Here is a 72,089-nt window from a genome sequence, read left to right as displayed (position 1 = left end):
TACGTTTCAAAGCAAACACATTTATTCATTTTCAATGAATTCATTAGTTTTACAAAAATGAAGCAGTCAGTTCTAACAGTTTACATCCTGGTTCCGTTTTTTTGTTTTCGATAGAAATGTATAAAAGTATAAAAGCAGCCAGATCAGACGCTTTCTTTCATCAGCTGAGAGAATAACCAAACCCAAACTAAAGCATTTCATCCTAGAAAAAACATCAGCAGCATCAGAGTGAACACATGAGGCTCTGCAGTATCCGCACATTTCTGTGGATCTTATCAGACCAGATGGAGCAGCTCTGTTTCACAAACCATGTGGGTCGTCTGAATCCGCTGCTGCTTCTTCCCTCAGCCCTCTCTTCATGTCAGCGTCCACAGATCTAAGCTTAAAGAATAAAATCAGTCCTGTTCTGGTTCAGAAACCTTTAGAAAGATTTCCACCGGATGGCAGACAGGATGGTGTGGATGAAGTAGAGGAGAGTGGCCACGTACGAGAAGACCTGAAGAGACAGAAAGAACATGAGGGGTCACCACAATCCTCCGGGTACATCCTCAACATCATCCATGGGAATCAGTTACACTCCTCTACTTTTATGTTTCCTCTGTGGTGTGTTCAGGTGCTTGTGAGAGGGTCAAACTTTTAAGCTTTGGGTAACTTTTTCATTCTTTAATCAGCAGATCCACCACAAACCTGGTTGTTTTTCTCCTTTGAAATAGTAACAAAAAAGTCCTGTTTTCTGTTTTATTTGTGTGATATTCTGTTAATGCTGCTCTGTCGCCTCCGGGTGTTCGCAGGGTGGGTTGGTACATTGTCCTCACCCCTCCACACACATCTAGAACTTTGTTCTGGACCTTTGGTCTGCCCCCCACCCTGCCACGGCTGAAACCAAGTTCTCCTGGGTTTATAGTTTTTTCCAAGTGCAGTGTGTGGAAGGGCAACTCGGCAGCAGTCCACCCTGCCTGCTGTCAGGTCTGCGTAGCCCAGAGACACCTTGGCAGAGAGCGGCTCTGGAGGAGGGACCCTGAGCAGCAGCAGGCCGGGTAGGAGGGACAGCGACAACTGAAGGAGAAACTGACTTTTTCTGGACCACAGACTGTTTTAAATCCTACAGTTTTGTTGGCGTCTTGGCTTTTTTGGACGAGAGGGTGGAGCTGGGGAGGACATGCATAGCTGTGCTGATTGGATCTGACTGAGAACCAGAGACCTGTCAATCACAAGTACCCCCCTAAACATCCCCCTTTTTTTTTTTTACACTTTTTCCCCGGATTTCCTATCTAATCAAACAATCAAGTACAAGTAATCAAACATTAAGTTTGATTGCATTACTATCAAATGTAAGTATATTCTACTAATAGAAGTAGAATATACTTAAATTGATGCAATATAATGTGTGAATAATTTAAGTTTAATGGGCTGGAATTCATAAGTTTTGGTCATGCCCCGCCTCTTTATTTCTCCCACAACAGAATTACTCTGATGATTAGTGCTGCATTCATTTGAAGTTTGGCACCTGAGCGGGGTATTTCCACTTGTGGGAATAATGTGACAACATGGTTTAAAAATTTTTTTTTTTATTTTTTCAGAGTTTACAAAGACATTGATCATACCGTGGAGTTCACGTTAAAAGTGGTGAGAGGTTTTAAAGTTTTTTTTTGTCCCAGACTTGTTGCTCATGAGTAACCTACATTCCCTGAAACCACAAAATACTGACTTATTATCAGGGTTTGTGCTATAGTCACTCTGCATGGACAGCAATTAACGTTAATTTTTTTTTTTTTTTTTTTTTATAATATTTTTTTTTTTTTTTTTTTTTTTTTTTTTTTTTTTTTTTTTTTTTTTTTTTTTTTTTTTTTTATTTTTTTTTTTTTTTTTTTTTTTTTTTTTTTTTTTTTTTTTTTCCGGGTTTTTTTTTTTTTTTTGTGTGGTGGGTCAACTTTTTTTTTTTTTTTTTTTTTTTTATTTTTGGTTTTTTTTTTTTTTTGTTTTTTTGGGGGGAAAATTTTTTTAACCCACTTAAATTATTTTTTTACGTTTGTTCATTTTTTTTTCCAGAGGAGAGAAAACAACTTAACATAATTTTCTCTCCATAGTCCATAGTTTCAGTGGCTGTTTGTGAGCAGTGAAACGTTGTTTTAATAATATATATTTCCACTTAACTAAGCAATGGAAATTGCAGTTTACAGCAGTTAAATATAAAATATAAATATTTTCAACTAGCATTTTTTTTTTTTTTTTTTTTTTTTTTTTTTTTTTTTTTTTTTTTTTTTTTTTTTTTTTTTTATTTTTTTTTAAATAATTATTTTTTTTTTTTTTTTTTTTTGTTTTTTTTTTTTTTTTTTTTTTTTTTTTTTTTTTTTTTTTTTTTTTTTTTTTTTTTTTTTTTTTTTTTATTTTTATTTTTTGGGGGGGGGGGGGGTTTTTTTTTTTTTTTTTTTTTTTTTTTTTTTTTTTTTTTTTTTTTTTTTTTTTTTTTTTTTGTGGGTGTTTTTTTTTTTTTTTTTAAAAAATTTTTTTTTTTTTTTTATTTTTTTTTTTAAAAAAAAAATAATTTAATTTTTTTTTTTTTTTTTTTTTTTTTTTTTTTTTTTTTTTTTTTTTTTTTTTTTTATTAATTTTTTTTTTTTTTTTTTAAAAATTATTTTTAATTTTAGTTTTTTAAATTTTAATTTTTTTTTTTATTTTTAAAAAATACCCTGCTTTATGGTGTAAATGGGACCATCATTGAACGGTTCCACATGAAACAGCAACATGACTCACCACAGCAGAGATGTCCAGCTGGTAGTTTCGGAAGTTGGTCCCATCTTTCATCTCCAGGGTCACTCTGGCCAAAGCCACTGAAGCACTGAGGTAGAAGAAGGCAGCGATGCCGTGGTACGCAAAGTCCTGACAGATGAGGAAGAGGAGCATTAGGAACTCTCTGTGGCGTGACATTGAAGATCCCCTCCAGACATCCACACAAACAGCAACGAGAGGTTCTCTACTCTGTCTACCTCCTTACAAATGACACAATCTATAAATAGGTAAATGTAATAATGTAATAATGTAACACAACATGTCTCCTCCTTCACTGTGAAGTCCATTCTAAGTGTGTGTGCACTGCTGGATCTCACTGTAGACGTTGTATCCCGGACAAGGACTGACTCCAAGGGTTCCCCACCCAACAAAGGAAATCATTTTCTGTCTTTAGTTGCATTCAAACTGCTGATATGGATCATTGTTAACATTCTGCCTCCACTACAGAAACACTAGCTAACTGCTAAAGTCTGATAAGGTTGATTAATGCTTTAATAATGGGAGTATTGATCGGTGATCAGGCTGATCAGGATCATTACCAAATAATTGGTTTCTAACAGCAGTGTGCTGTAAGTGGTTGCCCTTTGTCTGCCTGTTTTTGAGCTAGTTTCCAAATGAAATGCAATGTGCTCATTATTAATGATGAAACGTAGTTGGGAGAGCAGACGGACTCTGGGATTACTCATTGCAGGAACAGCAGTGAGTTGTGGTCCAGATTGTGGAGTAAAACAGACTTACTGCTGCAGCCCAGCTGCCTTTGTTGTGATGTCCCCCGCAGGCAAACACCACCATCCAGATAAAAGTCATGATGAAGCAGAAGACGGAGACAAACATGACCCAGCCCTGAGGGTTCGCTGGCACCACCAGAGTGCACGCCACCAGGATCCACACCAGACCACCGAAGATCTGCAGGAACACCAGAGACACAGCAGATCATCACGTTATCCCCAACACTTATTTTACTGATACTCACCCTCGTGTTCACTACGACTGAAACGTCCGCGTCTTTGTATTAGAGATAGACGACTATCGGGTCCGATATTCAGCTTTTTCTCAATTATTTGTATCATTATTACTTATTATTTCTCAAATGCAGATAAAATAAGTTCATTTAAAAATATGTTGTAGTCTCGCTCAGTGTCCTACCCACAATACTAGAGTAATACTACAGCAGTTCATTAAACACAAGCCTAACGCTGACTTCAGTAAAAGTAGTAATACTACAGTGTATGAATATAAAGTCCTGCATTATTTAAAGTAGAAGTAAAAGAATGTCTTATTTCAGATATTATATTACTGGATTATTAGTATTATTGATGTGTTGACTTTAATGTTACAGCTGGTTAGTGGAGCTCATTTTAGTGGTTTTATGTACTGCTGGTAGATTCATCTATAACAATGTATCATCATTTATGAGCTGAATAGAGGTAATCTGACAATTGTGGCCTAAAACACACACATATATATAATATATACAGAGAGTTGTGTCACTCTGTGTGTCCTGTATTTCCAGCATAGCGCAGGGCGTTGTTCACTGCACCTCTGATGATTAACAGGCTGCATTATTCAGTATTCAGACTCCACCTGCATTAACTGACACACACAGTTTGTGAGTCAGTTAACGAGTGAACAGGTGTGAACGGCCCTGCAGCATTCCTCTGCTGACGTCAGTCGGGGTGTGACGCCTCCTGATGTTACATTCTGATCTCTCCTCCGTCACGCAGATTCACTCGAGGAATCATATCGGCTCTGTCTAACATCTGGCTGCCGTGACCCCTGACCTCCTCCCAACACATCACCATTAACTCTGGTTTGATCAAGATTTGGGCTGAGGTGAAACCTTTAAATGCATCAATCTAATGCACTTTGAGAGGAAGAATTAGTGCTCAATTCACAAGATGGCGCTGTGTGTTTGTGATAAGCACTGTTACTGAGATAAATAAAAATCAATAGAACATAATCATTAACACAAACATCCATTAAAAAGCTTCAGAATCAGCATCAAATGACTCACACAGTTCAGTTTAAAGTCAGACCTGTTTCACTCTTTAGCCTCCTGTATTGTTCATAAATCAGATCAATATTTTCTTAACTTTTGTGTTTGTCTGTGGATCAAAAAAAAAAGTCACATTAATCCGTTATCTGTATTTATCAGTCAGTCAATAAAAGTGCACAGAAAGTCACTTTATGTCATTTCACACAAACAGTGTGAAGGTAACAGTGAACTGCTGCAGGCTGTTTCTTTATTTATAATATTCTAATATTAAATATTAAAATAAATAAACAAACAAACAAGACTCAGTGATCAGCTCAAGCTCCATTAAAAAAGACATGAATCCGAGGGTTCGAATCCGACCTGCGACCTGTCATCCTCTCTCTCTCTGTCCCCCTTTCCTGTCTGTCTTCAGCTGTCACTATAATAAAGGCAATAAAAGCCCCAAAATATACTTTAAAAAAATAAAAAATAGAAAAACGAGTTGAAAAATCTTCATTTGGAGGTTTTCCAAGTAAATACTGATATTTTTGATTAAATCAGCAGATATTTCTGACTGCAGGTAGCAGTGACTGTCACACAGATAAGGTCATTATAAGATCATAAATAACTTATTATTGAAACATTTTCATTCATCATTGTTGTACAGTGACTCTTATATTCAGTGTGTTTCCATTACACAAATCAATGGTCGTCATTGGTTACGTCCTGATCTGGAACCTCAACAGTGTGACTGCTAGTTCAGATATGAATGTAGAAGTGTCTGTTATAAACAGAGCCAGCAGTATGTGCACACTGTCCCTGCTGCTTGAGCCAGTGCAGGCCCGCAGACTACAGTATTCTTTACTTCACCTGATAAACTAGACAACTGTGTCATGCCTTCGCCATCCTAGAAAAACACACACTCATTATCGGGGAGTTTAGAGCGGGTTTACCCAAAGCTGACTGAGAAATAAGTGTGTATACTCCATATACACTGTGCACTGCCCCGCTATGTGTGACCTGCAGACATAGATTTATTTTTTGATTTATTTTTGGAAATAATGTGTGTTTTGGTTAAAGTTGCTGATCTCTGCCTTAAAGTCTCCAACATTCCCGCCCTGTTTTACTTGAAAGGAGAGAAATATTTTCACTTTTAGGATTTCGGCTCAATAACTTGTGTGGACAGCAGAACCAACAACACAGTGACTATGAACCTCTTCCCACCAGCTCTGTGTCTGCAGCGCAGCACCATCACAGGGAACTAACTCACACTCTGTTAATTGTCCGGATGTGTTGGTGCTGTTTCTTACCAGCTCCGGCAGGTAGAGGATGTCAGGGATGGTCGTACATATTCCGATCCCTCTCGGGAGGTTTCCCATGGTGGCGGTGTTGGAGGCCATCCTCCTGCTGTTGCTGCTGCTGCTGCTCGGACTGAAGCGGGACTCAGAGCTGCTGTGGTTTAAACCGGGAGGAGCCGACTAGAAAAACCGGAATCCCCATCAGCCGAGCGCGGACACGCCCGACTGCCCGCACCCACAGAGAGCTGCCAGAGCGGCTGTCAGCCCGCTGAGCTCCGCTGGAGGTCTGCACCTCCAGAGAGAGACAGAGACACACTTATCTATGTTTGACCAGCGTATTATCACCATGGCAACGGCTCTACATCCATCAGAAACAACAGCAACAACAACAGCAACAACAGCAACAACAATAACAACAACAACAAGTTCAGTTATCTGATAAGGATCCTGATCAGCCTGATCACCAATCCAATCCATATCAGCAGTTTGAATCCAACTAAAAGCTCCCTGCACCAAACTCCCTTTAAGAAATATCACATTTTAACAATTCCTAACGTGTTCGTAACAACACGTAACTCTAGAAACACGAGCTAAAGGCCGTCATATGTCCACAGTCTGACTGTCAATACAGGATCAATATCATCCATAAAGATACAGTGTATACTGATCAATATCATCCATAAAGATACAGTGTATACTGATCAATATCATCCATACAGATACAGTGTATTCTGATCAATATCATCAATAAAGATACAGTGTATTCTGATCAATATCATCCATAAAGATACAGTGTATACTGATCAATATCATCCATAAAGATACAGTATATACTGATCAATATCATCCATAAAGATAGTGTATACTGATCAATATCATCCATAAAGATACAGTGTATTCTGATCAATATCATCAATAAAGATACAGTGTATCCTGATCAATAATCAATAAAGATACAGTGTATACTGATCAATAGGATCCAACTGTCGGTTGGTGAATCACATACACACCCAACTGAACACTCAGTGACTAAACCCATTAATGTTATAAAGAGTCAGTCAGTCAGTCAGTCAGTTAATGGGTGTGAGCGAGGTTTTAATGTTCATTGTGTTCTATAAGCTCACCGTCAGAACTTAAGTTCAATGCTATTGTTGTTGTTGTTGTTGTTGTTGTTGTTGTGCACCTTTGTCTCTGTCCTTCTCTCTTTACACCTCTACCCCCCCTTTCCCTCTCTCTCTCTCTCTCTCTCTCTCTCTCTTTGTCTCTCCCTCTCTCTCTCTCTCTCTCTCTCTCTCTCTCTCTTTGTCTCTCTCTCTCCCACCCACCTAGAGCCGGAGGATCTGTCCTAGGTTTCTGCCTTTTAACAGGCAGTGTTTCCTTGCCCTTGTCTCCAAGGTCTTGCTCATGGTGGTACTGTTGGGTCTCTGTAATTAATGTTTTAAAGAGTTCGGTCTAGACCTGCTCTATTTGAAAAGTGTCCTGAGATAACTTCTGTTATGAATTGGTGCTACACTATATATATATTTATAATATATATATATATTATAAATGAGGGCCCTGAACTCATCCTGAGGTCGTTGGTTTGACTTCTGTCCAACATAAGAAATCCTAAAGCAGCATATTCAACTGAAATATAAGATATCTTCATATTTTATATTTATCTGTTAGTGACCTGCAGCCTTTCACCCCTCACACTGTAAACAACAGCACCATGGAAACAACAAGTGTCTCGTTTGGCAGGCGAGCTGTCGGACAAACACCTCAGATAATCGCTGAGCCGGGTCGGGTTTCAGCTGCTGTCATCTGATCCTCCTGCCGGGGAAACCTACTCCAGACAAAGTCCGTGGACGCGTGTCAGTGAGGATGAGGACAAAACCTGGTCCACAACCTGGTCCACAACCTGGTCCACAACCTGGTTCACAACCTGGTCCACAATCTGGTTCACAACCTGGTCCACAACCTGGTCCACAACCTGGTTCACAACCTGGTCCACAACCTGGTTCACAACCTGGTTCACAACCTGGTCCACAACCTGGTCCACAACCTGGTTCACAACCTGGTTCACAACCTGGTCCACAACCTGGTCCACAATCTGGATCACAACCTGGTCCACAACCTGGTCCACAACCTGGTCCACAACCTGGTCCACAACCTGGTCCACAACCTGGTCCACAATCTGGTCTACACAGGAAGCAGAGCTCTTCTGCTGTGAGTTAAACGTCACTTCCTGGGTCCACCATGAGAACTTCCTGTTGTCAGTCGGTCGTAGTGGGACTCATCAGACACGAGAAGTTTGGTGCAGATTGGACAAAGTACTCGAGCTGCAATAACTTCCTGTTATTCTGTGGACACGCCATGTGCCCGCCATTAAACAAGAACTCAAGTCTTTGATAGTTTGTCATGTGACTTCCAGTATTTATAATGGACAGAGATTCTCTCTGACGGCCAGCAGGGGGCAGCTGCACTCTGATAGTATCGAGTCTTTATGGAGAAGTTGATTTATGAGCTCAGTAAACAAACCGTGTGACCTGTGAGATTAGCTGTGGTATAGCATGCTAGTGTATCGTTCCTTATATCAATATGTATCCCCACTTTCACTAAATGTAACTGTAATCTGATTACATCTTTTGTTCTGTAACAATTACAGCTACCTGCAGTGTGAGGGAGGTTCCTTCCGAAGTGGGCGTGGCTAACTGGACGTTCATTTAAGTTGATCAGAGCTGTTATATTTATTAAAAATCTATTCCGAGAATTGATCTTCAGAGCAATGTTTCTGATCACAGCAGTAAGAGAACTATTAATAATTATAATATTAATAATCATAAAGTATTTACATTTTACTTGTTTTATCCTGAACCGGACACTCGCTTCATATTTATCTCAAACAGCAACATCTGAAGTTAAACAGACACTTTCTGAAAATACATTGAAATGCATTGAAAGTGAGAACGGCTGCTCAAGTGGATGTTCAGTCCTGCTGTATTATAAGCAGCTAGGAAATATTATAATAATAGTTCTGTGCAACTTCTCTTTATATGGAAATATAAAGCTAGGAGCCCCTCACATGTGTATGTTTTCTACCATTGTAGGATGAGGCGGGAGAACATTTGTGCCCAGAGAACTTCTACAGGTATATGATTATGTATCAGTGGCTGTACGGCTCAGCTTCCAGAGGCATTAAAAGATGCATCCCGCTGCTCCAGGAGTCAGGTTCCACACAGTGATGCAACCTGAGCTGCAGGCAAATTCCTCCTTTTCCTCCCCGCTCTATTGTCCTGCTGATGGTGTTATTAGATAATAATGAGCCGCCCGGCGGGGAGTCACTGTGTTATCTAATCTTCAGCTCAATCAGCACTGAATACTTCATGATAAGATGATAAATGGTACCTGTCCTGCATCAATACCCAAACAGATCCTTACAGTTCAGCCACAGACTCTGAATGAAGAGACATTTACTGTATGAGACGCTTCTGCATTAAGGTGCAGCTATAATCTGTTAACAGTGTATGTAGCTGATTCAAACAATAATCAATAATCAAAGCAGTCACACTGACTGTTTACCATCCACTGTTTAGATCTTGGTGCTTTTTAACTCTAGATTTGAACCGGATGAAGGATTTTAGTCATCGGACGTCTGGATCTTAAGTTATCAGAGAAACAAGCTGAGCTAACGTTAGCAGCAGCTCGGCTCGCAGCCCCTCCGGGACGTCCTTTGTCTGTCCAACAGTGTGGGAGAAGCAGTGATTGTTAAGGTGGAGCTGCTTTATTCAGTGTGTTTAAGGTGGAACTGCTTTATTCAGTGTGTTTAGTGGTTTTAATCAGCGGGTCTGTTTGTGTTGGAGAGGAGGAGACCTCTGTGGATCATTGGGCTCCCGGTAGAAACCTCCTGAACCATGAACACTGAAGGAATCCTAACCGGGAGGACGGTGGTTCCCAACCTGGGGTCGCGAGGCCTTCTTGATTTTAAGGCTGTAAGAAAATGGAAAAAAATATACACAGTAGAACTTTATCTCAGCAATTTGTTTATTTCTGTAAAACTAAATGAAATAGTTATTATTATTATTATTTTAAAGTGTATATTCTTATTGAAGCTGTGAACACAGTGTATATTATTATTATTGATCAGTGTACAGTGACAGAGCAGTCTCAGATCAACAGCCTCGTCCTGCATCAGAAAGCAATCAGCTGATAGATGAATATTCAGTGAATCTGTCAGAAATTAGAATATTAAGTCTGATTTTTAAAATAATAAAAATACAGAATACAGACAGAGAAGGGATCAATATATCAGGAAAACTCAACTCTGATCAATATTTAGAGTGTGAAAAACATTATCAGTATGACTGACTGCTATCACTGAGCAGTCAGTCATACTGCTCAGTGATAGAAACGGTGTGGAGGAAAGAGGATGGGAACACTGTGCACTGGAGTTCAGCTCAGTCCACCACTGGTTGATTTTTAACTCAGAGCAACAAATCTTAAAAAAATGTCTGCAGTCACTTTGATTCTAGCGCTGCGTAGAGGTCACAACAACACGTTCGCAGTTGGATGACATAAAGGCCGACAGACGATCACTTCATCTGATCACATTCCCGATCTGAAGGATGTTTGATGAGCTCGTGTCGACGGTTGACGTCACTCCAACGTCAGACAGATGTTCAGATCAGATGATCTTCTGATAGACACAGTGTAACGTCTTCCTGTGAACACAGCCAACACTAATAGACAGAGAGAGATAAGACAATAAAAGCATCACTTTAACTTTAACTACATTACCTGTAGTTGTGAATCTGTTTCCAACTAATGCACAATGCAGCTCAGCAACCACTTCAATGTTTTAATACTGAGAATCAATCAACAGCTTTACAGGATAAAGTCGTAACATTACGAGAATAAAGTCATAATATTACGAGAATAAAGTCGTAATATTACGAGAATAAAGTCATAATATTATGAGAATAAAGTCGTAATATTATGAAAACTGTCAGCCTGTTGGCTCAGCCAGCAAAACTGTTTAAAGACAAAATTAGCTTACCTGTTGACTGTACGGTACGACTGAGACAAACAGCGGCTGCTGGGCTCAGGCTGAGGCTGCTGATTGGTTGAGCTGCTCACGTCAGATCTTGATAACTCTATCGAAGCTTTTTTCTCATTAAAACAATTATATTATTCTCGTATTATTACGACTTTATTCTCGTAATATTATGACTTTATTCTCGTAATTTCACAAAAAATTAAATAATGTTTTTCTTAATACTCCATCGTACATTATAGTACAAACATCAACTGTAATTAAAATCCCTGAGAGAAGGAAAATCTGTCTAATTTATTTAATGTTCTTCATTTCATTTAGTTAAAGTGTGATTATGAAAACAATCATTGAAACAAAAATAAAACAGACTGTAAACTGTGTTGTCCAGTGTCACTGGTTTTCAGTTTCAGGGGTGAGGAGGATTTACATACCTGTATCGCAGTGTGTGGTCAGAGGTCGGAGGTCAGCCGCCGTTTGGATTCTGGATTTTGATCATCAATATGCAGATATGTAAATAACGCCCTCCTGACCCCTGAAACTGAAAACCAGTGACACTGGACAACAATAACAACAACAATAACAAGCCCTGAAATGGAGAAACAATCTGAAGATCCAAAACTATCAGACTACAAAAAATATCAAAATAAAAGTCTGTGATTTATTTTTCAGCGTTTCAATGTTTCCTTTTTCAGTTTAGTCACAGTTGTGCCTCCATACTGTTCCCTGTAACCCGTATAAGTTAATAAAGCAGGGTCCCCCCAACTGCAGGGCCCTGTAGTGCCACCTGCTGCCCAGGAGCCGCACAGTTTCCCGCTGCGCCTGCAGTCTCAGTATTACGATGTTCGCTGCGGCTCTACATTACCGTACCTGTGAGGACATGGCAGCCAGCGGCAGATAACAGCAGCTCCACAGCTCTCCGTGAGTCTTCCTCTTCTCCTCCGCTTTCTATGTGCTGACCAACAGCCCGCTGCTGTCGGCGGTGTGTCCACACTGCCGTTACTGACCGTTACTGAGCGTTTTTTCTGCCCGTTAACGGCGACCAGCGGTCGGACACACGGTTGACACACTGTACCGGAAGCAGCAGCAACTGTCACAGTAAAAGCGATTCCGGCTGTCTGTGTTCAGTCCGAGCACACTGAGACGCGTTAAGGTCTAAACCCAGACCGGAACCCCTCAGACCGGGACCCAGCAGCACAGTGCGGGTTCTGTCTGTACACTGAATCCATGAGCTGGACTGTGTGAACGGGACCAGGTGGCAGGCAGAAATCAAAGGGTTAACCCCTGCCTCCAACTGCCGGGTTGGCTCTATAGTCCACATTATATCCAGTAATAACTGCAGGGACACTGGAAAACCACACACCTGGATGCACTCTGATATTTCTATACAGTGTGTTACCTGTGTTATTTGTTCAGGGTTCCTGTGCGTCCAGGAAATGTAAAGACTAGTTTTCCATTATGGAAACACCTGGAATTTTATTAAAATGACCCAAAGTCCTGGAGATCATTTGTGTTGTCCTACACTGCTTTAAATGAGGGACGCACAATTAGTGGAAATATGATTGCTATGGCATTATGGCTCAGTGCAATACGTATCAGCGTTCTAATGAAGTCCTGCAGAGGGGACTACACTAACACTAAACTGGACTCCAGATTTTAAAAAAAAGCTCACATCATCCTGATTTTAATACTTTTTTTTTTTAAAGTGAAAATTAATTTTGTGATGCAAGAACCTCAGATAGGGTTAATGTTGGACCGTGTATTAGTTCTAGTGAGTAATGGGGCTGCAGTGTTTTGAACTGACTGCAGACGATGAACAGCACACAGTGTGTCACAGTGCTCAATGTGGGAGCAAATAAAGACGTATAAGCATCAGTTCAACAGGTGAAACTACGGATCTCGGTTTGCTAATATTGCTTTGATGGCAAAAACAAGATCTGGTCAGCTGGGTATCAAATGTCAAATATTACCTCTAAATTACACAGATAATAAGTGCCAGGGAGCATATATAAAGTAAATGGATGGCCCAAGTACAGAACCTTGGGAACCCATGACTAACTTTAGTATTTAGAGGTCACAACAGTACAAACGAGTACGATGGACTAAACCAGGTAGGAGTTCCTTAATGCCAATGATGCCAAGTCCGAAAGAATATCATGGTCAATGGTGTCAAATGCACACTAGATCTAATAATACAAGTAAGACAAGCCATTCAGAAGCAGTCAGAAGGTCATATAACAACCAGCTCGGCAAACCGATCCAAAAAACTATAGGACAACCACACTAGAATCTGAGGCGGTAGCTATAGTCAAAACCCGGGTCAAGAGTAACTTTAGGGTTTAATACACACTTAAACGGCAACGATAAAAATAACATACAGTAAAGCCAATGGGAACAACAAGCCAGTGACAGAGGTCATGTACATTAAAGTCAAAACAAAGTTACGGCGACGGCACTGGCAGTGTAATTTTAAGTAATAATTATTAGAAGAAGCCAGTCACACTAAGTTTAGGGGGGCGATAGAGCGTGACTCTCGCAGCTGGCTACAGTGTGAAGAGGAACCTAGGGTTGTTCTTATTTTCTTCATTAGTGCGAGAAAGGCCCGGCATTACGAGGGCCTTCAAAATCTTAAGATCATCTGCCAATTGAGCGATATTCGATAATTGGAGAGCCCATTCCTTCAGATTCAGCTATTTGCTTTAACTGGCGGGTTTGGTGGTTATACCAAGGTGCTAGTTTCCTATGTTTTAAGAATTTCCTTTTATAGGAGCGATAGAGTCTAATGTTGATCGTAGTGAGCCTGTAGCACTATCGACAAGATTATCAATTTCAGAGGGACTAAAGTTGTTATAGGACCTGTTAAATTCAGACATGGCATTGAATTAAACACTGAAGGAATCTCCTAAATTTAGCTACAGCACTGTCAGATAGACATCGCGAGGGTTGCCAATGGCTAAATCAATAGTAGAATTCAAAAGTTACTAAATAAGGCAGAAGAAAGGATTATGGACTATAAATCAATATCAATGCCATAATAAAACAAGGCAAGAGGGATTAAAAAAGAGTGGTTATTTACACCGACAGAACCAATGAGTCTATTAATGATATAAATGCATTACTAAGGCTCTGTCAACACCACATGAATATTAAAATCACCACAATAATTACTTATCGATTTAAGGACTAAGCTGAAGAAACTCGAAAATCAGATATAAAACAGATACGGTCCAGAGCGGACACTATAACAAAAGAACTGGCCAGTGTTTTCCAGTTTGGGTGAAAAACAAGAACAAGGCTTTCAAAGAATATAATTTAGTTTAGGTTTAGGGTCCATTAAAACGCTCGAATCATATATAGCTGCTACTCCACCTCCTCGGCCTGTGCCTCGAGGAATGTGAGTATTAATATGACTGGGGGTGGATTCATTTAGGCTAACATACTCCTCGCGGGACAACCAGGTCTCAGTAAGACAAAGTAAATCAATATCATAATAATAAATTAATTATAAAAAAAAAAAAAAAAAAAAAAAAAAAAAAATAAAAATTAAAATTAAATTTCTTTTTTTTTTTTTTTTTTTTTTTTTTTTTTTTTTTTTTTTTTTTTTTTTTTTTTTTTTTTTTTTTTTTTTTTTTTTTTTTTTTTTTTTTTTTAGTTTTTGGGGGGAAAGAGAAATTTTTTTGGGTTTTTGGTTTTTTGGTTGTTTTAATTTAAAAAAAAAGGGGGGGGTAAAATAAAAAACCCTTTTTCTTTTTTCTTATTTTAATTTTTTTGTTTTTAAAAAAAAAATTTCCTTTTTTTTTAAAAAAAAAAACCGCCCCATCCAAAGTGGGATGGATGCCGTCTCTCCTAATCAGACCAGGTTTTCCCCAAAAGGCTTCCAGTTATCAATGAAGCCCACATCTTACACCACCCGACAGCCAGCGTAAAGACATCGGCTATACATGTCATCACTGGTCACATTGGGGGGGTCCAGAAAACACGGTGTCCGACATTGTCTTAGCATAATTACACACCGACCCACATTAATCTTAGTGACCCCGATTGGCGTAAACGGGTGTCGTTACCGCCGACGTGATAACAATCTACTGTATTTACGTTACCTTTAGCCAGCAGTTTTAAATTTATTCAATGTCGCCCGCTCTGGCCCCAGGGATGCATTTAACTATGGCCGCTGGCTTCGCAACTCACGTTTCGACTATGGAGCTGCCAATAACCAGAGTGGTTCCTCAGCGGGTGTATCGCTGAGAGGGAAAATGTATAGAAACGTGACGGTTCTATGGGCTTTCTAGTCTTCCTTCGCTCAGTCACCCAGCCTCCCTGTCTTCCCGGCTGCTCGGAACTACCGGGGAACTACAGAGCTAACAGAAGCTACCTTCCCGGACCGCATTGGCTACCGGGGGCTGGCTAACTATAGCGGCTAAAGATATCTCCGTGGTGCGGTGCCGTTCCTCTAACTCACTAAGCCTCGCCTCCAGCGCAGTAAATAAACTACATTTAATACAGGTACCATTATCTTTAAAGGAGGCAGAGGAATAACTGAACATCGACACACTGAGCAGGACAGAGGAGAGGGAGAGGGAGAAGCCATAGCTAACTGCTAATGCTAATGAAACTAGAGTGTATGAAAAACTTTGAAAGTAGTGAAAAGTCCCTAAAAGAAAACTCCAAGTGTTTAAGAAAAATTTTTCTTTTTAAATTTTAAGCGGGTAAACTACACCGCTAGATGCCACTAAATGTCCGTTCTGGGCTACTGTAGAAACATGGCGGACTCCGCCAGAACAGGACCCGCTCCCTCTGTAGATAAAAATGTCTCATTCTAAGGTAACAAACACACAATGATTCTTATTTTCAGCTAATTAAACACTAATGAAAACATATATATGAATATTATATTCTGACAATAGATCCTCCTCAATGTGGACTGGACACTGGACCTTTAATCTGTATGTTATCGACATTAATTCAATACACAAATATGTTTTTATATTTAGGTAAGAGGAACCTTTACTCCTAATTATTTAAATGAGACATAATAGACATTTACTGGATCTGGTGTGAAAGAAAGGGCCATGCGTTTCCATGTGATATAATTTACAGCTGATAGCAATGAATGAGAAAAAATAACGTCTCTCCTCTCTTTCTACAGACGACCAGGCCCGAGCTGAAACTACCACCTCTCTGTTTACAAGACAAAGTGCCAACACCTGACTCATTTTCCACAGAGCTATCAGTTCCCAGCGGACTCATCAGGTTTCACTGTTGAGGGTTTTCTAAAGCAAACTGCATGCTGGGACACCATAAATGTTGACCTCCTGACCTCCTTCAGTTAGTCCCTGTGTGGTTCCAGCCAGTTGTTTGACCAATGCCTCGATGGAAAGTGTTCTTCACTCAGCACTTGCGATGGTCCAGCACCATCACCCAAGCCCTCGTCCTGTCTGTCATCACGTTTTGCGTCGTCCTCCCGCTGTGCTGCCATCGGCTGCTTTACTCTTACTTCTTCATCCGGTCCATGTACCTGGACTCCATGAGTGAGGAGGTCCTGCGTGAAAGCCTCGACCGAGGCCAAGACGCTCTGCACTACTGGCAGAGAACTTCCAGTGCAGGTGCAGTGGCGGTGTCTTCTAGGTTCAGTGACATCGCCCCGCATCCTGAGCTGCTGGTTATCGTGGTGACAGCCAGGCGGAACGAGGGGCGGGACTTCCATTACCTGCTCCAGGTGATGCAAAGACTGAGTGGCATTCTGGGAGGCTGTGGGGAGCAGCGGTGTGCAGAGGTGTTGGTCTGTGACGTAGAAAGCGGTCCCCAGGAAAACCAGGACGCCAAACTGCTGGAGACCCACTTCAAGGTAATTCAGCGTTCCCCCCAGGAGCAGCAGAGGAACAGGGAACGAATCAACACCTTTGAGAGGGAGAAGAGGGATTACGTCTTTTGTATTCGCAAAGGATGGGAGCTGGTGCAGCCCAAAAACATGATTGTCCTGGAAGACGATGCTTTGCCGAGGCAGGACTTTTTCACAGTCGTAAAGGACCTGCTGTCACGTCGTTTTGCCCTCCAGACTCTTTACATAAAGCTGTATCACCCTGAAAGGCTGCAGCGCTACTGGAACCCTGAGCCTTACCGCATCCTGGAGTGGGTGGGACTTGGACTGGTCGCAGCGACGGCCCTCCTGCTCACCTTTCCTTACTGGAACCCCTTCTCCTTCTCCTTCACGTTCTCGTCCGGCCACCTTCTCTTCTTCACTCTCTACTTCATGGCTGCTGCAGAGCTGCTGGGCCGGCACTACCTCCTGGAAGTGCGGAGACTTTCCCCGCAGCTCTACACTGTCTCCCCGGCCACGGAGTGCTGCACCCCGGCCATGCTCTTCCCCGGCAACGCCTCTCTCAGGGCAGCCGATTACCTGGACGGCTCGTTCTGCATCAAGGGCAACGCCAAAGACATGGTTCTGTATCAGATGGCGAGGACGATCCCCGGGGAAAAGTCTCACAGCGTGGAACCCAACCTCATCACCCACATCGGGGCCTATTCCTCGGTCAGGGCTAACCCATCCAGGCCCAAACTCCTCTGAAAGGGAGGAGCCAGGAGGAGCTGGAGGTTGCTAACTCAATGCAACAAGGCTGGATTTAATCAGGTTCCTCCTCACTTGGTTCTACTTTTTTTTCTGATATGTCCCCTTCTGAGCTATTGATCACTCAGTGAGTGTTGGTTTGGTGATTTGCAGGTGAAAACTATCTTCTTCATTCATCCATCTCAATCATGTCTGACAGAACAGATAAACTTCTATTAGACTTTACTTATTCTACATGCACGTTAGCACAACACAAAGTTTATTATTTATTTTTTACGCACTTACGTATGGTGATGGTGTTACCCAGGTGACTTACACTCAATATTGTGCCTCCTCGTTAAAAATGTTCCAATATTGGGACGATACCTTGTCTTTGATACTGGTTCTTTTATCAATATCAATTTTAGTAAAAGGTGAATTATGGTACTCTTTCAAAGACCTGGGAAATGACGAATATCTGTACAGTATTGGTCTTTATAAAAACTATAAATAAGTGGTCAGAATGAGCATTAATAACAGTAATGGCAACAGGCCATTGTAGCGTCTAGTCTGCATAAACCAAAGAAGTAAAAGAAGGAAATGACTTTGTGGCCTTGTGATGAAATCAGTTTTTCCAGGAAGTTGTGACATTGCAATTAACAACAATTTATGCAACTTTCACAAATCCCTGTGAATTCTGCGCCACCTTTTGTCTAATCACTGCAACTTTTCCATAGCAGTCCCCCACGCAAAACCTTCAGCCATACGTCACCAAACTTTTGGAGATTTTATTCTCACTGGAACAAGTTGCATTTTATTTGTAATGAATTACACAAGAGAAGGACATTTTCACTTTGTCCTGCAGTTTCATGGCAAAAGATGCATGAAAACTGTTTTTTATGTACGCCTTATCGTAATTGTTAATTCAATTGGTGCCATAAAAGTGTTGAAGGTCAGTACCCAGCCCCGGTGCAGATACAGACAGCACAGACAGCAGTGATCTACCCAGGTAGTGTAGACACTGTGATACTGTCGTCTCAATAGTAAAATCTAGAAATCACTTCAACTTTATTGTGGTTGGTAGAATCTTCTCACCAGCAAATCACATAAACCACTCTCAGTGTGCTGTGTGTTCAGTTTGGGACCACAAGTCATGTCATCGCTGCTGGAAAACTTCTTTCATCATATGTGCTGACTTCAGCTGAGGAGTTATTTGCTTCTCTGCTGCCTGACACAATTTAAAAATAATCAGATGCTGTCCACCGTGATCCACATCCACCCGAAGACAACTCTTAGAACAACAGCGTGTTCCATGTGATGATGAAAGTGGTGAGATTTATAAAGGATTTGTTCACTGTCTGTACACCCAGACCTTACCCAGACAGATATCAGAGAAGGCTTTAAATGAGAAAAGGGAGTGCCCTCAGTAGTAGAAGAGATGAATTGGAGCTTAACAATCATGGATCATCAGCCATGGATATCAGAAACTAGCTTTCTGTTGCAGTGAGGTTGCGGTTGAAAAATAGTGAACACATCTTTTATGGGACAAATTTTGGGTCTTGCCGCCCTGCAGTCCCTGTGTGTAGTCCAGTCTCAGTGGATCTAACAAGGCCAGGATTCACAGAGAAAGTCTCTTTAATGTTTGAGGACAAGACAATATCTCGTCTTTCTGATCGTGGCCTTTTTCTTTAACACCAATGTTTGTAATTTCATTATATTAAAATAGAATTTTAAAATAGTGAGCAACCATCTCTGTGATACAGAGCGATATTAACGCAGCACTGCTGCTTACTGAGGCCCAGAGAGACCATCAGGAGAAAAAAATAAAATATGTATATATCAAGGCCACGTTTTACTACAAGAAGCGCCCGAAAATGCTATTGTGTGCACAGACAATCATAGCTTCTACCAACCCTCTGGCCTGAAGGCATGTTGGGGCAAGTTAAAAACAACATAAATATTAGGGTAAAGGTCAGAGGTTGGAGATGATCAACCTAGAATGTGACAGAACAAACTATTTGGGGTCAGCTGACAGTGTCTGTTGTGCAGGTCTCTGTATACATCAATAGATACATCTATAACCGTGGTGGTGACGTCATCCAGAGCCAGCATGTGCGCAGTAGTGATCGGGGTTGGCGCCGCAGTAGTAGGAAGTAGGTCAACAAAGGGAACTGGGGTTCCTAGTTCCATTTTGCATTTTTCAGAATTCAACAGGCGTTTACTGTTGGCCGTAGCCAACCATTAAGTTTCAGTTCTGACCCTCCAAGGAAAAAAGAAATAGGCAGCCCTGGTGTTTATATACTCGTGCACAAATTAATCCAAATGTACACATTCAATAGCATTTTCAGCACTTGATGTAGTAAGTGGGCATTTATATATATATATATTTATATTTCCACTCTTGGGCTCCGAGCTGCTGGAGATTCAACTACTAGAGCAGAACCACACTGGCATTACCTCAACATGAATGCGCTCTACCGAGCAGTGGCACGACCTGGCTGTTTTCCTTCATACTTGTTTAAAATCAGAGTCTTGTGGGAAGGTCGTATATATATATATATATATATATATACTGTTTGTATTTTCAAACAATAGATTTCCATTTTCAGCGTTGAAAAGAGCAAAAGCTGTGAGGTAGAAGGAGTGTTTGGTAAAGAGAGACCAGTTTGTCTGGGGTTACTGCCGTGTAAACATCCCCAAAGAAAAATCACGACTGAGCCGCTAATGTTAGCTTAGCTTAGCATTAGCAGACACTGAGAGGATTTGCTAAAATGTCCGACTGTTTATTTAAGACCAACCAAGCGTCTCGCTGACCACCCTGTATCACTGAATGTGCCTTTAATGATTTTGCATTGAACATAATTATAACAGAATATTTACCCATGATTCAGCTCGGGTTGAAATGACTAAAGTTGATCCGTTGCAATATTTGAGTGGATTTAATTTGCACATACTTTAATAATTAAGTGAATAGAGATACAGGAAGTAGCTGCCAAAGTAAAACCAACAGGCCTTTGTTCTCCGGATACACTGGAGTTAAAATTCAGGAACTCAAACTGAGTCCTGTTGTCGGCTCTAACCCGCCAAATTAGTTTGATTCACAAAATCAAATAGCAACCATATGATTAATATTATGTTTCTTGTTGTTTAAAACATGGTTGGCAGCTTAAAATGAAACAGTTGCGTCTTCAGTTAACAGAATTTTAATGCTGATGGGATGTTAAAATATTCTAATTCCTGCTGTGTTGCAGAGAAAAATGACTGATTAACATTGCACTACGTTTATTTCATGTACACATATTTTAAAGTAAAAGTTCGACATGTACAAAAAACAAAGTGTAAAAATGCCATGTTGTGGTTTTCCTCTGGGTTATGTTCCAGTCTGTTTGTTGGCTGGGACCAGTGACTTCCTGGATTCCTCCCTCGCTGACTGCCAACAGAAAATAGTCCGGCACATACCCTGTTGAACGACTGTTTGCCATCTTTACACGTTGTTTTATTAAATGAACCAGATATAACGTGTTATTCTTCGAGCTTTAGGGGTGCTGGGTTTTGCTACCTTTGGACAGGTTGGCTGTTTGCTGGTGGACTTTAGTGGTCCAAGAGGCTTTATTTTCTCAGAGCACATTGAGCTGGACTTGTGCATCCAATTTCAGTCTGACTAACGGTGTGAGAGGCGTGGCCTTTCCAAAATGTAATTTTTGGGCCTTAATTATAGCGCCACCATCTGGCTGTCTGGGCTCATGTTTTTTAGGAAGCACATCATTTCCTGTTTTTAAGTTTAATGTTTCCAGCTCATTCCAGCTCACAGGAATTTGAGCTTTGCAGCAGACAAATAATAATAATGAAGAACTGACACAAAAACAGAATAAGGTTTCTGCTCCTTCGGGACTTGTAATTTGAATTATGCTGTTATTAATATAAAACATCCACTTTATGTATACATTCTGTACAACACTACTTAAATTGTGTCTGATTTTATTACAGGCCTCCAAATCACAAATACTGTCTTTGTTTTGAGTGAATATTTATTTTGGACAGATATGTATGAACAGCACTATGTGAGTCATTTTAAAACATATTAATTGAGCAGCTCAGATGAAATATATGAAAACATGAAACTGAATTCAGATGGATTATTGTTGATGAAAACTATTTTCTACATGATTTCTGACTTCAACATTAAATTGCACTTTCAGTACAAACATATCAAAAAATAAGGACAGAGTTAAATTATTTTATATCATTAATAATATAAAGTAAGAATCTGAGTGTTTGATAAAAAGTTCAAAATATCTTTTCTATTTTGATGGAAATGTTCAGACACATGATCCGAGTCTGTACAAAGAGCTGCAATTAGAACATTTTATTGAACTTGACAAGTTCCTCAGTTTTCCTGCTTGTTTAAGTTGGAGCTCTACATTCATTTCTTCAGTAAGTAAATTATTTAAAATTTGTTTTCAGCTTGGTTTTGATTTGGTTTTGGTTTGATTTGGGTTTTCTTCCATGCCTACAATACATATGCTTTTATTTTGTATTTTAATCAGAAAATATCGGGACACTGCAGCACAAACATTTAAGTTTAGTTTGAGTTGTGTGAAGTTTGAATGTTTTTCTCTTCATGTTAAGTTTGATGTTATTTCTTACATTATTTGACATTTTGGCAAATATATATATTATATATATAAATGAGCTCTGGACAATGACTGGTCTTCTTCTGATTCTGATGAACATGTGCTGGTTAAATCTGACCTTTCAAAATGAAAGCACTGAAATACCTTCATAAGACACAAATTAAATCTTTTTTTCTGTTCCAAGATCACATTTTTTGGGTTGAATTTAAATCGACTGTTTACACTGTTTTCTACCTTTAAAACAATAAAATAAAACACGCTGTCAAAAGTCACTTGGTTGTCAGGAGGTTTTTATTCAGCAGTGACGTCTTCTTGTCGATCAGACAGGAAGTCGGAGTGAAAGAAAATGCCTGAGATGAACAAAGCTGTTTAGTGTTTGGTTCAACAGGACAAAGCATGTACAGGTGACACACAACATCGGTTGATTTACCCACATTAACAGTTCAGACAGGAAGAAAAAAGCTATCACGCTGTGGGGTTATGTTGCAGCCACTGGCACAGGAAACATTGCACATGTGGAGGGGAAAATGGATTCCACTAAATACAGCAAATTCTGGAAGCAGAGACCACAGCGTCTGTAAAAGAGCCGAAGCTGAAAAGAGGAAATTCAACGGCAGAATAATCATCCTCAACGCACCTCGACATCCTCCACGGACTAGTGTTGTTTTTGGCGGCCTGTTTTAATTTTAGTTTTAGTGTCAAACTGTCATTTTAGTTTTTATTAGTTTTAGTAACGTTTGTACTCTTTTTAGTCTAGTCAAGTTTCAGTCGACTAAAAGTCTGAGCATTTTAGTCTTATTTAGTCAGAATTATCCATGACTATTTTAGTCTAGTTTTAGTCAATGAAACTTGTATTTTAGTCTCTTTTTAGTAATGCAATTCTATTTAACCCGGTTAATATAGTACAAGTACCTAGCATAGTATAGTATAGACAAAACCAACATTTCCTCAAGTCAAACAAGGTTATCTTATTATTATATTATTGTTACCTTATAGACTCAAGAATACATTCAATTCCAGACTGATTTGAATTTACAATATATTTATTTTACCTACCAAACATGTAAAAAGTACACACACATAAATTTAAATAAAATAAATAAATAAAATAGCTTCAAATGACAATGCCAGAAACGTTTAACTTAAAGAGAAACAAGGTGCTACAATGACATAATAAAAGAGAAAATGTGTGTGTGACTTGTATTGCTTGGAAACTGAAGTCAGATTTTGCATCATAAAGATATAACACTACAAATGGTTGGGACCTTCTGGAGATACAATGAGAGGGGAAGCACAGACTGCATACAGTGCAGTTCACCGACAGGAAACAACACACAGAGGAATGAGGAATGACGTCAACTTCACTTTGTTTCTTGAGACGTCATTAACGTTAACACACCGCAGCTGCAGCTTGAGGAAGTGACGTCGCATGCGTCTGCGCAGTGCGTTGATGCAGCCCCGAGACTCAGGAAACAGAAATATTTCAAAATAATAATAATAATAATAATAATAATAATAATAATGAGACAAAATAACGTTAGAACATTTCGTCTCGTCTCGTTTTGGTCAACGAAAATGAAGAGACATTTTAGCAGAGTTTTTATTTTGCAAACCACATTTAGTCCGTTTTTAGTCGTCAACAATATTGTGTTATTTATTTGATTATAGTTTCCGTCACATGACCGCCATTTACGTTGCGTCTCGTCTCGTTTCCGTCACGTGATAAAGGTTCGTTAACGACGAGCTCGAGTCTGTGGGTTGTGGGAGCTTTCATCCGAACTTCCTGTGAAGAGCTGAAGCTCATGGAAATGTTTTAGAAAATAGTTGTAGCTTTATTGTGTCTGGGCTTCAATATGAGCACAAATATTAGCTTTATTTTCCAATTTACATCATTTAAGGTGTACATTTAAAAGGGTTCCTTCTTTTAAAACATTGTTCATACAATTAATGATCTACTTTCTTTTATATTTTGTATTAAAAGTTACACAAGCTCCAGAGAGTGAGAGAGAGAATTTATCAATAATACACATTTAAGAGTGAAATAAAGAGTAATCAATATTTCACCTCTTTATATTATTGATATAATAGAATATATTAAACCTGAAATAACGTTCACCTCCAGTGCTTTTGTTCAGGTACATTTTTTATTTGTGAATGTTGGAAGTCACGTGACCTTTTCTCCTGAAATGCAGTTGTTGTTCCCCGTTCCCTCCCTCACAGGCGTGTTAACCTACAATAAAGGAGCAGTGTTAAACTGTCAGGAGACAATCAAACATTAAGGTGAGGAGACTGATCAGCTGTTGTTTTTCAGGCTGTTGGAAGCAGAACTCCTCCCTCTGCACACGTTGACTGTTTCTATTGAGGTCTCTGCTGGACAAACAGTTCTGAAGGTCATTTTTATTACTATTATTAGATAAGATTTTATTGATCCCCAGCCAAATATAAAGTCAATAAAATGAACACCACATTTACAATCTGCAACACTAGAGTGCTGAACACGAGTTCAATAATTAGAATTCACTATATCATATGGAGCATTGTACATCTTGAGTATTTTTACTTTAGAATCAGGTTTATTGCCAACTAAGTTTTCACATACGAGGAATTTGGCTTAATAATCACGATCAAAAAATATAACAAGAGAAAACAATGCGCAGCAACACACTAGGGCGCCATCTTGTTTTAAAGGTGCTAACTACATTTTGATGCTAATACCTTTGTATTTTTGCTTTAAATTAAAATGTATTGAACGTGTGTCTCTTCAGGTTGACAGTTTTCATTAACTGGTGGATGTTTGGTAAACCTCTCTTTGGTAGAGTAACTGTGTTGGTATAAAAGAAACAACATGCTTTAATAAAAGCAGGTCAGCTGCTGTAGATGACAGCATTTATCATTTTATGTGATATCATCTGATAAACACATGATAAAACAGTAAAAGCTGAACTTTATCCTGTGCTGCAGGTAGAGACTGGTTTATAAAGTTTAAATAGCTGGGTGGAGTTTTTATTGAAGCATTTAATCACACTGACATAAATCTAACAATTTGTTTCTACACAGACCTGATCCGGACATGAGTGAGCTTCTGGACTGACGGACATTCATGGACATAATTGGAGTAAGTGGATCTGAATTCTCTTTACTATCAGACCTCGAATGAAAATGTTCCTGTATGACATCATTATGTATTTTTGGGGGCTTTTTATTGCCTTCCATTGTGGCGACAGCTGAGGATGGACGGGGGGGCAGAGAGAGGGGATGACACGCAGCAAAGGGCCGCGGGTCGGACTCGAACCCTGGGCCGCCGCAGCAGGGACCCAGCCTCGGCACATGGGTCACCAGCTCTACCACTGAGCTATCTGGGCACCCCATTATGTATTTTTGGTTTGAAGAACTGTTTCAGGTTGTTTGAATGATGACAGTGTGATGAAGGAGATCAGACTGGGGGGGCGCATGCGGCTGTGTTCAGTCACAGAGGATCAAGTAATGTTTAAGGCATTTTGACGTCTATGGTGTCGTCTGTCTGTTGTGGTTGTGTTGTGCACGTTTTAGGTTGCAGTACTGTGTGTACAACTACTAGTGTCAGTCAGACTGATCTCAGGGTTCATAGTCACAAAACATCCGCAGGCTATAAGTTTGTTAACCCCTTTGCTTTTCTCCTAACTGGCTGAGTTAGGGGGTGCGTCAGTCCTCACTTTAAGACAGAGAGTTTTTGTAGTTTGTCTGCCTAACAACACAAATGATTACATAATCTGTTGTTACAACTATTTTTGTGAATGTAGTTTCCTCTAGTCAGAGCTCTGTATGTCTGTCATGTGACTAAGAGGAAGGATGTTAATAATGTGTGAGCTCTGACAGCATGTTGTTGTGTCTGTGTGAAGGTGTGGGCTCTGCTATGAATCAGTGTGAGGAGACCGAGGAGGGAGTCCCTCCCTCTAAAAGCACTCTGTGTGAAGAACATGACACAAGGACCAAAGCTCAGAGGTGAGATGAGGACCTCGAACTGTCCATGACTCTTCTCCATGTCACAGCTCAGCACTCAGATCACTGCGCCATCATTGATCTCACTCAAAGCTCTGTGTGTGTTGTGTTGATGCCCAGAACAGCAGCACAGACCAGACTATAGTCCCAGCTAGCAGGGAACATTCCCATTACATTGCATCATGTAACATACAATTCAAACATAGTAATTGTTGGAGGAACGTTTCATTTGTAGCATAGTAGTGATCCTGTGGTTTCTGTAGTTATAATGCAAGCCACAGTGAATAGCTGAAAAAGTACAGCAAGTACAAGTACATACAACATTCAAACATTCAACATTCTTCCACATAAAACATTTTCTGTATGGATCTGTCTTTGTCATGCTTAAACTGGAAACGGATGAACACTATTGGCTAAATATCATTGTGTCCTGGAGTATTAAGATTGCAAGTTAGTTTTTTGATACTTTGAACCGTGAATATGCAGTTGAAGATTTGAATGGTGTGATGGTTTATCTGTTTGTATCAGTGTTCTTTCGCAGAGACCAGGCTCTCCTGAACCCAGTTGTGTATCCATGAAGAGTGACCGCTCTATGTTTGAACCTTATGACTTCAGAGATGAACAGCACTCTTTTGAAGAAAGGTACGAATTTAAACCAGATGAGTTTGTCCTTAAAACAGAAAATCTTGTCATGGCGGCCTCTAGCCATGTTGTCTGTTTTTTTGTAAGGAATCCCCACTTCCAGGGCAGATGAGATATGGAATACCTGTTTGATATTAGAATCAGAATCAGAAATACTTTATTAAGTGTTAAGTGCCTTGAAAACTGTCTGAAAACCATCAGAAATCATCCTAGTCAGATACCCGAACAAGTAAAGATACCTGCACTTCTCTGTGTTCCTTTTAGATATCTGAGGGGCACACCCTGTCTCAAAAGTTATGAATGTAGATGAACAAATAATCAATACACTGCATGCATTCATGCTCATGTGGCACCAATGTTCTTGTGCTCCAGCTTGCCCTCACTTGTGAACCACACTCTGAGATACTGGAACTGGAATCAATCCCAATGTACCATGAGTTAGACTTGACTCCGATTATCTCCACGTCACACTGCAAAAGTCATGAAATGCAATCTTGAGGTGACCATACTGGACTGTGCCTGTTGATTTTTTTCTATATGAATTTCAATAATTTCAATTTCCAAGAGCAGAATAAGCAGAATATGGGACAATGCACAGCCCTGGTGGGGAATCCAGACCAAACTGTCACTCCAGAGGACAGAATGGCTCATAGCAATGGCCTTAGTACTCCACGCTCTTAACTTATCCCCAACAAAATACCCCAGGGGACAAGGTCATAGGCATCTAGACTTTTAAGACCACTGAAGAGTGACAAGTAAAAGGCCAGGGTCAAACTCCAACCCATGGCCACTGGGAATGGGGCAGCAGCTCTATCAGGTGAGCTAGGGTGCCCCAAACGCACTTGATTTAATGAGAAAACTTTTATGAGTCCTCTAGGATGCTTGCAAGAGTTAACAGCTGGCTATGAACAACCAGGATGGAATCTGCATTTCTCTTCCTGAATTACAGATTTTACCAGATTCTCTTTTTTTGCATAAGCTTACCCAGGGTGTGTAATGTGATACCCTAATAAATGGAGCACACCCCCAGCCCCTTTTTTTTAAATGGGACACCAGTCCACCTGTCCAAAGGAACTATATCTAATTAGCGCTATCCCATTTCCTGTGTGCAACTGTCCTAAAAGCAACATAGCTAAAATGTGTATCTGCTGATCATCCCATTGCTTCCTGTTTTCTTCAGAGTTCAGCAGCATCCAACAGACCTGGAGTCAATATTTATGGTATGTAAATGTCCAACCACAACTTTACCCTCCAAACGGCTCTCAATAAAATTAACACACATTGTCTATTATTATTCTATTCTTTTCCAGCATCTTGAGGAGAACATTTTCACTTTTGTGAGGAATGAGTTGAAAAACATCCAGAAGGTTCTTAGTCCAGATTACCCAAAATGCTTAGAGAGGCAGAGTGAGGATAATGATAATGAAGCGGGTGGTGAGGATGAAGAGCAGAGGAGGAGCAGCAGAGCAGCATTTCTTAAGATCACACTGCACTTCCTGAGGAGAATGAAGCAGGAGGAGCTGGCTGACCGTCTGCAGAGCAGTAAGAGGATTTTCAACACTCAACTTTTCTCATATTAACACTAACATCCACTCACTGATTGTTGTGTTTTTATTCAGGAACTCCTGCTGCAGTTTGTCAAAGTCAACTCAAGTCTAACCTGAAGGAGAAGTTCCAGTGTGTGTTTGAGGGGATTGCTAAAGCAGGAAACCCAACCCTTCTGAACCAGATCTACACAGAGCTCTACATCACAGAGGGAGGGACTGCAGAGGTCAATGATGAACATGAGGTCAGACAGATTGAAACAGCATCCAGGAAACCAGACAGACAAGAAACAACAATCAAATGTGAAGACATATTTAAACCCTCACCTGGAAGAGATGAACCAATCAGAACAGTGATGACAAAGGGAGTGGCTGGCATCGGGAAAACAGTCTTAACACAGAAGTTCACTCTGGACTGGGCTGAAGACAAAGCCAACCAGGACATACAGTTCACATTTCCATTCACTTTCAGAGAGCTGAATGTGCTGAAAGAGAAAAAGTACAGCTTGGTGGAACTTGTTCATCACTTCTTTACTGAAACCAAAGAAGCAGGAATCTGCAGGTTTGAAGAGTTCCAGGTTGTGTTCATCTTTGATGGTCTGGATGAGTGTCGACTTCCTCTGGACTTCAACAACAATGAGATCCTGACTGATGTTCGAGAGTCAACCTCAGTGGATGTGCTGCTGACAAACCTCATCAGGGGGAAACTGCTTCCCTCTGCTCGCCTCTGGATAACCACACGACCTGCAGCAGCCAATCAGATCCCTCCTGAGTGTGTTGACATGGTGACAGAGGTCAGAGGGTTCAGTAATCCACAGAAGGAGGAGTACTTCAGGAAGAGATTCACATATGAGGAGCGGGCCAGCATAATCATCTCCCATATCAAGACATCACAAAGCCTCCACATCATGTGCCACATCCCAATCTTCTGCTGGATCACTGCTACAGTTCTGGAGGATGTGTTGAAGACCAGAAAGAGACGAGAGCTTCCCAAGACCCTGACTGAGATGTACATTCACTTCCTGGTGGTTCAGTCCAAACTAAAGAACGTCAAGTATGATGGAGGAGCTGAGACAGATCCACACTGGAGTCCAGAGAGCAGGAAGATGATTGAGTCTCTTGGAAAACTGGCTTTTGAGCAGCTTCAGAAAGGTAACCTGATCTTCTATGAATCAGACCTGACGGAGTGTGGCATCGATATCAGAGCAGCCTCAGTGTACTCAGGAGTGTTCACACAGATCTTTAAAGAGGAGAGAGGACTGTACCAGGACAAGGTCTTCTGCTTTGTCCATCTGAGTGTTCAGGAGTTTCTGGCGGCTCTTCATGTCCATCTAACCTTCATCAACTCTGGAGTCAATCTGCTGGCAGAAGAACAATCAATCTCTCCAGGGTCTAAACTATCTAGAGACAATCCTGAACCAACACATGTGTACCAGAGTGCTGTGGACAAGGCCCTACAGAGTCCAAATGGACATCTGGACTTGTTCCTCCGCTTCCTCCTGGGTCTTTCACTGCAGACCAGTCAGACTCTCCTACAAGGTCTGATGACACACACAGGAAGTGGCTCAAAGACCAATCAGGAAACAGTCGAGTACATCAAGAAGAAGATCAGTGAGAATCTTTCTACAGAGAGAAGCATCAATCTGTTCCACTGTCTGAATGAACTGAATGATCGTTCTCTAGTGGAGGAGATCCAACAGTTCCTGAGATCAGGAAGACTCTCCACAGATGAACTGTCTCCTGCTCTGTGGTCAGCTCTGGTCTTCATCTTACTGTCATCAGAAAAAGATCTGGACGTGTTTGACCTGAAGAAATACTCTGCTTCAGAGGAGGCTCTTCTGAGGCTGCTGCCAGTGGTCAAAGCCTCCAACAAAGTTCTGTAAGTGCACAGATATCTGAAGATACTAACTGTATCACATGTGTATAGGTTTTCTCAACTAATGAATGTCTTAGTTAACTGATAGTTTAGGCAACAAATTGATTGATCCAGTGAAAACCTGCAAATAGTTTTTTTCAATTTAATTGTAGCTTCACAGATTAAAGGACAATTCCGGCGCAAAATGAACCTAGGGGTTAATAACACATGTGTACCGAGTTTGTCCGTTCTCTGGGATATGTTTTCATGCTAATCAAACGTGACCAGTTTTAGCACAAACTGCTAATTACCTTATAACGCTAGTCAATGGGGCACAGAGTAAAGTGAAAAGAAATCGCTATTTCTAGACCACTAACAAGGCTCAAAATAGCAACACACTTACACGCTAGCATAATGAGGGCCCCTACCTGTAAATCGAAGCATTGAGAACATTTGTAAGTGTACAGACAGTCCATTAAAAACATAGTTTAGAACAACAGTAGCGTTCACATATACAGGCGGGCGCCATCTTGGGAAAACAGTCACGAGACCAGTCGAACTCTCTGAGATGTGAAGTGAATCTTTAGCAACATGGGTATGATGCAGTCGTCCTTGTCGAAATGGTTACTGCAGACGCGGTAGTCCATCTCTTGCAGCGTTTCTACCGGTGTTTCGACATCGACGTGTAATACGTAGAGGTGGGCGATATATATCGTTTGCGATAATATCGTCATCGTTGTTTTGACGATGTGCAAATTTCCATTATCGAGTATTTAAATTACTTACTTACCAAAAATATTGAAACGCACGCGGAAACTCCTCACATCCACTTAATACACGGTGCAGCAACGCTCTCTACAGCATGGCAGGATTCAGTCACACAGCACATGACGTGATCACGTGACCTCTCGCTGGCATCCTCCTTGCAACAGTTTAGCAGCGCGTTGTGATGGTAGAGAGACAATGCAAACATCTCCAGTCCCTGAAGCTACCGGTACTTCAGATGATTTAGTGCCGAGACGTGGGTCTACCTCTCTGGCATGGAAATGGTTTAGTTTCGAAAATACTTTTTTAGTGCTTCAAGTTGAAATCTGTTCAACTTTTAACACCGCTGGGCGCTTGGAAAATGAGTTTTTGAGCGCTCTCAGCACTAAAAACGCGTTTGGTGGACACAAGCCCTAACTCAGACAATTCTAATCACATTTTAAAGGATATCGACTGATTATCGTTATCGCCAAAATCCCCAAAAATAATAAGATATTATTTTTTGCCCATATCGCCCACCCCTAGGAATCCGACTAGCCACTGCTTCAACGTATCGTTGTCCTGCAGAGGAAGTCTGTGAAAACTTTCCGGATTGTAGCGTTTCATTTTCTTATTGCAGCCGGGAAATGCCCAAACAGGAACCATTTTCTTCTCTTCTCTTCTCTTCACTATGCACTTGTACTGTTCACTCACCTTCCTCGCACCTTCTGATTCATTCACATCTCACGTGTACAACGCCTCTTCCGGCAACAAAATTTCACGCGAGATTCACTTCACATCTCAGAGAGTTTGACTGGTCGCATGACTGTTTTCCCAAGATGGCGCCCGCCTGTATACGTGAACGCTACTGTTGTTCTAAACTATCTTTTTCATAAACTGTCTGTACACTTACAAAGTTCTCAGTGCTTCGATTTACAGGTAGGGGCCCTCATTATGCTACCGTGTAAGTGTGGTGCTATTTTGAGTCTTGTTAGTGGTCTAGAAATAGCTTTTCACTTTACTCTGTGCCCCATTGACTAGCGTTATAAGGTAATTAGCAGTTTGTGCTAAAACTGGTAACGTTCGATTAGCATGAAAACATATCCCAGAGAACGGACGAACTTGGTACACATGTGTTATTAACCCCTAGGTTCATTTTGCGCCGGAATTGTCCTTTAACGCTGCCATTAAAAATAAAAGAGTTATTGTCAAAAAATTTGTCTCGTCACCTGAGACAAATGCTTTATTATTTAACTCATCACCTTAGTATCAGTGTTTGTCTTTATCTCTAACTCTCCATTAGGCTGAGTGGCTGTAATCTGTCAGAGAGAAGCTGTGAAGCTCTGTCCTCAGTTCTCAGCTCCCAGTCCTCTAGTCTGAGAGAGCTGGACCTGAGTAACAACAACCTGCAGGATTCAGGAGTGAAGCTGCTCTCTGCTGTTCTGGAAAGCCCACATTGTACACTGGAGAATCTCAGGTCAGATTAAATTTTTCCAACAGATAAGCACTTAAACATTGCTTGTCATACAAGTTTATACAAGCTGTGATATAAAACCCAACTTAACTATATACATTATAATTGAAACCACTGTGGAACAAATTTTTGCCAGGGATTTCTGAGAATGACGATTCATTGTTCAATTCAATTGTTTTACCTTTGCAACAAGGTAATATTCACCATCATTAATTCTGCTCAAATAAGTGTGTAATATAAAAGGTGCCACTCATATAGTGGCAGACCAACAAAGAAATATAACTTGTATTTCGGCGTTCTGGACCAGCTGTAGTTGGGACAGGGATGACTGAATTCCAGTGCACAGGGAGTTCCAGGCGAGAGAATATAAATGTGTCGATGACTTTCTTGAGATCTTTGAAAGAGAGAAATGGCTCAATTATGGCAATGATGCAAGTTTGGAAAAACTAGCTTTAACTACAGCATTGACTTGCTTGTCAAACTTAAAGGCGGAATCAAATATCACACCAAGGTTTTTTACATGTCGTTTACTGAGGGTGGACAGGTTGCCAAGACTGTTTCTGACTAGCTTTCATTCAATTTTAGAAGGTTTTGAGTCATCCAACTGTTCCTGAGACTGATTAAACCAGACCAGTCGTTTGGTTTCAAGGGAAGATAAAGTTGTGATAACCTGATAAACAAAACTGCAATCAAAGGGTGACATACCAGAAGAAGAGTGTTGAGGGCATATTCCACCCATGGTAGCTGGGTGCTCTAGGAGGATGGGTAATGCTCATTCAGCGTAAAGCAGTATCCATCTCCTTGTTGACCCTGTCTGGGTTTTGGCCATTGGACTGAGGATGATATTCAGAAGTAATAATATTAATTAATTAATACCAAGGGCAGAACAGAAAGATTTTCATACCTGGGATGAAAACTGGGTTCTTCAATTAGAAAGGATGCCAGTGGGGATTCTGTCCAAATGAAGGATATGTTTGACCAACAGTTCTGCATTCTCTCTGGAGGTTCGGAGTTTGGGGAGAGGAATGAAGTGAACCATTTTGGAAGTTATTGGAGTTAAAGTTCTCAATGTCTGGCTTGATCTTCCTAGAAACCACAGAACCATGCCCACCAGGCTTGCTGGAAATTGCAGTTCAATTAAATTCTGTTTAATTCAATTCAGTTTTAATTGTATCTTGCCAAATCATAACAGGCCACTGAATTCAGATGTTTAGTGGTCTGGATGAAGGTTCTTGTGGTCAGTCCATACAATGTAAGTGTAGCACCTTCCACCCACTGACCAGTTCCTCAAGGGACAGCTTAACTGCCCAGAGTTAACAGTTACCAGCATCCTGACTCCAGCAAACCTGCAGACAATTACACAAACACAGGACGAGACCCCCTCTCGTCCTGTGTTTGTGTGATTGATAGGGATATAGAGGGCTGCTCAAAAAGTGACATCATGTTCCCAGTGGAGATGTCTGTATCTTAAAAGATATTTTTGTGATCTCATAGATGTTTGCTAAAAGATATTTAGTCTTTTCCACTGTGCTATCTTTGGTAGATTGTCGCAGAAGTATCCAGCTATTTGCTAAGACATTTGCAATCAACGTCAACTGTTGTTAATATGTCAGAGTTGTGTCAGTTACATCTTGTTGGGCTGCCCCTTATATTTATATATATATGTATATATATATACATATATATTATGGCATGCCGTTTAGGAAATTAATCTTTGAATATATTGAATGAATATTTTAATATATTGAATTAATCTTTGAATAAATTGAATGAATCTTTGAATATATTGAATTAATTCTTGAATATATGGAATGAATCCTTAAATATATTGAATGAATCTTTGAATATATGAAATGAATTCTTGAATATATGGAATAAATCTTTGAATATACTGAATGAATTCTTGAATATATGGAATGAATCCTTGAATATATTGAATGAATCTTTAAATATATGGAATGAAGCTTGGATATACTGATAAAAAAATTGAGAATACAGAATGAAATTCAAAACCTAGTTGTATCCTTTTCATCAAAGTGATAGCCTTCTGAATTCACTGGTTTTACAACATGGCATCAGTTGAAATATTCCAATACTTTCTTGAACTGGAAAACTTTTTTGCTACAGGTTGTACTCCAAATGACACTAACAGTTTGGAGACTATATCGCGTCACCTTGAGGATCATATTTCCATTATTGCGACATTCATAGTGCTTATGAGTAATAATGTTCAACAAAACATTGCCGAAAGAACATTATGCGTCAGGATTTTGCCTGAGGCCTGTTGTAGTCGGCCTGCCACGATTAAAAAGGGAGCGAACTTCTTCGTCAGGAGAACGGTATTGGGCACGGGTACTATCAGGAGGATTTTGGCCCATACAAGCACTTGCCAATGAGTTAATAATGTCCTCATTGCTCAGTATTGCCGCCACAAGGTTCCGAGCTGACTGACATTCAATATATTCAAGGATTCATTCAATATATTCAAGGATTCATTCAATATATTCAAAGATTAATTTCCTAAACGGCATTATATATATGTGTGTGTATATATATATATATATATATATACACACACATATATATCATTGCAGATTAAGGTTCAGTAACAATGTAAAAGCAGTGGACTGGACAATGTATCGTCATTTAGCTCATTTCAAGTGAATTAAATATCAATGTGTGTGTCTCCAGACTTTCAGGCTGTATGATCACAGGGGAAGGCTGTACTTCTCTGGCCTCAGCTTTGAGATCCAACCCCTCCCATCTGAGAGAGCTGGACCTGAGCTACAATCATCCAGGAGACTCAGGAGTGAAGCTGCTGACTGCTGGACTGGAGGATCCACACTGGAGACTGGACACTCTCAGGTATGAACAGACAACCAGAGCTCACACAGTGTTTCTGTCACACTGACAATCTGAGGACTGTTGGTTCACAGTCTGTACCAGCAGCACTGCTGATAACAGTGAAGTCCCTGACCCCACTGATATCAGACCAGGATCTGGTGTTGATCATTTAAAGATTCCTACAACACATATAATCACAGACGCAAATACACCAGAATACATACTCATCAAGAGGTACATTCTTCACAAGCTGGAAACAGCAGTTGACAATCTCAGTTTAAGGTCCATTTAATAGCTATTCTGTGTGTTTTGATCATATTACTCATGCTCATAATGCAAGTAAATACTTGCCCTTTAATATAGCTTACTACAGTGGTATGAGCCCAAAATAAACAGATTTTGCTGTAAATTTATTGCAATAAACAGATCAAAAGGATGCCGAATTAACTACATCATGATGGCAACTTGTAAAAAGTCTGAAATCATACATTGTCGGACAGACCGACATTTAAAATGCTTGTTTTTTAAATTGAGTTTGGTTGATCAGGGCTATGCTAACTTAGTTCATAGTAAAGTAAAACTGATAGCTGGAATCAAATAACAGACACATATTTTCCAACTTCCTGTCTTTCTTTTCTCCGAGCAATGTCCTTTTCTGTCCACTCTCTGTATAAATATGAAGTAGTATCATAGTACTCTGGGTGCACCTCTGAGGCTTGCAGCAGACAGGTTGAGAAGATGAGAAGAGAGAGTGAAGATAAATGCACCTTTTAATCCTAAAAGTAAAAAAAAAAAAAGTGACAAAGTTAAATATTTTAATGAATAAATTGAATATTTTGAACTTGTGCAAATACGCTTCATAATTTGAGGCAGTAATTGAGAGTTGGGAGTTATAGTTTATTTCTTCTCTTTTAGCCTTTAATTGAGCATGTATGAAACAAATTTCATACATGCACCTGTTTTGTCTTAATGGTGGATCTGAGATTTATGGAGATCATTGATGAGGAAGCTTCTGAAGGTTCATTCTGACTTTGTTTCTTCCTCCAGGGTGGAACACGGTGGAGAGCAGTGGCTGAAACCTGGTCTGAGGAAGTGTAAGTGTGTGTTCACTTTGATTCATGAAAACATGTTAAAGTAGTTTCAATCAATTCAATTCAATTCAATTGAATTTTATTTGTATAGGGCCAATTCATAACAGAAGTTATCTCAGGACACTTTTCAAATAGAGCAGGTCTATACCGAACTCTTTATAACATTATTTACAGAGACCCAACAGTACCACCATGAGCAAGCACTTGGCGACAAGGGCAAGGAAAAACTGCCTGTTAAAAGGCAGAAACCTAGGACAGATCCTCCGGCTCTAGGTGGGTGGTCGTCTGTCTCGACCAGTTGGGGTGAGAGAGAGAGAGAGAGAGAGAGAGAGAGAGACATACAGAGATAGAGAGAGACAAACAGACAGACAGATGGACAGCAACAACAGTAGACACAACAGTTGTGTATCTGCAGTCAGTTTGAAAGAAGATCCAAACAGATGAGTCATTGTGAAGTTTTGATCTAATTAACAGTCAGTCTGTTAATAAAGCAACAAATAAAGCCATCAGCTGTGTTAGATGATAAACTGCTGCTGTATTGGGTCTTGTTCTCTCCATCAGATTCCTGTAAACTCACAGTGGACACAAACACAGTGAACAGAAACCTCAAACTGTCTGACAACAACAGGAAGGTGACATATGCAATAGAGGAGCAGTCATATCCTGATCATCCAGAGAGATTTAATGTCTGCCCTCAGCTGCTGTGTAGCAATGGTCTGACTGGTCGCTGTTACTGGGAGGTCGAGTGGAGAGGAAGGGTTTATATATCAGTGAGTTACAGAGGAATCAGAAGGAGAGGAGACAGTGCTGACAGCAGGTTTGGCGGAAATAATCAGTCCTGGAGTCTTTACTGCTCTTATGCTGATGGTTACTCTGTCTGGTACAACAACAGAAGAACAGCCCTTCCCTCGTCCTCCTCCTCCTCCTCTGTCTCTAACAGAGTAGGAGTGTATGTGGACTGTCCTGCTGGCACTCTGTCCTTCTACAGAGTCTCCTCTGACACACTGATCCACCTCCACACCTTCAACACCACATTCACTGAACTTCTTTTTCCTGGGTTCAGGTTCTGGTCTGATTCCTCAGTGTCTCTGTGTTCAGTGTAGGAGGGAGAGTCTCCTCCTGTAAGAAACACTGCTGACAAGCACAGTCCGATAACAAACATTTTTGAGAAAACGTCTTGTAATGAATCCAATGTTGATGTTGTTTTTGGTAAATGACTGCATGTACATCATTTGAAATAACTTTAAATATGTGATAAGATAATAATGATAATCAACAAAAGGCTGCAGGTTGGAACTGGACTGCGGTAAGGACTTAGCCTACATGGGTTACCTGGGTGAGCTACCGTGCACCCCACACATATATACATATTCAAAAATCGGAAATTCTTTTAGTTTAGTTTAGTTCAGGTGTAGTTTTGACAGATTGATATGTATATATATATATATACATATATATATATATACATATACATACCGCCATCCGTAACATAAATGTTAGAAGATGCTGGTGTACTAATAAATACTCTTGAATACGCCTGTATGGACATTTGGAAATGATTTGATCGTCATACGACACAAGGGCAATGTGTCAATTAGGCAAGTATTGGTAGCAGCCCCTCAGTGGCTTGTTTGTTCAAGCCATACATTAAGACATTTTAGAACTACACTTCCCATTGGGATTTTTTGGGTTTCTGTTTTCAAGCCTGGTCAGTTTTATGTATATAGCCCATTATCCATTGATCCATTTTCTGACACTTATCCGGGGCCAGGTTGTGGTGGTGGCAGGTTATCCAGACATCTCTCCCCCATGATTGTTCTCCACTTTCTCCTGTGGATACATTCTACTTGCATGCACAAAGAAATGTTCCAAGGAACACACCCAGGAGGCATCCGAATCAAATTCCTGAACCACATCAACTTGTCACATCTGGTCAATTCCAGCAACAGCGGGAGAATCAGAATCAACTTCAGCCTCCTGCCAGAGGGTAGTGTCTCAAAGAGAGCTCAGGGTCATGGAGGTGTGCAGAGAAGTGTGTAAGACAGCAGCTCTGCTTCCTGGTCCCAACTCTGGATTGTCAGGTTTTAGGATCAGAAATAAACTTTGTCATATTCCGAGATAAGCGAGCCGCTCCGTCCAAAGTGGGATGCACGCCATCTCTCCTAATCAGACCAGGTTTTCCCCAGAAAATCCGCCAGTTATCTATAAAGCCCACATAATTTTCTGGACACCACCTCGACAGTCAGCGGTTGAATGACAACATACAGCTATACATGTCATTACTGGTCAGATTGGGCAGGGGTCCAGAGAAAACTACGGAGTCCGACATTGTTTAAGCATATGTGCACACATAAATTCTGGTTAACTATGTTTGGTGTAATTGGGTGTCATTGATCGCAGATGTGAATAACTATCTTACTATATTTACGTTTATCCTTATCCTGGTCTCAGGGATGCATTGAACTGTGGACGCTGACTTTGGTAACTTCACGTTTCTGACTATTGAGCTGCCAATAACCAAAGTTGATTTCTTAGCAGGTGTCACTGAATGGGGAAAATCTATAAACCTGTTGGTGGTGAACTGTGGGCTTCTGCTGTTTGGGGTTATGCTTCATTCGGACAGTCACACAGCCTCCCTGGTTTCCCAGTTGCTCGGGAACCGCCGGTGCATGGCTAGCAGAAGCAACACTGGGTCGGCCCGCACCAACTATAGTGGCTAAAGATTTGCCGTGCTTCCAATTCACTAATCTTCGCGTCCAACGCAGTAAATAACATGTACCTACCTGTTTAACAAACACCTGCACATAAAAAACAACCTGCATTATGGCGATAAACAGGTTACAGTTAAAACTAGGCTGGGTTTTAAAAGTTAGGATAACATTTTGATTAAAAGTGAATGGATTAATGGGGGGTGAAATCAGAAATACGTTTCTGCCCATAGGACGACACTGCGCACATTTACAAATGAGGCACAGCAGCATAACTTGCTTGGACTTCAAGATTTTTTTTTTTTTTTTCAGGAAACTTTTTACACAATTGAAGAGTTTTACACAGTTTAAGAGAGCTATTGACAAAAACAAGATAGAGACACAATTCACTTGCTTGTACTTGTAGTCATAAAGTACATTATAAGTACCAAATACTCCTTTCCAAGTACTCGCTCAACCCTAAAACACGTTTTTTTTGTCAGTGGTGTCTGCTGGGCCATTTGTTGTGGTCTGAGATGCTGGTGCTCTAGTGCGACGTCTAGTGGCAGTTAATTTCATATACCGTAAAACAGCCCAGCTGTTTATTTGCTCAAATCGCCGAACTCCCTGCTTTTATTGGTGACAGGCATCTATTTTGGACAGGCGTTTGATTCCGTTACCACAAAACTCTTGCTCAGCACAGATGAAAATACTTTCTCACTGTGTTGCTTCTTCTGAGTTTTGTTCAGCAAATTTGACAACTAACAGCTTACAGTAAATTTCAGGTCATGCCGCCATGACACTTGAACGTAAACATCACTTTACGGCAGCCGAAGATTTCTGGCAGCCAGCGTACAGACAGCGAGCAACAGACTTCACATGATTATATTCACAACTCAGATTAATTTAAAGAAACACTTTGATTGTTTTGATCGATGGACCCATACATCCTAAAGGAATATAAATAATGGAGGGACGGACACAGACCGTACAAACTTTAGGATCTCGTCTCTCTTGTTTACAGCGCCGGTGAGTCTGAATAAATTAATGTTTTACTTTGGTGTTTATAGTTTCAGTAAAAAAAAGCATTGAATTGTGGAGAATCGAACTGATCCAACAATGTGCAGCATCCATACTGATAGTTTAAACATTTATATTTGTGTAGGAGATCTAAACGGCTTAAAACTCGCTCAAGCAGGCGACCCGTGGGTTTTAAGAGGATTTTTCCAGATCATTTTCATAAAATCCGGCCTGTATTCAATTCAATTCAATTCAATTCAATTTTATTTGTATAGCGCCAATTCATAACAGAAGTTATCTCAGGACACTTTTCAAATAGAGCAGGTCTAGACCGAACTCTTTATAACATTATTTACAGAGACCCAACAGTACCACCATGAGCAAGACCTTGGAGACAAGGGCAAGGAAAAACTGCCTGTTAAAAGGCAGAAACCTAGGACAGATCCTCAGGCTCTAGGTGGGTGGGAGAGAGAGAGAGAGAGAGAGAGAGAGAGAGAGACCTTTAAGGTTAGTGGATGATGGTGGTCATGTTTAAAAGAAATCAACGCCAAAACCATATTTTTCACAGTAAAACCTTACACCATTACCAAGACTCTACAGACACAATCTGCACACATTGACTCGGTAACACCATTCACTAACCTGTGATGAAGAGTTTGACGCAGATGGACACACACTGACTGTCCAGGTCCTGCAGTTTAACATTTATTTTCTAAAGACATAGAAGATCTCTTCTTCTAAATTCCTTCACTCTTTGAGGAAGTAAAAATCATGAACTGGGTTTTTATTGTTTGATCGGCAAAATATGACGCAGCGCACAGAATTTTTACAGCTTGTGTCACCCAACAGGATACAGGACAGTGACGTCTGCCTGCTCTCATCTACTGATCACTATCAAAATTATCTTTCAAACACTCCATGAAGCTTCTCCGGGTATTTTTAAAGACTTCCAGCTTTAATTCAGCAATGTTTGTTCATGTTTCCAACACGATGATAGATCCTTAATATAATGATTCAGATTTGGTCTGTTGACATTTTCCATCCTGTCGCACTCGCTCTCTGAGCTTTATCTGTAAATATCTGTCAGCAGAAGAGGAATGATTGACAGGAGCAGCAGAGTGTCAGACTGCAGAGTGACCAGCAGGAGGCAGCAGATCCACACAAACACACACAGAAATAACATGAGAGACTTCAGAGGTGGATTCAGAGTCACATTAAAACCTGTTGAGAAGTCAGTTTGTTGCACTTTCTGTCAGGTTAATGAAGCTTTTAATCACAACTGATGGATGGATTAAAAACACTGTGCAGCAGCTGAGAAACATTATTGAAAAAGACTCTTTATTTTACTGAATGGTTGGATGGATGTATCATGTGATTGTGTTTGAAATAAGCTTTTAAATGACTCATATTTAATAGTTGATGTAATGATAACTGCATACTATAATAATGTAATAACTCATTCAGAGGCACACATATCATTAGGCCAAGGGTAGCAATTGGTTTTGGCCCCAAGCTACTAAGGGCCCCAAAACCACCTCAAAAACTGATGGTTGAGAAAGTTTTTTTAAACTTTTTGCTAATTAATTATGTCTTAAGAAAAAATCATTCATGAGTGTCCCAGTCCCCTAAGTGTTTAGGAAATAGTCGTGGATTTAGTGGCATCTAGTGGTGAAGTTGCAGATTGCTCAGCCTTCCATGCATGTAGGAGAAACTACAGTGGCTGCAAAACCTTACAAACTGCCATATCTAGAGCCAGTGTTTGATTTGTCCCTTCTGAGCCACTGTATACACATCAGTATGTATCTGTATGTACATAATGTACTATGTTTAATTCACTGGCTGACTGTAGATTTTATCATATGTCTTCTACAGAGTAATATTAAAGGTCAAACTCTGCAGTAACCTGAAAGCTCACACTTCCTGTAAAAGGAAACACTTTACCATGTGAATGTGAGCAGAGCACCAGAGATCATAACCACACTGTTTCTTTCTGGGAACCAAACTCTACATGCACATTTCCTGTTTTCACAACTCTTCGTCATGAAGAGATTCAACTGTCATTGTATTTTTCTTTAAAATGTTATTCCGTTTAAGGTTAACGTCTTTAAAAAATTATTTCACTAATTATTTAACTGTTATTGTATGAACCTTATAGTCTTCAGAGGTTTTCATCACATGATCAATCTGATTACACTGTGTGTGTGTGTGTGTGTGTGTGTGTGTGTGTGTGTGTGTGTGTGTGTGTGTGTGTGTGTCTGTGTGTGTTACTGTTACATTGTGCAGTGTAGTCAATCATCATTGTGATAAAGGGTCACTGAAGCCGTCTCAGTAACATATTGTCTGCTCTATTCGAAGTGTCCTGAGATAACTTCTGTTATGAATTGGCGCTATACAAATAAAACTGAATTGAATTGAATTATGAAAATGAAAATCTTCTGTAAGAACAGTGAAAATCTATTCAGGAGCACTGAATCTGTTCTTACAAACACACTTAAGGAAGGAAGGAATTACAACTCAACATACATATATGAACCCAGGTGAAAACAAAATCTATTAAAAATATACTTTTTGAAAGTGTACTAAGTACAGTTTGTACTTTTTTTGTCAAATCCGAGTGTAGTTAAGTGTATTCAATTATGTATTAAGTCCAACTTAAAACCTATTTGACTACACTTCAAGTGTAAATAGTATGCTAAAATGGAATAACTTTTTTCCAACTTCAAGTGCACTAAATTACACTAATGAAGATCAAGATTCATGAGTGATTAAGCACACTTACACTTAGATTACAAATTGCATTTCAAAAAAGAAACTTTATTACACTTCAAACAAAAATACATAATTCAAGCAAAGGACATATAATGATAATAATAATAACAACACAATAACAGGAACATGATTACACATCACCATTCTGTGCCATAGATCACACAACTGACACAAACACACTCACAAGAAAGATGATACACTAATACAAAAGCAGATATTGCACAGCACCAGCAAACAGCCTTTAACTTCAATGAACAATATCTTACTCTGATTATGAGATTAGGCCTTGTAGCTCTCATGCACTTCCTCCGTAGAAGGGCCCGGATCTCGGTCACCTCTGTGTTGGGGAATCGCTCCCTCACTGCATCTGTGAAAACAGGAAAGAGACATGGGCATGAATTAAAACAAGATAGACAATGTATAACATTGAAATACAATCATTGATGATAATGGATTGTCAATTAATCATGACAATGGATGTGTATTCATAATTAGGACATTACTGTACCTATAATTGTGTTGTTTTTTCTGGCTCAAGCTGCTCCTTCAGCTCGCCTTTTTTCCCTTTCCCTGTGAGGGTTGCCTTGGCCAAAGTTTCCCTTCCAAACACCAATGTGGCCAGTTCCTGTGTGAAGAGGGACATCCTCCTCCCACTCAGCCTCTGATAGAGACGTGTTGGGACTTGCACTGATGAGTTGCCCAATGACATCTGTGAAAACACACAAGCAGATTAAGACAAAAGGTACATTACAAACACTTCTCTATAGGGCAGGTTGGCACGTGTCTTGGCTTCAAGTGTTTTAACACAATTAGTAATTCCAGGATCTTGTAAGATTTTTTTTGTATGCTTATTGCACCCAATCATAAAAAAGATTTTGCAAAAATAGCTACACAGCAGATAATAAAAAGCTAGTTGGTATTGTTTTTACTATAAAGAGACTTACCTAGACCTTTCTCGTAAGATCATTTTGACTTAATCTATTAAGAATTTTACTTATTTCTGGCAGCCAAATTTGCTTAGCACACTGGTAGCCAAATTTGCTTGTTTGCATAATCAAACTCCTATTAAAGGAGTCATATTATGCCCCTTTTCAGGTTCATAATTGTATTTTGTGGCTCTACTACAATAGGTTTAGATGTTTTAATCTTCAAAAAAGACATTATTTTTCTCATACTGCCTATAGCTGAGCACCTCTTTTCAGCCTCTGTCTGAATCGATCGGTTTTAGCTCCTCACTGCTACTGAGTTTAGCTGCATTTCTACCATCAATATTAATTCAACTGTTGCCAAACCAAAAACTTCACCACCGGACATGTTAGAGCGGGAGTCTGACCTGAAATCAGACTCCCACTCCCACTACTACTTCGTTGTAGTTTTCTGTGAAGACCCAATATTTGCTTTTAATTACTTCGTAAACAGAGTTCATTCTAAATGCAACAACTTTCAATTACTTTTTTCAAACATTACTGTTCACAATTAACTTAACAGGAAACAAAATACAAATTCAATGTGACCTTTTATTAATTTCAAGACAGGAATGTCACTGTCATTTAATTTATTTGTATTTTATTACTTTCATCAGTATTGGGTCCTTGTAATGTCCATACCATGTTCAATTTCACTGTCATTTGTAAATCAAACACATTATGCATGCCCAATTAGACTGAATTTGGAACGTTGGAATAATGAAACAGCAGCGGTAAAGGGTAACCAATAACGAGGAGTCAATCCCCTCTCTACATTGCAAATTTCTCCTTTGACTTAACCAATTATCTGAATTTTCATTTTCTTAGTTAGCAATGTGGCATTGGCTGACGTTGCTGGCTAGCATCTTTCAACCCATAGACTGAATATATAGAACTATATATACCGTCTATGTTTCAACCAGTTCATCATCAGTTACGTTAAATTACATGACAGTAGTCGGTAAGTTAATGTTACAAAGAGTATTCCAGAATATTTCCATTGTTTTAGAACTTACCTGCCAAGAACAACAGTTTGGCTGCGACCGGCTTCGAAATCACCTCTATCCAGCCATGTTTGGACTGGAGGTCTTCCTTGCAGGTGACTGTAATACCTACAGTACATTTCTATATGCATCCTGTATAATAGATGTACTATCTGCAATAACGGACCGAAATAAAACAACCCATACATTGTGCTTAAGTTAAGTTACCCTGTTACCGCCTGAGTATCAGTGATGAATTTCAAATATTAACTGTCAATGTATTTGGATACGTTGTGACAGTATAACTAATTGCCGCCCAAACTTCTACATAGTGATTGGATGGTAAATGGAGCTGTACTTGTATAGTTTCCTTTCTAGTCTTCCGACCACTCAAAGCGCTTTTACACTACGTGCCACATTTTCACACACATTCACTCAGTGATGGCAAAGTCCATCGAATAGAAACTAACTCATTCATACACTGATGCATGGCATTGGGAGCAATTTCGGGTTCAGTATCTTGCTCAAGGATACTTCAACATGTGGCACCAGGAGCCGGGGATCGAACCCACAACCTTTCGATTAAGGAACAACCCGCTCTGCCTCTGAGCCACAGCCACCCAATGTATGTCAATGATGCTGCGCACACTTTGGATGTGGGAACCGACTGGTGGGTAGGTCCAATTCCTGGGTCTATTCGTAGCCATCTACTGCTTAGTCTTGAATCTTGATCTGTTGCACTGCTCAACAATAATTTTCTTCAAATATGCCACCTGTACAATCAAAGTACAAGTCCTACTTATTGGTTAATAACAAGAAAATACCAAGGACAACAGAATACAGACACATGAAGGTAATTATAAGTGGTATCATTTTTTTTTAAATTCTGATTATTATTATTATTATTATTATTATTAGGCCTATTACTATTATTATTATTATGGTAACCTAGTAGTTGTCCTACTATTTCTACCATAACAATAACAATAATAAGAAGAAGAAGAAGAAGAAGAATAGTAGTAGTAGTAGTAATGTTATTAATAATAAATATTAGGCATCATATAGGATAATAGCAAGTAGCAGGCTGAGAAATGGAGAAAGCTACCAGATATTCAAGATAACTAGTAGGTAAGTATAGGCTAGCTGCACCATCTTATAGGCTATCTGTACTGTCTTGAAATTGTCTTTTGTTTCAGGGAAAAGGCAGAAGACGGTACAAGCAGTACCTTTACAGCACTGGCGTTGAAGTCCCTGACAGAATTTTAGAATGTCATGACAGAGAAGTAAGCTAGCCCATGATGATGATAAGTATTTTTTTTATGCTTATGACATTGTCTATTGCATGGATCACAAGGTGTGATGGACATTTCAGCCAAATTGCTTTGACACACTGCAAAAACTGCTTATCAAATAAAAATAAAGTGTTATTAATCTTATATCAAGATCAAAAAAATAGTTGGTATTGTTTTCAGTACAAAGAGACTTACCTAACCCTTTCTCGTAAAATCATTTGACTTAATCTAGAGTTTGACTTAAGACGTCTCATCCTGAAAACAAGTGAATTTGTCTGCCAGTGCGTTAAGCAAATTTGTCCTAAAAACAAGTAATTGTGTCTCATAGTGCGTTGACCAAATTGGTCTTGATAAGACTCCTTCAAATAAGTCAAAGTCCTCTTAAATTTAGTCAAAATGATCTTTCAAGAAAGCGAGCTAAGTCTCTTCATATATATATATATATATATATCAATACCAAATAGATGTTTTTATCTTAATAACACTTGGTTAGATTTTATTTTCTGCAGTACACTGACATGGATGGTGATAATTGTTTTGCTTACAGCCTCCAGCTCACAATGATGCACCACTGCAGCCAACAGCAGGAAAACGGAAGAGAGCTGACAGTAAGGTCAGGACACTGACAATGCATAATTCATTCATTATAGCCTATTGTCTACTCTTTAGTTTTTGACTGGAACAATGTGACCAACCATTGTTGCAATACTTAAATTTGGATGGTGTCCTGTAGACAGCAGTAGGCCTGTGGTCCAGTGTATAGGCTAATGTAATGAACTGTAACTACCCATTTCTTCTTTGTGTATGTCTGTGGAAACGTATGTCCAGTAATAACAAAATGTATGATATTCACATAAATCATACACCAAAATGTTCAAGATGTATGTGTGTGTGTAATACAATATGGGGTAGAGTGTAGTACAACATCTTATCTAGTAGTAGTAACCTATAGGTTAGTGACAATAGTGTGCAGAATTGAAAAACATGCAGGTCAGGACACAGGTAATACACATTTGTTCACTATGTTAGTTTATTGGTATTTCGTATTTAGAGGAACTGACTCCTACAACGTAACAAATTAGCTACACACATTGTTCAAATTTCAGAGTGTAACAGTTGGAGGAGGTTGCTTTACTTCTAGTGCTTTAAGATCACACTCAATATCAAAATAACACTAGATTCAGTGACTAACTTCCCATACACTTTGTACCAACTTCAGAATGATCAGAAAAACAAATTTCATTCCTCTGCCATAGAATAGAATAGAATAACATAGACTTTATTATCATGTCAGGCACTTCCATTTTGCTTAACAGGCTACAAGAAAGCTGAATTGAGATCTCTGGGTGACATAAAACCATGCCCAAAGAGTGCATCAAGGCACAAGATTCTAGCTAATCTTGATCATAGTGATAACTAGACGTAGCATTTTACTATATGGTCTGATGTTTGAACCCAAAAAAAACATTGAAATACTGTGTTGGACACCCCAAATCTAACTGTACACACAAGGAATCCCTAAAATATCTGTAAATTGAAGTTCAGTGATGACAACTTACACTGAAAAAAGTGTAACATGCAGTTGTTCATTCAAACTAATAACTGCCATTTAAAAACAGGATAAAATTATTGATTTGATTGTGAAACCCATTCTTTTTGCATTTAGAGACATCAAGTTTGATTTATACTGAACTAAATATACAAAGGACCCAAAAGAAAGTTTTTGATTTCTCTCAATTTTTTTTTTCTTCATGACCTGCAGGTAATATTTTTAGTTTGAGTCAAATGTGAATTGCGCATGCGCGTTGCACACTGCACAGTCAGAGCAGATGTTAAGTCCCGTAGCTCTCTCTCGGCATGCTGGTCAGACGCACCATTTGACATCGTGGATATCGTTTACCTCCTGGGTAGATTTCGTCCAAAAATAAAACATAAGTAGCAAAGCAGTTGCTGATAATTAAAGTTGTAGTGTTTTGTGTTGTCAAAATTGCAAAGAATAGCCCAATTTAAGTACTTAAATGGGGCGATAGCTGGCATGATTGTAGCTGGCAGTAGCAGGCTAGCTAGTTGGCAGTAGCTGGCTAGCTAGCTAGCATTTACCAGTAACGTTGTGACCATGAATAATAATACATTTGTGTTGCACTAAGTATCGGTAACGTAAGCTAGACAAAAGCCATCGCTAGTCCAATTGGGCTCCATTCAGGGCTAAACAGATATTGTGCCTGGAGATTTGTTCATTGCAGTTTGTAAACAAAACAAGACTGGGCCCGTCCTCTCGGGCTCAACTGTGTAGCCTCCTGCCCCTGACAGCAACAGTTGTCAGGACTGTAAAGGTAAGGAAATACAGTCCGAGTGAAGCGCTGGAGACCTGGGCCGATAACAACGGGAGCCTCTTGGTTCTGTATTATGTGGTCTTCTGTTGTGTTTGGTAGGACTGTGGACCGGGGTGCGGATTCAGATCACTCTAGGCAGGTTGAGGTCAAGGGTTTTATTCACAAAGAACTGAGTAGAAGTGGAACTGTGCTTGAAAAGGGCAAGGTGGGAGCAGGGGCAGGCAGGTCCTGAACAGTGGCAACCAGCGCTCCAAAAGATCCTCCAGGCAACACAAAACACTCCAGGTGCAGGAATCTTGGAAAGGAGAGAAAAAAAACACAAAGCTTTAGTTCTGGTCTTGACAGAGAAACTCACTCTAAAACTAAACTCTAGACACTAAATTGGCCTGAAGTACTCAACCATGGGTAGGAATAATCTGGCGACTAGTCTCAGGAAACCCCACTTCTTAAGGCCAGGCACTGATGAGGATTGCCAGCAGGTGTGCAACTCCACCAGGTCATCAGCTCACTGCCAGGCATAACTCACACCCACACACAGAACCACAGGAGAAACAAAAAACAAGAAACACACCCCCAAGTGTCACAGCATCAACTGTGACAGTCTTCAGAGAGTAGTAATTGTTCATTTAATTTTATTTTGTATGCTTTCAGAACCTCTCTTCAGTTCCCTGGTTGTAGGCTATATCTTCATCCAACCTGAACAGGTAACATATTGCATCTACACTGCACATCGCCTTTTTAACCATTTCACAAATCACCCTGAATATTAGACCCTCACTCATCTATACATTTTCATAGCAGCAAATGGACTACTGTATTTTTTTTAGCTCTGTTGATTGAGCCAACACAGATCGGTGTATCACCTGTAAGGGAATTCACTATTTGTTCCTTTGTTTTCTCAGTTATCGGATGTGGAAATACAAAGACTACAGCCTGTCATTTTCAGAACGATCTGAGCTACTAAAACAAAAAAGGCAGATTGCCTAATGTTAATATGTTGCATATGGTTCATATGTTAAAGATTAATAAATACATTTAACGTAATCTGTTGGCCAAGTGTCTTTTTTTATAGAGTTTATAAGGTGGGAAACACAAATTATTTTTGAAGTTAATAAAATGTGAAAAATATAGTTTGGATATATATAAATTAATTAACTGGTGTCAATACAAACATTAATTCATGTTAATTCAGTTAAAAGTGAATACCTTAGGTTGGTTCACTTTCTATTTATTAGTTTGGTTCAATAACTAAAATGTTAAGAAAATAATTTGGATCAGGGCAAAGAATTAAGGTTGAGTCAAGTGCATTATTATTGTTTAATTCAATTCAATTCAATTCAATTCAATTTTATTTGTATAGCGCCAATTCATAACAGAAGTTATCTCAGGACACTTTTCAAATAGAGCAGGTCTAGACTGAACTCTTTAAAACATTAATTACAGAGACCCAACAGTACCACCATGAGCAAGCACTTGGCGACAAGGGCAAGGAAAAACTGCCTGTTAAAAGGCAGAAACCTAGGACAGATCCTTCGGCTCTAGGTGGGTGGTCGTCTGTCTCGACCAGTTGGGGTGAGAGAGAGAGAGAGAGAGAGGCAGAGAGAGAGAGAGCGAGAGACAGACAGACAGGTGCACAGCAACAACAGTATTGGCGATGGCAATCTAGCAGGACCATGGCAGGAGGCTCCACCAGGATCGACAAGAACCTGCGAGACGAGAAAGCACAAGAACTCCGGGGAAGAAGTGAAGTTAGTAACATGCATTAATGGGACATGAATGAGTGCAGAAAGAGAGAGGAAGGGAGAAGCTCAGTGCACCATGGGAAATCCCCCGATAGTCTAGGCCTATAGCAGCATAACTAAGGGATGGTTCAGGACTCACCTGATCCAGCCCTAACTATAAGCTTTATCAAAGAGGAATGTCTTAAGCCTACTCTTGAATGTGGTTAGGGTGTCTGCCTCCCGAACAGAGTCCTTGTTGCAGTGGTGGGTTTGACTCCAAACTGTGGCCCTTTACTGCATGTCATACCATCTCCCTCTTTCCTGTTCATCTTGAGCTTTCTTGTCAATAAAGTAATATATATATATTTAAAAAATCAGTTCCTTAAAAGAAAAGGCCATAAAAGCTCTTTCTCTCTCTCTCTTTCCCTTTCTCTACAAATATCTTGAATATTCTTTTGTTGGCAGCCGCAGACAGTAACGTAAGTTGAAAACTTATTTTGTATGTAGTTGCAAGCTGTCAGCAGACCTTCAGACAAGACCATCATTATTTAATCATTTTATTTAGCTATTTCCCAATAAGCCGGTAATAAATAGGTGATCATTTCTTTAATATTTCCTGTAAACTAATATGAAGTTAATCAATAGGCATGATTGCAAAAGGTTTATTCTCAGGTCCACATTTCCATGGTAAGTAGCTAATAGTTACCAAATAACTTTGAAATAGAAAATTACCAGTAAAGGCGTAAACGTGTTTACATCCCGCTCCCATACTTTCGAACTTTTACCCTTAAAACTCCACAATTGTCTGCTTTACATTTACAAAGAAAAACAGATGGCCATTTCCTCTCTCAAGCCACTGTGAACAGCTATGGGCTGCGTATTACTTCTTTGGAGTCTAATGCTGACTCTGTCAGTGACCGCCTGTTAACTTTGGAGTGAACCACTAGCAATGTTAAGCTAATAGCCGAAGCCATGGACCTTGAGGCCCGCAGCTGTCGTAACAAAATCTACATTATTGGTCTTCCAGAGTCGATTGAAGGTCTCCAGCCTATTGCCCCAGTTTCTGGATGAAGAAACCTGAACTGGGCTGCACTCACAGGTTGCTGACAGCGAATTTTACCAGTACTACCAAACATATAATCATTTGCATTGTCCTTTATGGATTTTCCAAAAAGTACATTTGGATGGAAACTAATGTATGACTTTGGTCAATGGGTGTCTCTACTGGGGGGCAGTTCAATTCATATGAATATTTAAACATCATTTAACTGATTCGCCAAAATATGGGACAGTCAGGAATAGAAAGTGCACATTTCTGGACTAGAGAGAACAAGAGTATGTAGAGTAAATGGACAGCAAGAGAAGACTGAAACTGATGTTACAGGACATATGTTTGAGACATTTCAACCAGTAGATGGACACCAGAAGCTGCTCAGTGGTCATCAGTCCAGGGCAGTGGTTGTACTGGGCATCTCCCTGTCATATATGTGTAAATGTTGTAAAGCTGGAGTAATTAAAAAAGAAGGATGTGTTTGAATCTAAACTTTAACTCTCTGTTACACGATTACGATGACTAATATATTACTGTCCACAGACAATTTCCTCCAACTGAAACTGCAAAATTCTCAAGAAAATTGACTGAAGTTTAGTTTTTTGTTTCTGTTTCTGTCACACAGATGGGATTGTTCCAGTACTAAAACCACAACACATCTCACATTACCAACACTTACTTCAATCAAACCTCCAGGATAAGTTTATGTGTGCACAAGAGGGGTGGATGGAGAAGAAGGATGAGCAACTTCTGGTCAATTTCTACACAGAACTGTACATCACAGCTGGAGGTGACATACACATCAACAAACAGCATGAGGTCAGACAGATTGAGGCGGTGGGGAAGCCAGCAGAAACAGAGACACCAATTAAACCCAGAGACATATTCAAACCCCCCTCTGGAAAAACAAGAGCCATAAGAACAGTGCTGACCAGGGGAATCGCAGGAATTGGCAAAACATTTCTTTTGCGGAAGTTTGTGTTGGACTGGTCTGAAGGAAGAGCCAATCAAGATGTGAATCAGAATCAGAATCAGAATCAGAAATACTTTGATAATCCCAGGGGGAAATTATTTTCGTTACAACACTCCAGATATACAAACGACATGCATGGCTTACTTCCTGTTGCCAGTATGGAGTGCTATGACTATGACTATGACTATTGACTTGCAGATGTGTTCAGGGTGGTATATCATTTTAAGTTGGGATTTAAGATTGGACAAAGTACAGTGATTCAATCCAGTTTAATTAAATTTTATTTGTATAGCACCAATTCATAACAGAAGTTATCTCTAATGAATGATTGTTTCACGCATTAACTCAGTAGTCATAGATATTAAACTTTTTTTTCATTGTATCCAATAGTAACAATAGCAGTGTTTGTCTTTATCACTAACTCTCTTTGATGATAACAGAAAAAAGTGTCAGTGTCACATGTAGCGTTGTTCTGAACTAATGAATGTCTTAATCTCAAGATTTTGATTTTGATTTGTTGATCAGTTGATGTTGTGTGTTTGTCTTTATCACTAATTCTCCTTCAGGCTGAGTGGCTGCAATCTTTCAGAGAGAGCTGTGAAGCTCTGTCCTCAGTTCTCAGCTCCCAGTCCTCCAGTCTGAGAGAGCTGGACCTGAGTAACAACAACCTGCAGGATTCAGGAGTGAAGCTGCTGTCTGCAGGACTGAAGAGTCCACACTGTAGACTGGAGACTCTCAGGTGAGTGCATACTATGAAGCTTTTGTTTTTTGTTGGGTTGTACTTCAAATATGAGATGGTTGACAGCAGGAGTTCTCAACCGTTTTGGATGTGGAGAACAACAAGCAAGCAAAGATTGGTCTTGAGGACTGGTGGCTTGCTTGGAGAATGACTCAATTTATATATTTAGAACATATAAAAATAACCTGCTAAGAACATTTTCTGTTTGATTCGGGTTTCCACATTATTGTCCCCCATTCAAAAATCCATAATCTATTAGTCAAAACAATATTAGACACAAGATCTCTCCTACTTAAGTGAAAATTCCACTGTGTGTTGGAGGCTTTAAGCATCACTCGGGTAAATTGCAGAGATTTATGGCTAACAGAGAAACTTTCCCCCTTCAGCAGGTGAATGTGAATACAAACGCTGCACAAACATCATTCTGCACTGTGGATTGAACAACATCTAACAAACAATAAGCAAAACACATTTTTGATTGAGGAGGGACTTTGTCAGTTATTTTTCATTTTGACAAAGGATGTATTATTCTATAAAGTCAGTAAAATTTTTTATTAATTTAAGTCTGCTTCAGAAGCAACCACTGCAGCATCAGAAGGAGAGAGAGAGGGGGCGCCCACATACAGCATGGACAGAAGGAGAGAAGTTTAAACTGAAGTTTTAGATATCCTTTAAACACTCACACATGATATATTTTTACATATTCAACTAATCTGTCATAGTGTGAATAGTCAACATCACTGTGTTTGTGTGTGCGTGTGTGTGTGTGTGTGTGTGTGTGTGTGTGTGTGTGTGTGTGTGTGTTATTTCTGTTTCATTCAGTCTCATTGTTTTGTGGCTGACACAGCAGATAAATGCATCTTGAAAGTTGGTGGTCTGGAGGGTCGGTTCAGTTTTTACTGCAGTGCTGATATACAGAAAGTATATAATATAGTAATTTAGTATTAACTTATTCTTTAGACCATGTTTGGATTATCATAGTGTTTCTTTACAGTTTGAGTCAAATCGAAAATTCATATTATTCATATAAATGTCTGATATGACCTCAGATGTAAAATCCAGGGGTGAGTTGTTGTAGTTAGATTGTAATCCACAGTGATTAATGCCATGGAAGCAGACACCAGATTTGCAAACTTAGATAAAAATCTTTCAATTAATATTTGGCAAAGTCAGCAACTCCCCCTACTGGCCACACAGAGAAGCAATACATAAAACCTCAAAGAGCAGCCTGGCATGTTTTACCCATCTATGGATTTTAATCTGAAATGGTAGCAAATTCAGCTACAAGAGCAGCCTGGGGTTGATTAACACTTAATATTCAAAGTGATATAGTACTAAGTGGGATACCGAATGTCATCAAGGCCAATTAAAAGTAACAAAATAAACTAATCGCTTACTGTAAACACAATCTGCTTTATTATTGTTTTTTTAAATAAACTGCAACACCAAATGTACAAAAATCGACAGTATTAAATCAAATAAATTAAAAAAATATCAGATAAATACTGTTTTCATGCTGTTTCAACAGTGCACCTATGTTGACCCAATCCTGCTGTCCCTCAGTTGCCAGTTTTATGGACTTTTTTGAAAATAATTTGCAGCAAAAGCAATAGACTGCATCTTTACTTTTTGAATATGTGAGCCAGCTCCGCTTTACTTTTTCCCCATTTACTAGGTGTCTGTATGTGCAATGATGGTGGAAGCTTCGGCCATCGTGTCTTTTTGGGAATGTGAATGTGTCCTTTATAGGCAGTGGCCCTCTTAATACCTGTTCAGTCCTTTCTCAACTGGCAGAGCTGCTGATCCCTGCTCCAAACTGGATGCTGAAGAAGACACATCAATCTCCATGACCAAAGATGAAGGACCTATAGGGAAATTAAAATAATATTTTTGGACAAAATGATTCATCTCAGAATATTCTGCAGTACACTGAGCAATTATAAAGGCTGTTTTGTTGTTAACTTACCAGGTAAACAGTAGGGACAGTGGGCACAGAGGATGGAGCAGAGGATAGAGATGGACCTGAGATGAAAAACAAGAAATACAAAAGTTTGCCATGTTATAGTTATATTACACTTGAAAATGATGCAGCTTATTTTCTAAATAAAAAGTACAGCTATAGCTTGAAATAATATGGATTTGTCTAAAATCATGTCCCTTGTCATATGATTATATCTTATATCTTATATTTAAAAAATTCATCTCAGTATGTTCTGCAGTGCACTGAGCAATTAAAGGCTGTTTTGTTGTTAACTTACCAGGTACAGCTGAGGTTGCAGAGAGGACAGTGGGCACAGTGGATGGAGCAGAGGATAGAGATGGACCTGAGATGAAAAACACGTCCCTTGTCATATGACTATATCTTATATTAGTAAATCTTAATGAGATCATTTGACTAGAAATGAAATATATATGGTGACAGTTTTTGATCACCTGATTCATCAGCCTTGGCTGCTCCTGAGGAGGTGGATTGCCCCTGGGCTGAGTCAGTGCCTCCACCTAAAAACTTTAACAGTGCTCGTTTTAATGGACCCTAAACCTAAACTAAATTATAATTCATTTGAAAGCCTTGTTCTTAGTCTTTCTCAGCCAAACTGGAAAACATTGCAGCCAGTTCTATTTGTTATAGTGTACCGTGCTCCTGGTCCGTACTCTGATTTTATATCTGAATTCTCAGAGTTTTTATCAAGTTTAGTCCTTAAATCAGATAAAGTAATTATTGTAGGTGATTTTAATATTCATGTGGATGTTGACAATGACAGCCTTAGTAATGCATTTATATCATTAATAGACTCAATTGGCTTCTGTCAGAGTGTAAATAAACCAACTCATTGTTTTAATCACACTCTTGACCTTGTTTTATCATATGGCATTGATATTGAACATTTAATAGTCTTCCCACATAATCCTTTTCTATCTGACCATTATTTAATAACTTTTGAATTCATGTTGTTAGATTATAAGCCATTAGGCAAAACTTCCTACAGCAGATGTCTATCTGACAGTGCTGTAGCTAAATTTAAGGAGGAGATTCCTTCAGTGTTTAATTCAATGCCATGTCTGAATTTAACAGAATCCTATAACGACTTTAGTCCCTCTGAAATTGATAATCTTGTTGATAGTGCTGCAGGCTCACTACGATCAACATTAGACTCTATCGCTCCTATAAAAAGGAAATTATTAAAACATAGGAGACTAGCACCGTGGTATAACCACCAAACCCACCAGTTAAAACAAATAGCTAGGAAATCTGAAAGGAAATGGCGCTCTTCCAAATTATCAGAATATCGCTCAACTTGGCATGATAATCTTAAAACTTATAGAAAGGCCCTCCGTAATGCCAGAGGAGCCTATTACTCAGCACTAATAGAAGAAAATAAGAATAACCCTAGGTTCCTCTTCAGCACTGTAGCCAGGCTGACAGAGAGTCACAGCTCTATTGAGCCACATATCCCCATAAACTTAAGTAGCAATGACTTCATGAGCTTCTTCTATAATAAAATTATTACTATTAGAGAGAAAATTAATCACCAACTGCCATCAACAGTTATCAGTGGCTCTCCAAGTTCAGGGACTTCTGTCAGTGTAAACTTAGATATATATTTAGACTGTTTTTCTGCTATCGATCTTCATCAGTTAACTTCAATCATTTCTTCATCGAAGCCATCAACCTGTCTATTAGACCCGATCCCAACTAGGCTGCTTAAAGAAGTTGTTCCCTTAATTGGCACTTCTTTACTGGATATGATTAATCTTTCTTTATTATCAGGATATGTACCACAGTCCTTTAAAGTAGCTGTAATTAAACCCCTTCTTAAAAAGTCCACTCTTGACCCAGGGGTTTTAGCCAACTATAGACAGATTTCTAACCTCCCCTTCCTCTCTAAGATTCTGGAGAAAGTAGTCGCCAAAGAATTGTGTGACTTTCTACATAACAATAGTTTATTTGAGGATTTTCAGTCAGGATTTAGAGTTCATCATAGCACAGAGACAGCTCTGGTTAAAGTTAATAATGACTTTCTGATTGCTTCTGACAATGGACTTGTCTCTGTACTTGTATTATTAGATCTTAGTGCTGCATTTGACACCATTGACCATAATATTCTTTTACAGAGACTTGAGCATCAAATTGGCATTAAAGGAACCGCACTAAGCTGGTTTAAGTCATATTTATCAGATCGCTCACAGTTTATACATGTTAACGATGAATCTTCAATAAATACTACAGTTAGTCATGGAGTTCCACAAGGTTCTGTACTTGGACCAATACTATTTACTTTATATATGCTCCCTTTAGGCAACATTATTAGGAATCACTCCATTAACTTTCACTGTTATGCAGATGATACGCAGTTATATCTATCAATCAAGCCCAATGAAATTAATCAATTATCTAAATTACAAACATGTCTTAAGGACATAAAATCCTGGATGGCCTGCAATTTTCTGATGTTAAACTCAGAAAAAAACTAAATTCTTGTTCTTGGCCCCAAAAACCTTAGAGACTCACTGTCTAAAGATATAGTTACTCTAGATGGCATTAACTTGGCCTCTAGCACCACTGTCAGGAATCTTGGAGTTATCTTTGATCAGGATTTGTCATTTAACTCCCACATAAAGCAGACCTCTAGGACTGCCTTCTTTCATTTACGTAATATTACAAAAATTAGACACATACTATCACAGACAGATGCAGAAAAACTAATCCATGCATTTGTTACTTCAAGGCTGGATTACTGCAACTCTTTATTATCAGGTTGTCCCAATAAGTCCATTAAAACGCTCCAATTAATTCAGAACGCTGCAGCACGAGTACTGACACGAACTAGAAAAAGAGATCACATCTCTCCTGTACTAGCTTCTCTGCATTGGCTCCCTGTAAAATGTAGAATAGAATTTAAAATCCTCCTCCTCACCTATAAAGCTCTTCATGGTCAGGCCCCTTCATATCTTAAAGAGCTCATAGTACCCTATTACCCCTCTAGAACACTACGTTCTCTGAATGCTGGGCTACTTGTGGTTCCTATAGTCTCTAAAAGTAGAACAGGAGCCAGAGCCTTCAGTTACCAAGCTCCTCTCCTGTGGAACCAGCTTCCAGTTGTGGTTCGGGAGGCAGACACCCTCACCACATTTAAGAGTAGGCTTAAGACATTCCTCTTTGATAAAGCTTATAGTTAGGGCTGGATCAGGTGAGTCCTGAACCATCCCTTAGTTATGCTGCTATAGGCCTAGACTACCGGGGGATTTCCCATCGTGCACTGAGCTCCTCCCTTCCTCTCTCTTTCTGCACTCATTCATGTCCCATTAATGCATGTTACTAACTTCAGTTCTTCCCCGGAGTTCTTGTGCTTTCTCATCTCGCAGGTTCTTGTCGATCCTGGTGGAGCCTCCTGCCATGGTCCTGCTAGATTGCCATTGCCAATACTGTGCACCTGTCTGTCTGTCTCTCTCTCTCTCTCTCTGCCTCTCTCTCTCTCTCTCTCTCTCTCTCACCCCAACTGGTCGAGACAGACAACCACCCACCTAGAGCCGGAGGATCTGTCCTATGTTTCTGCCTTTTAACAGGCAGTTTTTCCTTGCCCTTGTCTCCAAGTGCTTGCTCATGGTGGTACTGTTGGGTCTCTGTAATTAATGTTTTAAAGAGTTCGGTCTAGACCTGCTCTATTTGAAAAGTGTCCTGAGATAACTTCTGTTATGAATTGGCGCTTTACAAATAAAATAAAGTTGATGTAAAAGGAATATGTTTATTTACTCACATAAATTACTGTGCTCTGCAGCAAACAATTGCAAACAACATACCTCAAACTATAAGTTAACTAGATGAATTCATTAATGCAAAACCATATTACTAGCAAACGTCACCGCGTTTGTAATTAACGTTAGTTATTAAACATTTGCTATCAAACGTTGTTATCAAAAATGTTGTTTTGATGCCAAAAAGCGACCCAGAATAATATAAATACACCGAGAATCAACTTATTCAAAGTATTACACAAACACAACAATGTTAGCTTGAATAGTAAGCTATCTAACCGACCCATAAGTAGTAAGACGTTTTTCTAATGTTAGCTAGCAAATTTGCTATTATAGGCTAATGTATTTGGAACAAAGTATCAACAATAATTAAGGACTTTCCTAATTTCAGGGAACTTTTCAAAATCTCCTTGACACCAAATGTAACATTACCAAGACATACCTTTATCGTTGTTTCTCCTCTTCCTCTTCCTTCCTCTTCCTCTTCCTTCCTCTTCCTCTTTCTGCCCCTGAAGGTAACATTAGGTCCTTTATTGTGACATCATTCACCTGCTCCTAGCTCCTGGATGCTCAGTGCACACGGCACTGTACGGTTGGGAGCTCTGCACACGTTACTAACGGAGCTCTGACAGTTGGAGCAGAGAGTCAGTAGGAAACTACACTCTGTTAACATCATATTGTTGTTGGCTTTTATGGACAAGAATGTACATTTGATAATATATGAATCATCATCACTCACACATGGAAAAAAATAATTAATTACTTTTTTCTTTTTTAAGTTAATTGCTCTCGGGGCCCCTAGTGGTCATGGGGCCCTAAGCAGCTGCTTAGTTGCTTATGCCTTGGGCCGGCCCTGACTCTGTATCATACTCTGTGATTCAGTTAGCTTCCCAGTGCAGTCAACTTTTAAGGAACAGTCAGTAACAACTTTATTCTTAAAAGTCCAGTGTGTAACATTAAGGGGGATCAATTGTTAGACAATGAAATTCAAATCAGCAGTGGATTGATGGGAACATTTTACATTTAGATAGGAGTTTATACTAAAAAGTTAAGAAAAGATGGAAATAAATGAAACGTGTCTCCAGACTGTCAGGTTGTATGATCTCAGAGGAAGGCTGTACTTCTCTGGCCTCAGCTCTGAGATCCAACCCCTCCTATCTGAGAGAGCTGGACCTGAACTACAATCATCCAGGAGACTAAGGAGTGAAGCTGGTTGTCAGGTATGAACAGACAACCAGAGCTCACACACTGCTTCTGTCACACTGACAATCTGAGGACTGTTGGTTCACAGTCTGTACCAGCAGCACTGCCGATAACAGTGAAGACAGGAACTGATGTGCTGAGAGTCCCTGTCCCCACTGAGACGGACATCCTGACTGATATCAGACCAGGATCTAGTGCTGATCATTTAAAGATGACTACGACACATATTCTTTCTGACAAATAAAATCAAGTGTTTATAAACCAGAATACAAACTTATCAAGAGGTTCAGAGTTTATTCCAGACCTTGGAAACAGCAGTTGACACAAACATCTCAGCTCAAGGTCCATTTAGTAGTTGTTCTGGAGCTTTCCGTCACAATACTGGGTCTTCATCAGCACTTTGAGACATCTTTCTTTCTGTTTCTGTTTGTTTACAAGTTGAGGTTCAAATTTCATTCTTGATTTTAAAAAATTTTCATGTTTGATGTATTTTAAATGTCAGTCACATTCTGTCACTCAGCTACGGAGTCGCTTAGGGGACATGGGAGGTGAAAATATAATAAATATATATAATATATAATATATAATATATTATATATATTTAATATAAAAATATATTTAAACCGTCCCCTGAGAAATATTTTGAGTGTAATACAGTACGTCTGGGTTATTGCTTCACTTCAGTCAGGACCGCTTTTGTCAAAATATCTTTTATTCCGAAGCAGAATATTACATTTGGCGGTATGGCTCTGTTCTGGGACTTCCTTGTCCTTCCAGGTGCCTACATGGAAAAACCTTAAGGCAGGGAGAGCACACCTCCCTGCCCTTCCATGTGCATACATGGAAAAGTTTCAGACAAGGAGAGCGGCAGCAGAGACCCCCCAGGGTACAGAACAGAGCAAGCAGATCAGAAAATGACATTGATTAATTAGAAACAACATAAAAAGGAGGAGCTGGGGTGGAGGTGGGTTGTAAAAAGGCTTGTAGAGGAAGCAGCAGAGATAGGCAGGCTAAAGCAGCTTAAATAAGGCGCCATGAATGATATTTGCCAATTGGATGCTGAGGGAATCAGCTGAGCTGTCAGCTGACTGTGTATGGTATCCAATAGGAAGCTTAGAGGAATCAGCTGACCCATCAGCTGATGTATGTTTATGACTAGCTGTGATCATATGATATAGCTGTAACTGAGAGCTGAGCCTGACTTCGTGGCCTGCCTGAACGAACGCTATGCTTGATTTGTGTTGTTGTTTGAGAAAGAGCAGAACATCAGTGGTTGTAGGACTGCTGGGACTAGACCTGCTGGGACAGTCCTGCTTGGACAGACAAGGTGCATCTCATGTCTCTCAATTGCATCCACGTTTCCCTCACTGGTGTCTTTTCCTTACGAGGGAATGCACATAAGTGCTGATCAGCTGTCAGTCGGCTTTAACAGCTGTAGAGACTTTTGATGGCACATGTGAACTGTACTAATACTAATAAATACACACAGTTATCACAGTTAAAACTGCGGCCACTGAGATCAATCTGACAGTCGGGTCATAAAGATTAGGATAACGTCCTGATGAACAGCAGGTGGCTCGAGGGAGGGTGAAATAGGATGAATGCTGATGCAGCTGTTCTCCTGAATCCTCTGTTTCTCTGTCCTGTCAACTTTATAACTACAGTTCTTAGTTTAGCTGCTTAATGATTTTTGCTGCAGTGATATAACTGCACATATGGAAACATTTAAATAACCACAGAGATCCTTCCTAGAACCTGGATCCTGGGAGAATAACAACTGATCGGACTCAGCACCGTTGATATGATCATATTACAAGCAGAGACACTAACAGAGTCTGTTAGCAAGAAACACTTTTTACATCATACATATTGTAATTCCCATTCAGTCACTTGAGGCTGACAATTCCTAAATCGTTACATCATTTATATTTTCCCTGAAACATTCAGCCTAATAAATCTTTTTCAATATTCAAAAGACACCACAATTATATTTTGGTTATTCAATAATGAATTTACAATCACAATATCACTAAAAACAGATCAACAAATAAGATGAACATAATATAAACGCACTCTGCCTGTAGAAATATCTCGTGTCTTTCACTGCCATTGTGCTTTACCCAAACAACACGTGAAGGAATGACCCGGACGTGTTTGTACCCTTATGTTATATATTCTAACCCTAATCTCTAAATATTTCTCGGGGGAATGCAAACATATTCTTTCTCTCCTAAGGTGCTCTGTATGATTCTGATGACTTTGAAGTTCATTCAAAGTTCATTCTTGAATTCAGAAACTCTTCATGTTTGATATATTTTCCACATCAGACACATTCTGTCACTCAGCTACAATAAATTATTAAATCATCTCTGGTAGGAAAATAGTTTTTATTTAATCATTCAATCACTGATTATATATGTAGCAACCTAAACACTCAGTAAATGCCTCAGTTAAAGGAACTCACCTTGGACGAAGGGGTGTTTGGGTTCGATTTATTAAGGTAGCTACCACAAAGGTTTACCTGTTTGTGTTAAACTTTTTATAACCTAATACTTTATGAATAACCAACAACACTGTTAGACTAAGCAGTGGCTCTATTCACACATACTCTTTTAAATAACTGACCCCAGACAACTCTTTCAAAATAAATTTAATTATATTTTACTACTTTCCAGTTTAACACAAATAATATTTACTTTGATAGTTAAAAAATAGAAACAGAAATTAGATAACACAATTACTCAAATTAGACGTCTTTAAAATAAAAATATTATAGTTGAAATACTAAATTGTAAACAAATGTACCTTGACCAAAATTGGCAAAACACTGTAGAAAATGAGACAATTATAATAAGCAAAATAGAATTGGCAATATCAAAATACTATTCAAAACTTAAATTATCTCAGGTCTCTAAAATTCCTATTTCTTACCACTTCAATAGTAATACTATGTACTTATCAGACTCAGATCAAATATGCTACTGAATTAAACTCTAAACAAAACAGTGGGCCCTCACACACACACACACACACACACACACACACACACACAATAAAAGTTGCAGGCCTGTGTGTTGCTCGGTGCAGCAGGCAAATCTTTATCCTCAGTGGCAATTAACAGTCATACAGAAAATCCAACTCCCGGTCTGGAATAATTCATGGAAAAACAGTTAATGAAGAGATGAAGATGAAAGCAAACGGCAGCAGAAGCAAAGTCCTCCTCAGGAAGCGCGAAACAGTCCTTCCTGTTCAATTCAATTCAATTTAATTTTATTTGTATAGCACCAATTCATAACAGAAGTTATCTCAGGACACTTTTCAAATAGAGCAGGTCTAGACCGAACTCTTTAACATTAATTACAGAGACCCAACAGTACCACCATGAGCAAGACCTTGGAGACAAGGGCAAGGAAAAACTGCCTGTTAAAAGGCAGAAACCTAGGACAGATCCTTCGGCTCTAGGTGGGTGGTCGTCTGTCTCGACCAGTTGGGGTGAGAGAGAGACAGACAGACAGACAGACAGACAGACAGACAGACAGACAGACAGACAGACAGACAGAAAGGTGCACAGCAACAACAGTATTGGCAATGGCAATCTAGCAGGACCATGGCAGGAGGGATCAATAAGAACCTGCGAGACGAGAAAGCACAAGAACTCCGGGGAAGAAGTGAAGTTAGTAACATGCATTAAAGGGACATGAATGAGTGCAGAAAGAGAGAGGAAGAGAGGAGCTCAGTGCACCATGGGAAATCCCCCGATAGTCTAGGCCTATAGCAGCATAACTAAGGGATGGTTCAGGACTCACCTGATCCAGCCCTAACTATAAGCTTTATCAAAGAGGAATGTCTTCAGCCTACTCTTGAATGTGGTGAGGGTGTCTGCCTCCCGAACCACAACTGGAAGCTGGTTCCACAGGAGAGGAGCTTGGTAACTGAAGGCTCTGGCTCCTGTTCTACTTTTAGAGACTATAGGAACCACAAGTAGCCCAGCATTCAGAGAATGTAGTGTTCTAGTGGGGTAATAGGGTACTATGAGCTCTTTAAGATATGAAGGGGCCTGACCATGAAGAGCTTTATAGGTGAGGAGGAGGATTTTAAATTCTATTCTACATTTTACAGGGAGCCAATGCAGAGAAGCTAGTACAGGAGAGATGTGATCTCTTTTTCTAGTTCCTGTCAGTACTCGTGCTGCAGCGTTCTGAATTAATTGGAGCGTTTTAATGGACTTATTGGGGCAACCTGATAATAAAGAGTTGCAGTAATCCAGCCTTGAAGTAACAAATGCATGGATTAGTTTTTCTGCATCTGTCTGTGATAGGATGTGTCTAATTTTTGTAATATTACGTAAATGAAAGAAGGCAGTCCTGGAGGTCTGCTTTATGTGGGAGTTAAATGACAAATCCTGATCAAAGATAACTCCAAGATTCCTGACAGTGGGGCTAGAGGCCAAGGTAATGCCATCTAGAGTAACTATATCTTTAGACAGTGAGTCTCTAAGGTTTTTGGGGCCAAGAACAAGAATTTAACATCAGAAAATTGCAGCTCATCCAGGATTTTATGTCCTTAAGACATGTTTGTAATTTAGATAATTGATTAATTTCATCGGGCTTGATCGATAGATATAACTGCCTATCATCTGCATAATAGTGAAAGTTAATGGAGTGATTCCTAATAATGTTGCCTAAAGGGAGCAAATATAAAGTAAATAGTATTGGTCCAAGTACAGAACCTGCCAACGATCTGATAAATATGACTTAAACCAGCTTAGTGTGGCTCCTTTAATGCCAATTTGAGAAGAATGGGAGAGAGAAAGGGCCACAGGTTGGACCCAAACCTGGGCCGCTGCAACAAGGACCCATTCAAGGAAATTGGTTTCTTTAATTTAAGTGAACTTGAAAAATGAATGAACAGAACTAAAAGTGTTAAGTTGTAGGTATTTAGTAAATCTAAGTGGGGTTAAATTTATATCAAGCAGTCCACACAAAATGAAAAAAATAAGTTAACACTAAGCATGGCTATTAAGTTACATGAACATAAAAAAAATATGTTAGTTGTACTACTTGATTTAGTACTGCACACTTAAAATAAACAAGCTTTTCTAACTCACTAATCTTAAGATTACTTTGCTTAATTTTTTTGAGGCAATGAGTTTGCATACTTTTTTTAAGTAAGGTCAACTAATTACATTTTACAGTGTAACCACGGTTACACACGCAAATGGGCGTGGCCTATATTAAATTGGCCATGCATCATTCAAGGAACCCATTGTACAAAAATGTTTCTTCTAATGGTTCATGAGTTATTAGAAAAAACATAAAATGCTTCATAACTGACAACATGGTGGTGCAATTGTTCATTTCATGTGGAAATATATGTTATTGATTTTGCATATTGGAGGCAAACTTTTACCACAATTCAGCAGATGTGCTGAAAAACGTTCAGCTCTATAGGACGTACAGTGATTTATTTTGGAATTTGAAACGCTTAATAATCAACTACATGGTGATGCTACTGAATAAATGTTTTAATATGTTTAGCACATATCCATGGGGCACCTGTGTAACAGGTTTGACTTTAGCATATGCAGTATTTGAGAGTTTGATGCATATATGCAAATCCAACACAGAGGCATCCATCATAGGGCTGCCTGATGTTCAAATGTCAGTTGTAAGAAGTGTGAGTGTGAGTGTGTGTAACAGTTGAATAAAATTCATAATATACAAAAGATGTAGATGAAACAGATAATTATTTATTTTGTTCAGGTAGGCCGTTCCAAAGTAGAAATGGTCTCCTTTAGTGTTGATCCTGGACTGTGAGACAATCAAAAGGGCCTTTCCAGAGGATCTAAGGCAGCGTACTGGCTCTTCTGAGTTGAAAGGTCGGCAGTATGACAGGGTTAGACCTTTCTAACCAATGCAGATGTTCTAAAACTGGGGTGATATTGTCTCTATGTTTAGTGCCTGTTAAACTCTAACAGTAGCATTCTGTTGGAGACTGAGGCAGGTATAGAGTTACAATAGTGTAGAGGGGATGAAAAGCATCAATTACTTTCTTGCTGCAATTTAAAAGGCGACATAATATTTTAACTCCTGCTGGCTTTAAGATTAAAACTGTGCTTGAATCCGAGTCTGAATATGACACATTAAAAAGAAAAAAAGGCAAGAACACTGAGGACAAACTGAGTCGCCTCCAGCAGCTCGACACCAGAACAGAGTGAGTGGGTTTGTTTCACTCTGCAGGCTGTTTGTGAAGGTCACACTGAGACCATGTCATATATACTGTATATATCCTCAGAACATATACACAGCCCCCATCATGCCTGTGACAACCCGCTTTAATATTATATCACTGGTAATATTACACTGATTATGCAGGACTTTTAAAGGTATATAGAAAGAGAAAGGGAAAATAACTGAAATGATTAAAAATGGAAAAGGTTGAGATCCAACTAAAGACAGTTTTCTAATAGCACACATAAAGTCAGAAACAAACTATGAAGGTTTCTGTGACAACATGTGTTAGAGGTGATTCATCCACCACCAGTAGGTTCACTCGATGTGGACTCTGCTGTCCATCGGCTGTCAGTCGTCCTGCAGCTCTGGTATCAGCTGGTGTTCGGCCTGCGGAGCAAACAAACCACCCAGCATCACGTTCAGCAGCAGCAGCACAGAAGAGCTCTCACACCTAAAATAACTCATTCAAACACCATGGTAACCTGTCTCACTGAACAGAGGCCAACTCGGACTGTTTGACAGGCAGGGCTGAAAAAAAAAAAATTATTATTATTATTCTAGTTTTATTCCTAATTCTCTTTTTCATTTTCTGTTTTATTGTTTATTCACAAAAATACTTGCATGCTCTTGCTTTTTCCTCTCTCTAAGTATCATACAGGCTGTATGTGTCTGCTCTGTTACTTTGTTCATCAGCAGTAAGTTGTATAAAGTATATGAAACACAACTTACATTCTGAATGTTTTCACAGCAGCATGTTACACTGTGTTGGAATAAATGAACTCAATGTTCAGTGTCCTTGCTGGTTGTTCTGACTCATTCACACTCATTACTGCTGTTCACATATAGAGATTAAAACATTCAATTAATAAAACAAATGTGAGGACTCGTCAACTAGCAAAATCATGAGTCGGGACATCGATTTTGACTTCACAAGGACTTTAAGTTGGAGTATATTGAGCTCTTAGGGCCACCGTAAAAGAGAAAAGATTGCAAACAAATCACCTTCTTAACACCACACACACACACACACACACACACACACACACACACACACACGGGTAAAAATAAAGAGACTGGAGGAATGTGACTGGTAATAATCAGTCAGCAGAGATAAACTCTGTCACCTCACTGCTGGAAGCTACTGGGAAACCAGTCCACCAGTATGACTGTTGACTCTGTAGGTGTACGAGTCATAAGGCAAAGTGTTAGACAAACGTTGAACATCTCGGTGCCCGGTTAGCTCAGTTGGTAGAGCTGGCGACCCATGTACTGAGGCTGAGTCCTTGCTGCAGCAGCCCAGGGTTCGAATCCAACCTGCGGCCCTTTCCTGCGTGACATCCCCTCTCTCTGTACCCCCCTGTCCTGTCTATCTTCAGCTGTCCCTATCAAAATAAAAGGCAATAAAAAGGCCCAAAAGAAAGTTAAACACTCAAAACTAGAAGTGTAGGATTCCTCCTGAGGGGAACATGAATCTATGCACCAAATTCATCTCTTTGTCACCAACAGTTGAGACTTGATCTGGACCGTCCCCGAAGCTGTGCTGCAGGCTAAAAAATAATGCTGAGACAGGAAACAGCCTGAAGATAATGTGCAGGGAAAAACTGGAGTTTCATTTATAAAAAAAGTAAAGTTTGTACAGAATACACTGTATCTTTATTGATTATTGATCAGTATTCACAGTATCTTTATAGATGATATTGATCAGTATACACTGTATCTTTATGGATGATATTGATCAGTATACACTGTATCTTTATAGATGATATTGATCAGTATACACTGTATCTTTATTGATTATTGATCAGAATACACTGTATCTTTATGGATGATATTGATCAGTATACACTGTATCTTTATGGATGATATTGATCCTGTATTGACAGTCAGACTGTGGACATATGACGGCCTTTAGCTCGTGTTTCTAGAGTTACGTGTTGTTACGAACACGTTAGGAATTGTTAAAATGTGATATTTCTTAAAGGGAGTTTGGTGCAGGGAGCTTTTAGTTGGATTCAAACTGCTGATATGGATCATTGTTAACGTTTAGTCTCCACTACAGAGACACTAGCTAACTGCTGAAGGCTGATCAGGTTGATTAATGCTTTATTAATGGGAGTATTGATTACTAATGCTGGCTGATCAGGATCAATATCTGCTAATTGCATTCAGTTTCTAACAGCAATGTGCTGTAAATGGTTGCCCTTTGTGTGCCTGTTTTTAAACTACTTTCCTAATTAAACATGATGTGTTCGTTATTAATGGCGTAAGTAATTTAATAGGGTCGGTGAAAATGACAGTAGTAAGTAAATTAAGTTGGCCTAATTGAACAGAATTGCTTAATCTTGAAAGAAATCCATTTAATAAATGATTTATTAAATAAATTCTAAGAATAACTTTTAAATAAAAACAACAGCTGATGGGCATGTAAAGTGGGCACAAAAGCCAACAATTCAGAAGAATCGTGAATTTTGAAATAATTTGTTCTTGTTGAACCAACATGTTGATTTTATTTATCTGAATTCTTCTTAATCACCAATCAAATCCTCTGCTTGGTTGCTTTTTTGTTTAGTGTAACGGATATGTGTGTCCTAGAAAGCTACCGTACTAAAGTTGGATGTAAACAGGAAGAAGTTTAATTACTACCACAGTGTTTCCCCATTCGTATTGATAACACAAATATTAGAGCTAATTCATTTCTTCAACGTGGAACCGAGCAGCTTAAATACATTAATGATAGAAACACAAACAGGAACAGCCTCCCTGTGTGAGCTCCTCATTGGCTCATCAGTCTGTTTTATTGGTTCTTAAACCCATTGATTGATCAGAAGGAAACTGTCTTTCATATTGTTATTATTATCATTATAATCATATTTACTATTATTCTCTGCTGTTGGACAGACAAAGGACGTCCCGGAGGGGCTGCGAGCCGAGCTGCTGCTAACGTTAGCTCAGCTTGTTTCTCTGATAACTTAAGATCCAGACGTCCGATGACTAAAATCCTTCATCCGGTTCAAATCTAGAGTTAAAAAGCACCAAGATCTAAACAGTGGATGGTAAACAGTCAGTGTGACTGCTTCTGACAGATAACCACAACACTGACGCAGGCACAAAGGGGATATGACGCCATCGACAGGCGACCGGTGAAACGCAGCGTTACCTGAATACAATAATACATTTTATTTATAAGCGCTTTTCTAAATACTCAAAGACACTTTACATAAAAAAAAAACAAACATAAAAGCAGCCAAACAACATCAAATGACGGATTTCTCTGAATTTGAACATTGTTGGAAACATTTGGGATAATGGAAGAACTCAACTATATAGAACATAGAGCCAGAGCGTATACACTGTTTAATGAGGAAATGTTACCCATTACAGATTATATTGAAACAGCCTCCTCAGGACCTGCAGGTCTCTGGATGTCACCTTCTCCATGTGGACCGAGTGGAAAATCCCTGCTGTGAAGGTTGTACAGATGTCATGTATGTGTGGGGGGGGGGCACTTATCCCAGCATTCCTGCCTGTTGTGGCCCGTCGGCGTCACCAGGCTGCCGTTAGCTGTTAGCCGTTATCTCCCCCACGTGTTGGCGGGGATGAGGAGCTGCTGGATGGCCCCCGGGCCCCGCAGAGCCTTGTATGGCCATGGCCCGCTGGGAGAGGGCCGATAAGCAGCTCGCAGGCAGCTACCATGTTTAGAACAATGTCTGTTTCTGTTAAATTTAGAGCGGTTATCGGATGCAGCTCTCCCTCCTGAGCGCACTCTCATCTTCTGCTGCTGCCGCGTCAGGACCAGAGGTGAGTACCGGCTCTGAGAAGGGACAAAAAGAAGATTTTACTTAAGTTTATGCATCAGGAGCAGATTTTTATCCAGCTGTGGTGCAGCTGGTGCTGCTGTGATGGGAGGAAGCAATGTACTCCTGTGGTAATGCTGTGGAGGCTTAAATGATGTTTCAGTGATGTTATGGTGGCTTTTGTAATGTTGTAATAATGTTGTAATAACGTTAACAGTTATCCAAATGTCATAATATTGCAGTGATAATGGTCATAATGGTTTTGTATTCATGTGAAGTTATGTTGTGTTAATTATTACAACATTATATGTTGTAATAATGTTCTGATAACATTTAACAGGTATTTTATTGTAAATTATTATTATTCATTATTTTTGTATTGGTGCACAGTATTTGTAATATTCTAGAGGTTTTGCAGTTATGGAGGCATGTTGTAGAATAGTGGTTGCAGTAATGTAGTAATCAAGCCTGTTTCTTGCCATATGCTGACCATACAGTTGCATTGGGCCCCTGAGGCCACCAGGGGGCCCCCAAGCTGCCATTTTAGCTACAATCGGCAGACTATAATGCAGTCTATGATGACAAGTAGCAGCTTTTTTTAACAGTAACACTGTGTGCTCCATATACTTAAGGACAGGATGATTTCAGGAAAAACTTAAAATCACCTCAGCTTTGGATATTTGTTGTTGGATATTATATTTGTAAAATAGCAAGAGTTGTGAAGGGAGTCTACTGCACATTTCTGTATTGTAAATAGTGTCTAATGATAATTAAAGGAACATTTCAAACTCAAAAATTAACATTTTACCTATTGATTCCTTTTGTCTTATGGTTGAAATATTGTTGTCATAATGTTTTTGTATCACTGGAGAAAAGTGAAGTAATAATGTTGTAGGAGTTGGGCAGTGAAGGAGTCGTGTTGCAGTACAGCAGTAGTAGTTAGGGGTGGGGGAACCTCCATACAGCACCGTATCGCGATATTCTGCGTGGCAATATTGAATCGTTACATGGACACCAGTATCAATCTCTAATTGTGTAAATGATTACTGTACTAGAATAATAAAAGCACTAGAGTTTTTCTGTTGATCAGTAGGAAGTTGTCAGAGAAGTATAAGTTACAATAGTAAAGTCCATAGATGTTGGCATTCAGTGAAGTTTGACGATGTAGACTAAAATAGGGATTTTCCTGCTCGGAGCCGGAGGACATCAGCTGGCCTCCATGTTTAAACTCCCTCCGTCCTTCCAGCTCTCAGTCCGGGTACAGACAGCTAATGGGATCGCTAACTAGCTAACAGCAGCTAGTACAGTTAGCATATGCAGCAGTGTTACAAGAGAAAAGGTCCGTGTTGCAACAATCCTCTGATACTTTGGTCCCGGTGACGAGGAGCAGCTCTTCAATGCAGTTTAACGTTGGTTATGTTTCTCTGAGACTGTCAGACTGATGGAAAGTGTCACTGAGACTCTTCTCATCGACTAATGATTAACTCGACTATTGGGAGGCAGCCCTAGTTTACAGAATGTTGTCCATGTAGAAACTATCAGGTTATTGTGGCAACAGGTATTATACCGGTTTGTAAACTGGACTCCCGTCAGGATTCTCCAAAAAGGACATAGTGTAAAACAGCCCAGGCTTTAATTTGCTTCAATTACTTAACTGGACAGGCCTTTAATTCCAAAACTCTTTCTAAATACTATCAAATTGTTTATTTAAACCAGTATGAATATTAGTTGTATAAAGATTAGAATGACATATCAATTATGAATCATTGATACTTTGGTTTGTGTAAAATAAAGTGAAGGTTTGAATCATTAAGATATACATATTGACAAAAGTTTAAAAATGTAGGATACCTAAACAGCTTAGAGCTTGTTCAAGCTTTAAGAGGTTTTATACATCAACAACTTCTGTACAATCCAGACCAGGACTCTAATGGAGACACCAGGCCAGTAAAGGGAACCTGCAACTAACTTTAGAGGGAGTTTTACAGTATCTCCAGGCTGTTTTATAGCCTACACACTCACAGGTACATTAAAGGCAATCTCACCATGCCTTACACATTGTTGAAATACTGACTACCATATTATGTTTTCTTCTGGACATTAACCTGTAAGGCTGAAGCCCAACAAGTT

The 72,089-nt window shown here is 39.5% G+C and overlaps 4 protein-coding genes and 2 long non-coding RNA genes across 8 annotated transcripts in view; 3 read left to right on the top strand and 3 right to left on the bottom strand.

Annotated features, from left to right (window-relative positions):
- The window catches only part of LOC127353143 (myelin and lymphocyte protein), a 6,289-nt gene extending 9 nt beyond the window's left edge, over positions 1 to 6,280 (bottom strand). Inside the window, exons 1-4 of the mRNA XM_051382181.1 lie at positions 6,076 to 6,280; positions 3,529 to 3,696; positions 2,755 to 2,880; positions 1 to 496 (exon numbers count right to left, since the gene is read on the bottom strand). The exon at positions 1 to 496 is cut by the window's left edge and continues 9 nt beyond it. Coding sequence (XP_051238141.1) covers positions 422 to 496; positions 2,755 to 2,880; positions 3,529 to 3,696; positions 6,076 to 6,165 — 459 coding nt within the window. The 5' untranslated portion in view covers positions 6,166 to 6,280 and the 3' untranslated portion in view covers positions 1 to 421. The remainder of the gene's footprint in view (positions 497 to 2,754; positions 2,881 to 3,528; positions 3,697 to 6,075) is intronic.
- A 5,641-nt stretch (positions 6,281 to 11,921) lies between these two features.
- pgap4 (post-GPI attachment to proteins GalNAc transferase 4) lies at positions 11,922 to 22,542 on the top strand. The gene is made up of 2 exons (XM_051382173.1): positions 11,922 to 12,013; positions 16,239 to 22,542. Exon 2 carries the CDS (start codon positions 16,455 to 16,457, stop codon positions 17,655 to 17,657), a length of 1,203 nt encoding a protein of 400 aa, XP_051238133.1. The 5' UTR covers positions 11,922 to 12,013; positions 16,239 to 16,454; the 3' UTR covers positions 17,658 to 22,542.
- Positions 22,543 to 26,148: 3,606 nt separating this feature from the next.
- LOC127353129 (NLR family CARD domain-containing protein 3-like) lies at positions 26,149 to 37,737 on the top strand. The gene is made up of 9 exons (XM_051382149.1): positions 26,149 to 26,251; positions 26,777 to 26,890; positions 28,071 to 28,110; positions 28,201 to 28,432; positions 28,510 to 30,313; positions 32,337 to 32,510; positions 35,199 to 35,372; positions 36,399 to 36,445; positions 37,004 to 37,737. The coding sequence occupies exons 1-9, from the start codon at positions 26,163 to 26,165 to the stop codon at positions 37,543 to 37,545; spliced, it is 3,216 nt and encodes a 1,071-aa protein (XP_051238109.1). The 5' UTR covers positions 26,149 to 26,162; the 3' UTR covers positions 37,546 to 37,737.
- Positions 37,738 to 40,395: 2,658 nt separating this feature from the next.
- Positions 40,396 to 50,119, bottom strand: LOC127353149 (uncharacterized). Its single transcript, XR_007881240.1, has 2 exons — positions 50,010 to 50,119; positions 40,396 to 40,582 (listed from the first exon to the last, which is right to left on the bottom strand). It is a non-coding gene; the product is annotated as an uncharacterized LOC127353149 (long non-coding RNA).
- A 4,639-nt stretch (positions 50,120 to 54,758) lies between these two features.
- Positions 54,759 to 55,466, bottom strand: LOC127353150 (uncharacterized). The gene is made up of 3 exons (XR_007881241.1): positions 55,409 to 55,466; positions 55,234 to 55,299; positions 54,759 to 54,840 (listed from the first exon to the last, which is right to left on the bottom strand). It is a non-coding gene; the product is annotated as an uncharacterized LOC127353150 (long non-coding RNA).
- A 14,438-nt stretch (positions 55,467 to 69,904) lies between these two features.
- Positions 69,905 to 72,089, top strand: part of slc8a1a (solute carrier family 8 member 1a) — a 24,888-nt gene continuing 22,703 nt past the window's right edge. For 2 of the 3 annotated variants that reach the window (XM_051382156.1, XM_051382151.1), the window contains exon 1: positions 69,940 to 69,963. The gene's annotated coding sequence lies outside the window, so the exon portion shown is untranslated. Of the gene's footprint in view, positions 69,964 to 72,089 lie in introns of all 3 variants that reach the window. The other variant, XM_051382153.1, reaches the window with a different exon arrangement.

Source organism: Dicentrarchus labrax, unplaced genomic scaffold (genome assembly GCF_905237075.1).
Source record: "Dicentrarchus labrax unplaced genomic scaffold, dlabrax2021, whole genome shotgun sequence".
Taxonomy (NCBI): Eukaryota; Metazoa; Chordata; class Actinopteri; family Moronidae; genus Dicentrarchus; species Dicentrarchus labrax.
This window is presented reverse-complemented; position numbering and strand designations above follow the sequence as displayed.

Excerpts from the sequence above, each read along its gene's own strand:
- pgap4 (XM_051382173.1), top strand. The coding sequence starts at position 16,455 with ATGCCTCGATGGAAAGTGTTCTTCACTCAGCACTTGCGATGGTCCAGC.
- LOC127353129 (XM_051382149.1), top strand. The coding sequence starts at position 26,163 with ATGAATCAGTGTGAGGAGACCGAGGAGGGAGTCCCTCCCTCTAAAAGC. Across the intron at positions 26,252-26,776 it reads ACAAGGACCAAAGCTCAGAG|TGTTCTTTCGCAGAGACCAG; the intron begins GTGAGATGAGGA and ends TGTTTGTATCAG. Across the intron at positions 28,111-28,200 it reads ACCTGGAGTCAATATTTATG|CATCTTGAGGAGAACATTTT; the intron begins GTATGTAAATGT and ends ATTCTTTTCCAG.